Genomic DNA, 72,089 nt, shown 5'->3' with positions numbered 1-72,089 from the left:
ATCTTTCTTAGATGACAGTGCTGCTTTGAACGTTTGTATCCAATTTTTTGTGTCAACAAGGTTTTTATTTCTTTTAAAGATATACATTGTGTATACATTATTTGATAATTCTATTTTCTAACAATTTGAGGAACTGCCAAACTGTTTTCCAAAAGCAGCTGCACCATTTTATTATCCCACCAGCAATGTATGAAGAGTTCCAATTTCTCCACATCCTTGACATTACTTGTTAGTGTCTTTTTGATTGTACCACCCTAGTGGCTATAAAGTATAATTTCTTTTTTATCTTTTTTTTAATGTTTATTTATTTATAAAGAGAGAGAGCAGAAGCAGGGGGGGAGCAGAGGGAGCATCGAGCAGAGCCCGATGACACAGGGCTGTTCTCAGGAACAGTGAGATCATGACCTTAGCCGGAATCAAGAGTTAGTCACTCAACTAACTGAGCCACCCAGGAAACCTTGAGGTGGAATATTTTTATTGCTTTGATTTGCATTTTCCTAATAACTACTGACACTGAGCATCTTTTCATGTACTTCTTGTCCATTTACATATCTTCTTTGGAGAAATATCTACTCACATCCTTGGCCCATTTTGTACTGAGTTATTTATTTTTTTATTATTGGGTTGATGGTTATGTTCTAGATACAAGTCCCTTATCAGATATAAACTTTTCAAATATTACTCTCATTCTGTAGGTTGTATCTTCACTTTCTCAAGGGTATGTTATACAGCATAAAAACTTTCAATAAAGTGCAGCTTATCTGTTATTTTCTTCTGTAGCTTGTGTTTGGTATTGTATTAAGAAACTTTTGGCTAATCCAAGTCTACAAAGACTTACTCCTATGTTTTTATTTTAGTTCCCACAGTTACGTCTGTGATCCATTTTTGTGTTAATTTTAGTATATGATATCAGGAAGGGACCCAGTTTCACTTTTTTGTATGTGTGTATCTTGTTGCCCAGTAACATTTGTTGAAAAAGCCGTTCTTGGCATCCTTATAAAAATATCAATTGAATGTAGGTTCCTCAAAAAATTAAAAGTAGAACTACCATATGATCCAGTAACCACACTACCAGGTATTTACCCAAAGAATATGAAAATACTAATTTGAAAGGATATATGCACCTCTGTGTTTATTGCAGCATTATTTACAATAGCCAAATTACAGAAACAGCCCAAGGGCCCATTGGTAGATGAATGGATAAAGAAGATGTGGGAGAATATCTGTATCTATATATCTTTATATCTAGGCATAGAAAAGAATGATATAATTGTCATTTGCAATGACTTGAATGGATCTAGAGAGTATAATGTTAAGCAAATACTCAGAGAAAGACAAATACCATATGATTTCATTCATATGTATAATTTAAGAAACTAAACAAATGAATAAAGGGGGAAAAAAAGACAACCCAAAGAAAGCAGACACATAGCTATGGGGAACAGATGGTTGGTACCAGGGAGGTGGGGGATTAAGAGTCCACTTATCTTGATGAGTACTGAGTAATATTTGGAATTGTCAAATCCCTATATTGTAAATGTGAAGCTAATGTAATACTGGATGTTAACTACACTTGAATTAAAATAAAATAAATCAATTGACCATGAATGGTTTATTGCTAAATTCACAATTTCATTTCACTTATTTCATTTATTCTTACGTAAGTAGAAGTCTTTCTTGATTAGTGTAGCTTTGTAGTAAGTTTTGAAAATGAGATGTGCTAAGTCTTCTAATTCAGTATTTCTATTCCAAGATCATTTTTGTTAAATAGAATCCTTTGTAGTTCTGTATTAATTTAGGGTCAACTTGTAACTTTCTGGAAGTGTCAGTGGATTTTGATAGGGGTTATGTTAAATGTGTATATCAATAGAGAGAATATTGACATTTTAACAAAATTCAATCTTGTGGCCCATTAAGAATGGAATGTTTTTCCATTATTTAGATCTTCATTAATTTCAACAATATTTTATAGTTTTCAGTAGGTGTCTTGCACTTCTTTTGTTCAGGTAGTATGCCTAAGTAGTTTATACTTTTGATGCTTTTACCAACGAATTCTTTTTTCAATCCACTTTTGCAGCATTCATTTTTAATGTATAAAAACATCATCGGTTTTTATATATTAGTATTCCATCCTGCATAATTTATAAATTATTCTAACAGCTTTTTTGTAGATTTCATTACATTTGTATAGATAGAATAAAGTCTGAAAATAGATATCTTAAGAGAAAACTTTTACTCTTTCAGTAACATTAAGCATGATGTTAACTGTGTTTTTTGTTGTTATTTGGTTTGGTTTGGTTGATATCTTTTATCAGGTTAAAGAAGGTCCCCTGATTGTCTGTTTCTAATCAAGTCTGTTTCAATCTTTTGTGTCTTTCCAGGAATTTATCCATTTCATCAAAGTTAACTAATTTATTGGCATATAGTTGCTCATAGTATTCCTTTACAATTTTTTTCTTTAGGATCAGTATTAATGCCCCACTTTAATTTCTGATCTTAGTAAGTCTTTTCCTTTCTTTCTTGTTAACTATAGTGAAAAGTGTGCCAATTTTGTTAATTACTTCAAAGGATTAGGTTTTGATTCATTTATCGTTTTATAGCATTTTTCTAGTTTATTTATTTTTATTTTTGATTATAGTTTATTGTCAAATTGGTTTCCATACAACACCTAGTGCTCATCCCAACAAGTGCCCTTTTCCATGCACTTTACCCCTCTCCCCCTCCCCCACCAACCCTCAGTTTGTTCTCAGTATTTAAGAATCACTTATGCGGCGCCTGGGTGGCTTAGTCGGTTAAGCGTCCGACTTTCGCTTAGGTCATGATCTCGCCGTTCGTGGGTTCGAGCCCCGCGTCGGGCTCTGTGCTGACTGCCAGCTCAGAGCCTGGAGCCTGTTTCAGTCTGTGACTCCCTCTCTCTCTGACCCTCCCCTGCTCACTCTGTCTTTCTATCTCTCTACTAGAAATAAATAAAACATTTAAAAAAAAAAAGAATCACTTATGTTTTGCCTCCCTCCTCTCCTTAACTATTTCTTTCCTCTCCTCCTCCTCTATGGTCCTCTGTTAAGTTTCTCCTGTTCCACATTTGTTTCATTTATTTTCTTAATTGATTTTTTAATCTCCATTTTATTTACTTATAATCTTTGTTATTTTCATTTTTCTGCTTGATTGCTTCTCCCCTCCCCCCCCCCAAACATCTTAAGGTATGAGGCTAGGTTATTGATTGTGCATTGACAGCTATAAATTTCCCTGTAAGCACGGCTTTAGCTGATTCCATAAGTTTGATATGTATCCATAAGCTGTATCTATTAATTTTGAATATGTTTTCATTTTTCTACATCTTAAAGTATTTTATAATTTCTCTTGTATTGCTTAATTTCCATATATTTGTGAGTTTTCTGCATACTTTTCTGCTATTGATTTCTAATTTCATTTCATTATGCTTAGGGAACATACTTTGTGTTCTTTCAATCCTTCTAAATTTATTAAGGTTAATTTATGGTCTAGAATATTGTCTATCTTTGAGAGTGCTCCATGTGCCTTTGAGATGAGTGTGCATTTTGGTGTTTTGGGGTATTGTGTCCAGCTGATGTCTGTTAGGTCTTGTTAGTTTGTATGCTGTTCAAGTCTTCTATTTTCATCTTGATCTTCTGTCTATTTGTTCTGTCCATTATTAAAAGTGAGGCATGGAAGTCTCCAACTACTATAACTGTGTTGTCCATTTTCCTTTTGATTTCTGCCCTTTATTTTTATATATTTTGAAGCACATTATGTTTATGATTATGAGGTATTTATGATTTTTCTGATGGACTGTCATTTTATTATTATGAAATGGTACTCATCATCTGTAGAATCATTTTTATATTTAGAGTTCATTTTATCTAATGTTCGTATAGGTACATCAGCTTTCCTAAGATTGCTGTTTGACAATCTTTTATTTTAAATCCTTTCAACCTGTTTGTATCTTTTCATCTAAAGTGTCTAAAGTGTGCCGCATGTAGACAGCATATAGTTGAGTCTTTTGTTATTTTTAATCTAGTCTGATCATCTGTTTATTGATCACATTGCTTAACTCCTTCACATTTAATTATTGATATATTTGGACTCATGTTTGTCTTTTTACTTAAAAAATTTTTGTCTAATATCTAATTTGTTCCTCTAGTTCTCTTTTAATGCTTTCTTTTGAACTAAGTGAATGTTTTCTAATGTCATATTTAATTCTTTTAATGGTTTTGCATTGTAGTTTTTTCAGTTATGTCTTTAGTGGTTGCTCTAGAGATTACTACATTTGTATCAATTTATCAGAATCTACTTCAAATTTATACTTACTTAATTCTAGGGAGATATAGAAATATTGCTCCTATAGAGCACTATATCCCCACATTTTATGCTATTATTATACATGGTACATTTAATCACCTTACAAACCCATTAAAGCATTGTTTTGTATATTAGCTTTTATAATTTTATGTCTTTTAAAGTAATTAAGAAAGGAGAGAAAGTATGTATTTATAATGTTTGTTGTATATTAAACTTATTTTTCCATTTCTTATCTTTTCATTTCCTCCTGTGGATTTAGTAACCATATGGTATCATTTTCTTACTCCAAAACAGCTTTATTTTCACCCACCTACTTTAAGCTGTTAGTGCTAAATATATTACATTTCTATATGTTATAGGCCCAACAATGTAATCATATGTAAATTACAGTTATATGTGTAATATATAGATCTATCTATCTATGTATATATAGGTATATCTATACATATACACACAATTGCTTTACAATAATTTTTTTTAATGTTTTACTTCTGAGAGAGAGAGAGAGAGAGAGAGAGAAAGCATGAGCAGGGGAGGATCAGAGAGAGAGGGAGATACAGAATCTGACACAGGCTCTAGGCTCTGAGCTGGCTGTTAGCACAGAGCCTGACGCAGGGCTCATACCCAGGAACTGTGAGATCATGACCTGAGCCGAAGTCAGACACTCAACTGACTGAGCCACCCAGGTGCCCCCACAATTGCTTTTTTAATAAGAGAAAAGAGGTGGGGTAATAAGCATTGGTACTGTTTTCTATAATTACACAATTACCTTCACTGGTGGGGTTTCTTTTTTCATGTGGATTTGAATTTCTGCCTGGGTTTACATGCTTTTTGTCTGAAGAATTTCCTTTAGTATTTCTTGGAAGAAGGCTCAGCTAGCAATGAACTATCTCCGTTTTTGCTTTTGGAAATGTCTTCAATTCACCTTCATTTTTGAAACATACTTTTCCTGAACATAGCATTCTTGACAGCTTTTATTTTTTTCCTCCAGGTGTGTGGGGGGCATTGATTATTTTACCCACTGCCATCTGGATTCTATTCCTGATGAGAGATCAGCTGTTGATCCTATTGGACAGGGTCCATTATAAAGATAAGCTGTTTTGTCTTCCTTTTAAGAGGTTTTTTCTGTTTTTCCTTATTGATATATTTATTCTGATATATCTGGGTGTGCATCTCTTTGAATTTATTCTGCTTGGAGTACATTGAGCCTCTGAGATGTGTAATTTAAATGTTTTCATCACATTGGGAATTTAATTATTATTACTTCAAACATATTTTTCTGGGCCCGTCTCTCTTGTACTTCGGGCAATCTTGTTACGGAGATGCTGATGTCATAGTGGTTTTCTATATTTTTCTGAAGCTGTTTTTATTTTCCTTCTTTCCCTTTTTTCTTTATTTTTTTGATGTGTAATCTTTATAAATTTATCATGTTCACAAATTCTTTTTATTTTTGCCATGATTCCTTTGTCTTCAGTGGAGCATATTTAGTAAATTTTTAAGTTTTTGTACTTTCCATCTCCAGAATTTCCATTTTATTCCCTTTTAAAATTTCCATCTCTTTAGTGTTATTTTCTATTTGATGAGACATTGTCATAATGCCTTCTTTTTAGTCTTTAAAAATAATTTTCTCTGTATTTTGAGCATATTTATAAGATCTACTTTGCAATTTTTGTCTGTTAAAACAGTATTTGGATTTTCCTCAAAAGTAAACAATATTACTGCTCTTTTTTTTCCCTATGTATGAGTCACTTTTGCCTGTTTCTTTGCAAGTCATACATTTTTGTTGAAAAACACGTACTTCAATGCATTTTAGCAACTCATGACATTGATACCCTCCCTTAAACTCTTAGGTCTTTTTGTTGCTATTAGCAACATGTTGTAGCAACTCTTTTGCAACATGGAACTGAGTAAAATGAAACATGCTGCTGGTCTACCCCACCTACAGTGAAATGATAGTCCTAGACTGGGAGGTGGGTGGAAAGGGAGCCCCACCTTTGTGATAGAATCTACTTAGAGTGGAGCTTCTGTCATACTGATCTGGGCCTTGGGATGCAAATAGCTCATGACTCAAATGCTGTAAACTCATAGTGTTCTTACTGAGATTTACTGGTATTTAAAAAAATATTTTTAAATGTTTATTTTTGAGGGAGAGAGAGAGATAAAGAGACAGAGCATGAGCAGGGGAGGAGCAGAGAGAGAGGGAGACATAGAATCTAAAGTAGGCTGCAGACCCTGAGCTGTCAGCACAGAGCCTGATATGGGGCTGGAACCCACACACTGTGAGATCATGACCTGGTCTGAATGAAGTTGAACCCTCAGTTGACTGAGCCACCCTGGCACCCCTGTTTTTTTTTTAATAAAATCTTGTTCATTTCTTATATGTTAGTAGGTTCCCTTACAGAGAGTTCAGTGGTTGTTCCCCAGGAAATAGCTGCTTAGGTAAGAACAGTGTTTACCAACCTCCTACCACAACCGTTCTGGAAATCCCACCAGCTTACTTTTCTTATATAAAAGAAAACAACTATAAAATTCATAGGCATCTACCCTTTCTCCCCTTGATATTCTAAAATAAGTTTGCGGACTGCTATTTAAACTATTTCTTGAAGTATTATTAGTTGCTGCACTGAAGCAGCTATTTTAGTTTGCCAGGTAATCTCTAGAAAATTAATATTCCATAGGAAATATTGTTTATTAGTATACTTGATTACTTAGCCCACACAGTATTCATATGAGTTTCATAAATTTTTATTAGAATGAATTCCTTTTGGTCTTTGGCTTGGTTTTCTAAATAAGACTTCTTTATTTTTATGTTTTTGGGGGCTTGCCCTTATTGTACAAAGCAGTAGAAAAAGGACTGTATATATTAAATCTGTTTGTTAAAATGTTTACATTCTCACTTCCAGTATGTGTCCATTTAATAGATAATTCAATAGGTAAAAATAGAATATTTATCACAACAACATATGCTAATCTTTTCTAGATACAAATTGATATGGGAGGGAAGAGTATTTTAAAAGCCTCTTAAAAAGTGTTCATATTTTAATCTATTTGAAATTAAGAAATAAGCCTCTTAAGGTTACCTTCAGGGATTTCCACCCTCTCAGTATGTGAATGCCAATTTTAAGGCAAGAAAAAAAATACACAAATTTCCTAAAGGAAAAAGTAAAGTTGTAATTAATTAAAATGGCTAAATTATTTGACAACTTCTAAAGGAATTTTAATTAAAATAATAAATTAATAAAATTTTTGAGAAATATTAATTTAGAAGTAAGTGTAATTACTGATGTATAGAAGCAGGAAGTTTGCCTTTGGTGCCACTTTAACATAGAATATATATGTATATATATAAACATGTGATTGAACAAATTAGAATATCAGAAACAGAATATTAAGAACCCTCAAATCCTAGACAATATAATGTTCTCAATAGTTACCTCTTTAACAGAAAAAAACTAGAAATCTCAGTGCTCTAACAAAATAGACATTTATTTCTTATTCATGAGAAGGCGGCCAAAACAGGAAGCTGATATTCCTACATATGGTTATCTATCCATGTTGTTGTTTTAGTTACTTTTTTTCTTTTTTGACCTAGAATTTCGTTCTTGAACATGAGGGGAAAATAATAGGTAATCATGTTGGAAGGTTTTATGGTCGGGCATAAAGTGACCCATTTCCTTTATGGTCACATTCTGTTGGAACATAGTCATACCCAAATTCAAAAAAGAGGCTGGGATATAAATTCTATTCATGTACCCTGGAGGAAAAGAAAATAGATTTGGTGAGCAGTTATCCAGTCTGCTACACAATATGCCATCCAGTGGCTTGACTTTTAAAGAGAAAATTTTTTTAAGTCATCCATAATTCAGAATTTGCATTCCACAAGAGACTGAAAAATGGTTGTGATGTTTCATTTCTGGCTTTTATATGCTTCTGCATGCTTTAAGTGAAAACTGTTCCCTAATTTGGGTAGCTAATAATCAAGGTGCCATAAAAACAGAAAATATGACCACTGGAAGTCATGTTCCCTCCCTTTGCAGATATGAACAAGAAGACCTGGAAAGATAAAGTGACTTCACCAAGTTACAAAGCTAACTAATGAAGGATACCAATTTTTAAAATTCCCAACAGACAGTAAGATAGATAGTGAGACAATATAAGATAAAAATAGAAAATTAGATTGGCTCAAGGAAACATGGATTTTGCACTTGGATACACCATAAATTTGGTGCATGAATCTGTATAGATCTTAATTTTGCAACTGAGACCTCATCTAGGGACAAGATATCCGTATTTATGGGGAATTTCCCTTATGAAGTTGAAGAATCTGCAATTGAGGAATACATTTTGGACTGTTAGGAGTATTAGAGCAGAAAGGATTATGACAGATCAAGTTACAGAAATTGGCAGAGGGTTTGCTATGTGCTCTGGGTATGTAGATGCTGTTCATCTTGCCTAGAAACTAAATGATTCTAAGATGTTTGGAGGAAAACTCATGTGTTGTGTTAATAAAGAAAAAATTAAACAAATTGCAAATCCCAGTTTGAAGAATGTCAGTAAACCTAAACAGACTTAATTGTGCCTCAAGAATGTAGAAGGACATTCCAAAAGTTTATTTACTGGAAAAAAAAAAAAAACTGTTCTCATGAAGAAGAAAAATAAGGACAAAGGAAACACAGATAAACTAAGAAACAGAAAAAAATAGAAGTAGCATCTCAAGCTTATTTTTTTTTTCTCACTGAGTACTAGTAATAAAAGTGTGGTGAACCCCCAACCTCCCAAGGAAAAAAGGTTCTTTTTGAAGCTTATCTTCTTCATCAGTAAAATGAAGGATTTGATGAGAATTTCTTTTTTTAAATGTTTTATTTATTTCTGAGAGAGAGATAGAGACAGTGTGAGCAGGGGAGGGTCAGGGAGAGAGGGAGACACAGAATCTGAAACAGGCTCCAGGCTCTGAGCTAGCTGTCAGCACAGAGCCCGACGCGGGGCTATAATCCACGAACTGTGAGATCATGACCTGAGCTGAAATCAGAGGCTTAACTGACTGAGCCACCTAGGCACACCGATTTGATGAGAATTTCTGAATTTCTTTCCAGATCTCTCATTTTATTATCTCTGAACTTAATTGCCCATATCTTAAACCACAAAAATAGGAGCTGGAACCATGAACAATAAGTAAAATGTATTTATATTCTCAAAAGTTCCCTTCTCATTTTACCTAGCTTATCCCTTATCCTTCTTGTGTGCTGGTATCTTTTGAAAATTGAAGGTATGTTTAAAATTTGATTCATTCCAGTTTGTTCATGTTTTCCCATTGTGAATGATCAGGACAACTCCAGTTCATATCTCCTGTGAATAGGGAATATTCAGGTTATTGCTTTATCAAGTTGTCCCAAGAGATGTGCCTAGTATCAAAGAAATACCCATTAAGTTCATTTTTCTGTCCTAAAGTTTGCATTCAAAGATGGGAAACATGGGGCACCTGGGTGGCTCAGTCGGTTAAGCCTCCAACTTCAGCTCAGGTCATGATCTCGCAGTTTGTGGGTTCGAGCTCCAGGTTAGGCTCTGTGCTGACAGCTCAGAGCCTGGAGCCTGTCTTTGGATTCTGTGTCTCCCTCTCTCTCTGGCCTTCCCCTGCTCATGCTGTCTCTCTATCTCTCTCAGAAATAAATAAGACATTTTAAAAATTTTTAAATAAATAAAGATGGGAAACATTTACAATATTACACTCTATAGGATAGTTTAGGTTTATGAATTAATATGGAAAGAAAGCTGACAAATGAGGAATCTTCAGGGACTTTACTATAAAAGCATATTCAATAATGATATTTTCTTATAATCTGTTCAGTTTTATAATTAGATTTTAGTATTGACTAGCTCTTGTAGCTTTCAGAAAATTAGATAAGGGGTTAATACCTTCTCCTTGATCTCAGGCTTGTGTATTAAAGCTTGAAATTTGATTACCCTCATTATTCTTGGTTGGTGTAATTATAGATGTGATAAGTAGAAATAAAATATAATCATACTGTTTATAAAACCAACTAATGATTTATTTTATCCTCAAAAATTCACCAGTTGACTTCTCTGAGCAAGGCACTCTTTATATTTCTTTTAATTCTCTATATATTTTTCCACTTACCCATCCTTTTAAAACCTATTGGTCAACTTATCACCTCCCTATTCCATCTCCTCCTTGAGGCATTTAAATTGTCTCAATATTAAATCAGTACTAAATCAATATTGAAATTGTTGGCTTCATTATTAATTAATTATGGTGAATTATACGTTTTACAAACATTTAGTTCCTACATTTTGTTACATACTTGATGATACCAAAATTAATGAGATACAGTTTCTGATGACTCAAGTGAAGATCAAAATAGACATTTCAACAGATAGCTGCAATAAAATATGAATATTATGAAATAAATATTCACCCTCAACTATGGGAGTATCTGGGCCTGCTACTTGGACAATAGCTTACCAGGTCGATTATTAATATTCCTACTATGAAATACTCAGAGATAAAGAAAAGTTCTGCATACTAGGAAGAGGGAGCAAGTAAAGCACAGATACTAGCAGTAAATAACACCATATGAGCGCAAACAGGTTAGTAGAAGTAGAATCACCCAGGTGCAGTGTTGTGCTGGAGCCGATTTGTAGCTACTGGCTCACAAGAACTAATTATGTTCATCTTTTTCCTGCATCATCTCCAATGATAGCACTTTGTTAACTTGATAAAGGCAATGTTGGGAGTATGAACATGATAGAAATTGGCAGATTTCTCGTGTGGTCCTTTTCCTTCCTCCCACCTTCCCTCCTTCTCTTCTCCTCCTTCCTTTGTCTTTTTTTCTCACTCATTTTTCTTCTCAACTAGAGAGTTGTTAAACATTTACCAAGATACCACTGCTTTGGTAGTAAAATGTTTTTAATGGAATTACTAAGATGTATGCAAAAAACATGTAAACAATGACTGAGCCACTCTGAGTATGGGCCTGAAAATCTGTGCTTCTGTACACTCTAAAGCTTGGGAAACACTGCCAAACATATGATGGGAAGCCATTGAGGATTCTGAAGTGGAAAAATGACTCTGATGATTTGTAGTGAGAATGTAACTGGTTGACTAGGAAATTACTAGGAAATCAGTAATTTTCCATGATTTGAGAAACAATGGAGAAGGTCTTCTTTTTTTTGGCGGGGGGGGGGGGGGGGGGGATCTTAAAAGTGATTGCCAAAGAGGCATTGAAAAGAAAGGGAACACCTCAAGATCAGATGCAGTGCCCTTGTGTTCTGGGGGGATTCAGGGGTTGAAAAGAAGTAAGGTAATCTGGAAAAGAGTCACTTTCATTTTTCCCCAGGTCCAACAAAACACTTCCTATAGCATGAAGGAAGAAGGAAACACTTGTTTGCTTTATTATAATATAATGGTAATGAGGGTCTATTATTGTCAAACTCTGGGATGCTCATAGAAGGAGAATTTCAAGAGGATTTGAGGACCTTCAAATTATGGATATAGACTATACCTGGATGAACTACACAATGTATTGTTTTGGCAATATGACAAGACTGTGCTTAAACCAAGCTGGAAAAGAGCTGTCAACACTTTATAAACTGTTGAAATAACTTCTATCAGTAGAGCATTGCATTGTCTCGCCACTTAACTTTCATAACTTTATCTTCTTTGAACTATTTAATTTCTTATTATGATCTTGAGTGCTTGGCAGATAGATGTGTGTAAAATGACATAATGGACCTTTTATGGGCTATTCAACTGATGATCTTTGAACTCATATTGCTAAGTAGTCTGTGGAAAAATAAGCCATTTTAGCACAATTTTAAAAGCAATCTGCATTTCAAAACCACCCTGATGATGTATTTATTGGTTCTAGTAAGACATTATACAATGTTAAACTTTTAAAAAAATGATATGAGAATCTGTCAAGTTTGGAAAGGAGCAATTATATTCCATTCAGGTCACTGGCCATAAATTTCATGACTGAGTTCTGGTGTATTACCTTTCTACAGTCATTTTGGCTGTACTCTAGGGGTCTAAAAAGATTCAAATTAAGTAAACTAGTAATGTAACTGTACTCCAGATGAGTTGGTTTAAACAGTGAAGCCAGAGATTGAAGAGCTTTTACAGAAGTAAAGATTAAGATGTCAAGTACCAGTTTCCCAGTGTACTTGTCCTTAGAAGTGTTAAGTTTCTGAATGTCTGTGGTAATGGGTATGGAGATACTATGTGGTTATATAAAACTCTTCTTCTCTAGATAATCCTCCACCACTAAGAGAGAGCACAGGTCAGGATAATATTACTCTAAACTCTCAGTGGGCTATGTATATCCAGGAGAAGATTAGAAAAAAAAATCATGTGAAGAACTGTAAAGGAATTTACTGTACGTATAAACTAAAACGTTGTCCTACCACGGGTTCATAGATGCTAGCAGAAGGTAGCTCCTGAGTTAGAGAAAAAGGAATTTATTACTCACAGCCCTGTATATGGCAAAGATGATGACATGTCAACTCTATAACTACATTACCTTAAGTAAGACCCTATCTTGGCAAATTGGAGCTGGAGACTTATCCAGTTTATAGGCTTGGGGAAGCCAATCACCATGTTGGAAAACTCAATTGTCAAGTAACTGCAGATGTTCTTTATGAACTGTGGATAGCCTCCATTCAACAGCATATAAAACCTAAGGTCTTCAGTCACACAACCATTAGTAACTACCAGTGACTTGAAAGAAAGTGGAAACAGATTCTTCTCTAGATGATAAGGTCCCCTGGGAGGCAACTGGATTGTAGCTGTGTAAGACCCCAAGCAAAGGACCAAGTTAAGCTGTGCCTAGATCCTTGAACCATGGAAAGTGTGAAATAATAACTGCATGTTGTTTTGGACCACTATATTTGTGATAATTTGTTATGTCATTATAAAAAACATTGCTAAAGTCCCATGGGGGCCATGTAGAAGCAGACCCTAGGTGTATGGTGCACACCTAGCAGGTTCCTGTCACAGTGGATGAACCCTCATATTAGGAAACCCTCATATCCATGTAAGGGGCTTCTTGTAAACCTACTTAAGCTTTTTCTTTAGAAGGACACATTACCTTTATCATACTGGATGGTAAACAGATCTGCCCTATGGCCACAAGGAAGATTCGATCTTCATTTTCCAAGACTTTGCTTTTTTCTTGAAAAAGTAGTCCAGGACAACTGCTATCACAAGTTTCACCATAAAGAATTATTGCCAATAGCTCAGAGGTTCTTTCAGCATTCTAGGAGAATTTCCATACACTTAGCAGCATACAGGTGTGTGAAAGAGACCACAGTTCTGTCTCATCCATGCCGAAAGGTCCATTTGGGGCAATAAAATGGGAGAGAAATAACCGAGCCCATTTTATAAAATAATATTTAGTTGTCTATAATTTTTCCCTTGATAAATTTAAGTTATAGTCACTGCTGCTAATGTACAGGCAATATTCTATTTTGGTGTAGAGTAGCTATAGGAATGTGCATGAACTTAAACATGTCCATAAAATGATGAAAGGAGAATTTTATGCTCTAACTGCTTCAAACGTAAAGGATATATAGATGTATTATCCCCTTTCCAGTACTCAAAATATTAGTATTTAAGATATATAAACACAAGACTATGCAGTGCTTGGCTGGCTCAGTTGATAGAGTGTGTGATTCTTGATCTCAGAGTTGTGAGTTTAAGCCTTACATCGAGTGAAGAGATTACATAAAACTAAAATCTTTTTTAAGAAGACTCTGAAGATATTACAGATGTTAATAAAATTCAATAGATTCATTCAGTTAAAACCTTTTTAACTTATTTTTTTAAATATTTATTTTTGAGAGAGAGAGTATGCTCATACGAGCAGGAGAGGGGCAGAGGGGGGGAGGACAGAGGATCTGAAGTGGGCTCTGTGCTGACAACAGAGAGCTCCATGTGGGGCTCAAACTCACAAACCATGAGATTATTACCTGAGCCAAATTTGGTTGCTTAACCAACTGAGCCCCCAGGTGCCCCTCAATTAAAACATTGTTAAGCTATAAATATTTTTCAGTTTTCCACAAGTTTCTAATATTTTTAATAGAGAATCAGTAGATCATGTTGTGATAGACGAACTTAAATTCTGGGGTCATGAGTGTTGTAATATTAAACTAAATAAATGAGAGTTTATTAGCTTAGGAGTATTCACTCATGATGCAGAATTTAAGATCCTGTGAGGATTTGGGGAGGTGATTTGAACTCTATAGGAATAAATCTTGAAAGTATGGGAAAAAGTGATGGCCAAAGTAAGTAAATACCCAATATTGGAATTAGTCTACTTAAAGTCTAGAAGAAATTTTTAAAAATGGATGATCTGAAGGCTAAAGGAAGTTGTCCACTAAAATGTTTAAAATTATTTCCTAGTTTCTGGACCTGAGACAATTTTGATTAAGGATCCACTTGTTAAAGAGAATGTTAGGTCCTTTGACAAAAAGATTCTTTAATAACATGGCAATGTGCAAGATAATGATTCAGTCTTTTCCCTGTCATTTACTCAACATAAATTTACAATGGAAAAAGAAGAATTTTCAAACATTTTGAGGAATAATGATCATTGGTATTCAGAGGTTTAAAGTATCACCATGTCTCCTTTTTTTTTTTTTTTTTTTTTTTTTTGAGTGAGGCACATGGGGGCTATTTAATAAGTAGAATACTGGGTAATATGTAGCTCATGTTAAATTCACAGACCCATCCTAACTGCCTAATGTCAAGTTACGATAGACATACTTGATTTTTATTGCAACCTCTACATTGGGTACTTGCCCTATGAGATGAGAACCGTGTAGTGGGGAAGACCAAGTAGAAACTTCTGCAGCTGCAACCCCCATAATAGTTTATCAGCAGAAGTATCACAGCCTTCTAGAGGATGACAAAAATTAGTACCACCTTTAACGATATGAAATCTTAGTCCTCTTCATATCTTCATTTAGTTTACCAATAATCATCATTATTTTGCTAAATCATGTGGATCCTCAAAGATGATAGTATATTATCAGAAAGTCAAATAATAGTAGCCTCCAATGCAATCGCAATTGCCTGACATGGTGTTTGTGCTAGAGCTGAGACACCTGGCATCAGTACATGAAGCAGTTTTAGCTTTAGTAAATGTGGTATTTTTTATCCATAGTAAAAAAAAAAAAGAAAAAGGTTTAGAAACACCTTGCATTCACCTGTCATTGCTCTTGGTATATATTTACAGTTAACCCTTATGTCTGTTAATTGTACAGTCCCAAAATATTTGGACCATCTGGATATCTGGCAAAACTTAATCCACTGAATATATGACAATTTGTTAAAGGTGCTAGATGACCAAAAAGTAGCTAACAAATTGAAAGTGTTGTCAAGAGCCACATATTCTAAGAGTGGGAAATAAACTCTTTGAAGTTTCAAGGACTCGCTATACTAGTAAGCCTTTTAGGGTTCACTGGCCAGAGGTTTTCCAGGATATCCCATTCCAAATAAGAGCATCTTGCATCCCTTTACAATCAGCCCTGCAAGTTGGAACAAACACTCTGACCATTTCTGTGTTATCAGATATATTAGTGAAGTTTATGGTGAGTGCCCATGAGAGAATCACAAAATAATCTCCTGGGGTTCTAAATTAAGGTCATCCTATTTGCCATAGAGAATTTTATATCTATTGAAAACTACTCTTGTGGGCCCAGGAAGAGATGGAGTGTCTGCCCATGGAATAAGTGATATGTGTCTGGATCTGTCTATAATAAGCTGGGTTCTGGAAAATCCACCAGTTCATATAGTTGGTCAGGTTCAGCAATAATCCAGTGTCATTTGGAAGTGAGCAAATGGAATTAAGCATAAGCACGAAAGAGAACATGAGCAAGTTCCAGGAACCAGTAACCCAGAACCCATGCCATTGACAGCTTATGCATCATTGTCCCTCTCTAAACTCGCATGTATGGTATGTAGAATTTTATACATCCAGCTGTTGAAGTAGGAAAAAGCTTGAGCTTGGTTGTTGTATAGGTCACCTTAGAATGTAAGGCAAAAATGGATAGCAGCCTCTCTTCCTGGGTGGCCATGGAAAACTTTATAAAGGAAATTTTCCCAAGGCAATATACCTGGTCATCTACTTTGTTTCAAAGTGGTTAGAGGTTAGAATATATACTGGCCTGTGAATATGGGTAATAGCCTGACACAGGGACCTGGAGGAAGACGGGAAGATTAGGGCCAGAGAAGCTTTAGATAAAATGTATACAGGGGCACCTGGGTGACTCAGTCGGTTAAGTATCTGACTTCAGGTCAGGTCATGATCTCATGATTTATGAGCTCAAGCCCCAGGTAGGGCTATGTGCTGACAGCTTGGAGCCTGGAGCCTGCTTTAGATTTTGTGTTTCCCTCTCCTTCTGCTCTTTCCCCATTCATTCATTCATTCATTCATTCATTCCCTCTCTCTCTCTCTCAAAAATAAAGATTAAAATAGAGCAAGCAGAATGTGTAAACTTCTTTGTATCATAGTAATATCTGCCAAGAGCATCCACTACAGGAGGCTGATTATACAGCCAGTAAGGTTGATTCTGTCACCTGTTGATGCCAGTCAGTTTCTAATAGCAGTCACCTGGTACAGTAGACATAGGAATGAAACTTGGCCATGGTAGCAGAGATGCTGTTTCAGTGGCCAGATATCATGGGTCCCACTTAACAAGGCTGATCTAGCTATTGCTGTTGCTGAGGGCCCAACCTGTCAGTAACAGAGATGTTAAGCCCCCAGTATGGCATAAACACTTTAGAAGATAAATAAGCTCCCACTTTGGCAAATTCATCCCACTCTATTTTTTTTACTTAAAAAAGAGGTGTAGGAATGAACCATAACAGTTGAACCAACTGCTCCTATCTATCATATGATCTAGAAGCTGTTGGATTGATAGAAGACTGGGATGATCTACTGATGGCAAAACTGAACTGGCAACTCAGATATAACACTTTAAGAGGATCAGATATCATGCTCCAGGATGCAGTATACATCTTAGAGCAAAGATATTTATATGGGCTGTGTACTCAATAGGAGGAACTCATGGATCTGATCTTTACATGGAAAAAGGAGTGGCCAACTTTACTATAATTTCCAGTAGTCTCTTAAGGAAGATTTGTTTCCTGTCTCTGCAAATCTGGGTTCTGCAAGATCAGAAACTCTAGGTCCCAATAGGAAGAAAGCTTCAGTCAAGAGAAACAGAAAGAGTTCTATTGAACTCTAAAAGACTGGTGCTGTTTGGCGAGGAGTTTGGCTTCAGGTCAAAATCCTGTAGGACCTCCCAGCCCAAACCATAGGTGAATTATAAAGGCTTTGCTTGACAGTCTTTGCTTGGAGAAAGCCCTACCCACATGAAACTTAGTGGACATCCATGCCTTTATATTTTCTTGAGGGAGTTACTTTCAAGGACTCTGATCCCTCCCCGTGCCAGCCTTATATATCTACATTCCTAGCCTGATCACCTTCATTCAGGGATCTCCTAATCAGGAACCTTAACTGAGACATTTACCTTCACTTCCTTATCAGGAGATCTTGACTAAGACACTTTTCTCCACTCTCACTCAGTACTTTTCTACTCCTATCTCCTCTTCCTCTACTCTTTTAGAACCCCTAGTTACCAAAAATGGCAAGAGTGGTTTGTTCAGGACTCTTTGACAGTGAGACAGTTCCCCCATCCTCGCTAATTTACTTGATTCTCACCTGGTGCCATTGTGTGGGGGAGAAATGGAACACTGGGAAAGCCAGCACCTACTTTTTCTCTTGCTTACACTGACACAGCCAGTGAATAAAAGCTTGATTATTACTTTCATTTGGCTAATTGTCCTATGGCCATGTTGACACCTGATAGCTCAGTACCTAAGTACCTGAGACTTCATGCAAGGGACTCAAAGGCAACAAAAGGAGCCAACAATTTGTCAGGTCTAACTGACCCGGATCATCAGTAGGAGGCAGAACTGCTGTTACACACTGTAGTAATGAAGGAATGTATTTGGTACCTAGATAAACCATTTGAATGCCTGTTGGTACACTCTTGCCCAATGTTTTGATGTAAAGAACAGATAAATACATTAACTGGAGTCCTAGAAGGGTTTGGTGACCTCCCTGGGCGTAAGGGCCTGGCCTGTCAGGAGGGAATAGTATAGGACTAGCACAGCAAAATACAATAAGCTGAGAGGGAAAGGGATTGAAGAAGAATAATGGGAAAAGTATCTGTTGCAACACAAAACCACGGAAGTATAATTTGTCTTACTAATTTACTGCTAACAAAGGCATGTTAGAACCCTGGAAAAACTTCTGCCAACATGTATATGAAGTGGGTCCAGCAGGGCAAGGGGTATACTGTGTTGGAAACTGTGATGTGCCCTAGATTCCTATTAAAAGAAGAGTGCAGCTGAGAGTTTTATCAGAAGGTAGCCTTCAAATCCTTGTTTCTCCTGGGGTTGCCTGGCTCTAAGGATCAGCATCCTCCAAGTCACACTGCTTAGACAGCCCATATCAAATGACTTCTACAGGCACAGTATAAAGGCCTAGCTATTTTGGCCCCCAGTAGGATAACTTTGATGGGTCATACTAGTTCCAGAGATGGCTATGGGGTTGGCTGTTAGGACTGTTCTCTCTGAACAACACTGCTTCTTCAATCATTGATTCCCGGGACACTCCCTAACACACAGTCTGCACAGTCATCTCCAGTCTGCTTGTGGGAGTGCCCAACCTGTGTCATTTTTTAAAATGTTGAATTGCTAAAATTCTAATGAGTATAATATAATGAGAATATAAGCTACCTTAGTCCAGTTACTTCTTTTGAACTCATTTGCAAGCAAAAATGTCACCTTACAAATCAAATATTATACGTTGGATGAGTTAGTTATAAGATTGATAATGGATTTGCATTTTAGACTTAAAATTGTTGAAATACAATGTTTCAGGTATTTGCTTTTGGAAACATTCAGAATTCTTGTGAATAAACCATGAATAGTTGAGGATGTATTTTAACTGATCCGAAAATAGAATTAAATAATGAGGAGCTCCAATTGACTTATATTACATATTTAGATATTTTACTGAACGTTTATAGTTTATATGCTCATAAATGACAGATTCTATAGACTAGATGTGAGTCTCCCCCAAATCCAAATGTTGAAATATTAAGGCCAGTGTGATGGTTTTTGGAGGTTCATCCTTTGCAAGAGGCTTAGGTCATAAGGGTAGAGCCCTCACAGATGATGAGATTAATGCCTTTCTTGAAAGAGACCTCACTCTCATTCCACCATGTGAGATTAAAGCAAGAAACAACCATCTGTGAACCAGAAAGCAGGCTCCTACCAGATACCAAATCTGCCAATACCTTGAGCTTGGGCTTTCCAGACTTCAGAAACTGTGGAAATTAGTTTCTGCTGTTTATAAGCCACATAGTCTATGTTATTCTGTTATAGCAGCCTGAATTGACTAAGACAGAGGGTTATACTTGTTTATTGAGATGATGAGTTCCAGAAATTTCCTGTAGATAAAGTTAATTGTTAGAGGCACATAATTTCTCAGTGTTAAAACTTTATTCCACTGGGGACAAAAAGTTTTGCCTGTGGAAAAGATAAAGTTAACTTTTAAAAACTTTTTGGCAAATCAAACAAATAAAATTTTAGGAAAATGTCAACATGGAAACACTTTTATATGGCAATATACATGTCAAACACACAAACAATAATAAAAATAATGATATTTTTAATTGATTTATTCTTGTAATTTTAAGGGGGAACTTTCTGTAGTCCAGATTTTCACAAAATAACCTTATCAGAAATTGAATCTTGGCTAATATGTGGGTTTCCAGGTCCCAATCCAGACCCACTGGGAATTTGTTTCTTTAATAAGTGCTGGATGTAATTCCTATGAGAATAAAAGGTTGTCTATTTTCCCCATGGCCTCTTGCTGACCATAGTCTGGAATTCTAGTACACCCATCCTCCCATAAGATGATGCTGATCCCACTTCTCTGACCTCAGTAGAAGGGTTACTTAAGACAATGCTAAGCTTTCCTTTTCTGTTCTCAAACGGAATCATCTACCATAGCTCACCAGTGTAAGAGTGTTATATGTGCAATAATAGCCTTTTCTGAAATTTGGGAATTATCTTAAGAGAATTATTATTTAAGGGAAAATATCTTTAAAAATATTCCAAACTGTAAAAATTAGTTCCTAAAATCATAGCCTACAAGTAGATATGATGTGGAGGAATATGTAAATAAAATCTGTAAAATAAATTTTGGTCTCCTAATGGGGATACTTTGTTCAAAAACTTATTTTTCCACATTGAGATCTGCCTTCTCTCTCTATAGACAGACTTCCTTCTTTAATCCCCATATTTTTATTATTTCCACTCTACACTGAGATGATGTTAGAGTTTGGGTATCTGCTCCATTCACTTTTACCTACCAGGATTATCCGTAAACACCGTAATCTATAACAGTATGTGACCTTTCTCCTTTGCCATTCACAGTGTGTAATGGGCAGAATAGGAATGTACTTCTATATACATAGATAGAAAATATGTTTATCATATTTCTGATATAACTTGATAAACAGGTTAACTAATCACTGTCTCACACTGTCTGTGTTTCTAACATTCTTCAGCAGAGTTGTATTGTGAATATAGCTATCGTTCCTTTGTTTTGACTATACGATTAAAAAAAAACAATAGATGGCTATTGAGTATCATATGAAGAAATAGCATCATTAAAGTCAGGAAAAAACAAGGATGCTTATGGTCTTGAATGTTATTTAACATTGTTTTGGAAGTACTGACAAATGCAATTAGAGATAAAGGAAAAGAAATATACTTTAAGGGAGGAAGGAAAAATTTCATTACCTAAAGATGTTATTATAACCTGAAAGCCAAATGGACTCAACTGAAAAATTACTTAAAGCAAACCAAAAAAATCAGATATTTCATCGATTTTAACATGAATATACAAAAGTTAACACCAGTTAAAACCAGGTAAAGTATAACAGAAGAAAACATCACTTATACAATAACAAAAATTAAAATATAAGAGATAAAAGATAAAAAGAAATGTAGAAATATCTAAATGGAAAAAGAAATTCAACTGAACTGTGAGAATGGCTTTAATAAATAAAGCTATATCTTATCCTAAATAGCAAATAACTAAAATTTTAAAAATTACAATGGTTAATAATATAAAATTTCTAATTCTTCCTGAGTTCACAAATAAATCAAGAAGTGAACATATTTTAAAATTATTTTTATCAGGCACAAAGATTCTAGTTAATTTAGGAGAATGTGATATTTGCCAATAAAAATGTAATGCTAATATATTAGTTTCCTATTGCTGTCATAACAAATGACCAGAAGCTTAGTGGCTTAAGCAACATACAGTCATTAACTTACTATTCTATTGGTTAGACGTTTGACACAGGTCTTACTAGGCTAAATGCAAGAACTGAGTAGGGTTATGCTCCTTTCCAGAGGTTTTGGGTGGGAATCTGTTTTCTTGTCTCTTCCACTTCCAGAAGCAGCTATGTCCTTGGTTTGTGGCCCTTTTCCTCTGTTCTGAAAGCCAGCAATGGCTGTTTAGATGCTCCTAATATCATATCATTCTGACCTTTACTTTTGCCTCCTTCAACACTCAAAACATTTTTGGGTTCAATTGATAATCCTAGAAAATCTCTTGATCTTAAATTCAGCTGATTAGCAACCTTAATTCCAGATTTAGTCTTAATGGTGCTCTGCTATGTAACTGAACATATCCACTGTGTCCACAGCTGAGGACATGGATACCCTTGCAGGAGATGTTATTCTACAGACCATGGCTGGCTAATTCTATTCACTATACTTGTTAACTCACATTTTCCCTCATTCATTTTTTTTCTTCCAGTCTTAGTTAGGAGGTCAAAAAGATTGTGTGTGAGTGTACTTTATAATAAACTATGAAGCACTCTACTAAGGTAAAATATAATATGTGTTCTGCTTGTATTATTTGTATATTAACTTATTCTTTTTTTTAAATGTTTTTTATTTATTTCTGAGAGAGAGAAAGAAACAACGTGAGCTGGCAAGTGTCAGAGAGAGAGGGAGATACAGAATCTGAAACAGGATCCAGGCTCTGAGACAGCTGTCAGCACAGAGCCCGATGCGGGGCTCGAACGTACAAACCATGTGGTCATGACCTGAGCTGAAGTCAGACACTTAACCGACTGAGCCACCCAGGTGCCCCTATATTAACTTATTCTATATCAGTTATAATGTCTTCCATTCATATTGCTCAGCTGAACTCTAGCATATGCCATTAAATGTAACAGTCAGCAAATGAAAGATTAAATATTTTAGTTTTCTTTGGTGTTCAAAATAAGCAAACAGGGGCATTTTTCTTGCCTTGAGTGTCTCATTAAGCTGTACTGAACTTGGGGCACCTGTTTGGCTCAGTTGGTTAAGAACCTGATTCTTGATTTCAGCTGAGGTCTTTATCTCTTGGTTTGTGAGACTGAGCCCCAAGTCAGGCTCTGTGCTGAGCATGGAGCCTGCTTATGATTCTCTTTCACTGCCCCTCCCCAGCTCTCATGTGTGCTCCCTCTCCTTCAAAATAAAGAAATAAACATTAAAAGAAGAAACTATATTGTCCCTCTTTTCAATCAAATATTTTAAGTTACAGAAAATAAATTCAAATTTCACTCTAACCCATTAAATAAGTACATTGATCTTTAGTATTATAAATGAGCAATATTGAATAAAATGTATTTCTTAATATATTATACATACTTTCATGTAAATTAACACAGTTCAAAAAATGTGAAATAGTAACTAAACTTGGATGACTCTGTAACAATTGACAAAAAAATTAAAATCAAACGTATGTTAAAGCTTAAGTGAAGAAGTTTTGCATTTATATACATTTTTTCAATAAAGTACAAGATAGGGAATCTTCCCTAACTATATTTCCAAATAAAGTTATTGGTTTAACTTTTTTGAAGTATAAATAAAATAAGATTTTGATGGTTTAATTCAACTGAGTTGTGTGAAATATATCATCTGTATAACTAGAAAATGGTTATTCTTCTATAAATTTAGAATACCAGAAATATGCAGACTGGCTAAAGTCCATCCTTTGATTCAAAAAATATGTTAAAAATGTAATTGCCATTGTTCATTCATCTAGGCTACTATCTTTTTTAACCTTCTCTAAGGATGTTCAGTAATATTCATTGATTGACATAAAGTAAGGATTTTGAAAAATAGCATGTCACATTCTTGAATGAATTCATAAGATAACTTTACATTTATCAATTTTTCTTCCTAGAATAGTGTTATTTTGACTAAGGAAAACAGTGAAGAAATGTTGATAACAAAATGGAAAAACTGCTTGTAGAGCAACTCAATATTTTAATGATTGACCGTCAACATTCTCTTTATAATCATAATTAGTTTTGAAGACTCCCTCGTTACACATGTCATCAGTGAAGTGAAATATTGAAAAACGTTAGAATCCTAAGAAAGAAAGATATAAAGAGGAAATATAAGGAAGTGAAGGAAGAAAGGAAGGAGGGAGAGAAGGAGATGGGAAAATGAGGGAAGGAGGAAGGAAAGAAGGAAAACTTTAAGCTTGGCATTGTTTTAATGTCTAGTAGTGAGAATACAAGTCTCTGCTTTTAACGCAGGAGTGATCTCTCAAGTCCCCCAAATCATATTTAGAAATTGTTCCTTTCAGCGTGTTAAATGCTATGTAAATGGCCTCCAAGGGATCAAGCGGTGGAGCATGTACTTGTATATCTCTATTTCTGGTTGATTCAAAAGTAATAAAATATATGATCCTTGTCTAAAAACCTACTTTCTCTATGGGAAGACAAGATTAGCTTGCCTGAAACCACTGAAGAACAATGAAATTTTAAAAAGTAAAAGCATTCCAAAAGATAAATTGAGTGTTTTAGCCTTTAAATGCTCTCCTGTTCAGAACAAAAGAGAAATCCCTCTAGACTGAATTATTCAAATATACTTTCATAAAAACAAAAACAAAAGTGAGGGGTTTTTTTGGCATCCTAAAAATCTGGTAGCAATTGAGTTGGCAGAGAGATGGAGTTAATTTCTAGGCATATGAAGAGAGGCCATGCCCTTCTGGCAAACTGGGAAGACAGAGTATTTATTAGTAGCTCTGAACTAATTTGCTGTCATCAACTATATTATAATGAAAGAATTGACTTAAACTTGCTTGTAGGGGGTCGGAAGTCATTTTTGTGTCTGTGTGTGTGTGTGTGATAGAAATCCACAATCATCTTCACCTTTGGCCTTGTTATACCTTCCATTTATATTCAGGTAAAAGTTCATTATAGTAAATTTCCCTTAAATAGTCTGAAGACCCAGCATCCTGATTCTATATGAAATTATTTCCAGGGCTTGTAGTGTTGCTTTTCTTATTTTCTACAATGAATAATTCTATGTAACAAATAGTCTCAGTCTTTCTTCATGCCACAATCTTCGTGAAGAAAAAGTGATCAGACTTAGGCTGTTTCAGGTATAATTTTCACAAGATGTGTCAGTAACTGCAGAGTGTATTAAATTAGCAATAATAAGATTGACATTGATCATTTGAATATGACTCAGGTTTGTGTTCCTTTTGCTCACCTCAAAGGCAAAGCATTAGAGAAAAACAAAATTAATTTATTATAATAATTATCTGGGAAAGGATGGTGCCCTCTTCCTGTCTCTTAGTGATGAAAAGTTATCGAAAGTTAAATGGAGGGGGGTGCCTGGATGGCTCAGTAGATTAATGGGCTCAGGTCATGATCTCACAATTCATGGGCTTGAGCCCTGCGTCGAACTCTGTGCTGGCAGTTCAGAGCCTGGAGCCTGCTTTGGATTCTGTGTCTCTTCTCTCTCTCTCTCTGTTCCTCCCCTGTTCATGGTTTGTCTCTATCTCTCTCAAAACAAATAAATGTTAATGTTTTTAAAGACCTAGTAAGTGGTAAAACTTTGTTTTAAAATATGTGCTAATTTAACTCTAGTGATATTTGTTAACCCCTATGCTGTCCAAAAAGAGTCATTCTAAAAACTAATAACATATGTTTAATAGTGTTTTAGCACTTATATATATAAAGAGTTATTTTAAATAGTATCTCATTTGATTATCATGTGTATCCTGTGGGTAGCTTGAACTTTTACCCCATTATTCACAAGAGCCAACTAAACTAAAATACTAAGAAAAGTAATGTTTTTTTGTGGTGTGCTATTTGTCTCTGAGGGAACTGCATAGAATGTATCTTCATTATTACGATTTTAATCTCCAGATTGGTTGAATTTAAAATAATTTTAAACTAATTTCATATATACTGCTGTATAGAAGAAAATAAGTTAAACCTAACAATAATTAGTGATATTCAAATATTCAATTAATTAGAACTGATAACATTCTCTTCTGTATCTATTATCCTGAACATAATTTTTAAAAAAATTTTTAATGTTTTATTTATTTCTGAGAGAGAGAGAGACCAGCATGATCAGGGGAGGTTCAGAGAGAGAGGGAGATACAGAATCCGAAGCAGGCTCCAGGCTCAGAGCTAGGTGTCAGCACAGAGCCCAACACGGGGCTTGAACCCACGAACCGTGAGATCATGACCTGAGCCGAAAGCTGCTGCTTAACCAACTGAGCCACCCAGGTGCCCCCTGAACATACTTTTCTGATACGGTGTTTGAAAGGAAACATACTTTCTTGTCTTTTTTGTAATAGGAATAAAAAATTCAAGACTATGAACTAACTGAAACGTTTCCTTATCAATATTCTGCTTTCAGTATCAGGCTTTGTTGAGTCTGCCAGTCCAAAGCTATAAACTCTGTAATAATCTGTTCAATCATAATCAATTCTCCACTTTATAAGAACCACAAAAAGATGTTCAGTCTCATTAGCCATTAGATACATGCAAATTAAGCCTTGATGAGATGCTACCATACATTTGTTAGAAATGCTAAAATAGGGGGGCCTCGGTGGCTCAGTCAGTTAAGCTTCTGACTCTTGATTTCAGTTCAGGTCAGGATCCCACAGTTCAGGAGTGTGAGCCTCACATTGGGCTCTGCACTGACAGCACGTAGACTGCTTGGGATTCTCTCTCTGCCTCTCCCCAGCTTTCCCTGTTTCTCTCAAAATAAATAATTAAACTTAAAAAAAATGTAAATGTTAAAATAGGGGTGCCTGGGTGGTTCTGTTGGTTAAGTGTCCAACTCTTGATCTCAGCTCAGGGCATGATCTCAGTTCAGGTCATCAACTCAGAGTTATGATCTCAAGTCCAGTACTGGGCTCTGCACTGGGCATGAAGACTACTTTTTAAAAAAGGAAGGAGAGGAGAGGAAAGGAGAGGAGAGGAGAGAGGAAGAAAGGCAAGGCAAAGCAGGCTAAAATATAATGACAAAACCAACTACTGGAGTGGTTGTGAAAAGACCAGCCCTCTTTTAAACCACTGATGGAGTTACAGAATGATATAGCCGTGAAAATACTTTGGAAGTTCTTTATAAAATTAACCATATAACACAGCAATGGCACTCTTAGACATTTGTCTGAGAGAAATGAAAACTTTTGTTCATACAAAAATCTGTACATTTATATTCATAGGAGCTTTTTTTTTATTTTTTTAAATTTTTTTTAAATGTTTTATTTATTTCTAGGAGAGAGACAGTGTGAGCAGGGGAGGGTCAGAGAGAGAGGGAGTGACAGACTCTGAAACAGGCTTCAGGCTCTGAGCTGGCAGTCGGGCCCGAACCCGAACCGCGAGATCATGACCTAAGCGAAAGTCAGACGCTTAACCGACTAAGTAACCCAGGCGCCCCCATAGCAGCTTTATTTTTGATATGAAAACCTGTAAATAAATATCCTCTCCATATATCCATGAGAAGGACTGCTAAGACTGTATGTGGTGGTGTCCTTTATTATATAAATTAAATAAGCCTAGTTCTGTTTAATCAGCAGATTATTCTACTATCCTTTTGGGGAGTTCACAACAGACATAAGTAAAATTTGAGTCTTCTCTGTCTGCTCAGCACAGAGGGTACAAAGATAAAAGGCAAAAGAGGCCTGTACTTTCCTGGAGCCTGGATTTAAATGGGGAGAGTATGTGAAAAACAGCTAAATCCACAAGTAAATACATAATTCCAAAGTATATTGTTATGAAGGAAACAAATATACTTTTATTTAGAATAAGGATTGGTAAACTACCTCCCATTGGGTTAAATAAAGTTTGGTTAGAATACAGCCACAATAATTTATTTGCATAACCCATGGCTACATTTAGGCGATGAAGGTGGAGCTGGGTAGCTGAAACCAAGAATGGTCTACAGAGTCTAATATATTTACTAGCTGGACCTTAAGAAAAAGTTTGTAGGAGCTCCTGGGTGGCTTAGTTGGTTAAGTGTCTGACTTGACTGTGGCTCAGGTCATAACCTCACGGGTTCCTGAATTTGAGACCTATATTGGGCTCTGTGCTGACAGTGCAGAGCCTGCTTGGGATTCTCTCTGTCCCCTTCTCTCCTTGCCCCTCCCTGCTTGCTTTCTCTTTCAAAAATAAATAAATAACCTTAAAAAAAAAAAACACTTATAGACCTCTGACTTGAGATAAAGACATTTGGAATGTCAATACTTTTGGTTTCCCTTTTTTAGCAAGATCAGACCTGTTAAAACTAGGTGTTAAGAATTTTTTTAAGATGATTTTTTAAAGACTTAATCCTCACATAGCATATAAAGGCCTAACTCTGGTGGTCTATTATATAATAGTATATTCTAATTATAGGTAAATTTTGCACCTCTCTGCTTTATGGTAGTAGGATGATGTGATTTTCAAACCATAGGAGATAGACAACAGTAAATCTTAAAGGCAATTTTTTGGTCATAACCAGAATGTTCAAAAAATAAGGAGACTAGGGAAGAAAAATAGTGTTAGGTACATAGTAAATGAAAGATTGGCAAGGCTACTTACTTATAAACCCTTTGTTTAACTTTGGTACACACACACACACACACACATACACATTTATTCTAGTTTATCATTTATGAGAAAGTTTGAAAGTCATTGTTTAATAAACTATGAAGCCTGTGGCCTAGGCATTGCGGAGCATTAAGGTGGATGGAGTTACATGTTATTATCAGTGTTCCCGTGTCATCTTCCTGGGTCACAGACTAGGAGAGGAGACAAGAGTATAGGATATTTAACGCAGAAAGTCTTTTGCATCCCTTCTGATTTAGGATTCTGGAAGGAGATCCCTTTGAAGCCTTCCTCATGCAAACAGCTGAGGGCATGGCGGGGAATCAGAAAGCCTACAAGTGTATTCTGCATGTATTCACTTCTAAAATGTCATGCATTTTTGTACTAGAGTGTGGATACAGTGGGAGCTGAGTCTGAAGCAATATTCTTGTTTTCCCAAGGCCTGCTTGTGGCATACAATTTCATCCTCATGATGCAGGAAGGGTGGTGGGATTTTTAAAAGGCCAGTAGACTGTTAAGAGGACTCAATTCAAAGCAAATAGCCCTCCATGTACAGCTTTTGAGATTGAAAGTAAATGGCTAAGATGTAGTTCTGTCACATCCTTTCCCTTCTCTAAAGCCGGATGACAACTGTGACCTGGAAATTGATCAGAAGTTTTTAGGACAGACCAGCCATGCCTCAGGAGACAAGTGCATTTCTAAAGGCTACGACATGAGTCTAAGAATCCTATCTAATTTTCTGTTACAATAAGATCAATAAGATCATATAATGCATGCCTTCAGTGGCGTAACCAGGTGTTGTGAGTCTTAATGCTTATAATTTTGGAGGTACTCTTTCAGAAACAGAATCCCAAACTGTAAATCCTTGCCAGGGGCCCACGCAGATGAGAGTCCCAGAACCGTAGGATTCATTTCCTTCTCACTAAAGCCTCTTTGTAATTATTTCTACGATGTGTACTAAGGAATGCTTAGAAATGATGAAGCATGGGTGGAAAATCGAAATACTGAGAAAGCGCTTGAGGTTAGCAAACAGAAATCACCTAAAAAGAAACTTTATTTCTTTCGGCTAAATTTAACAGGGTTGCCAGAATCTTAAGTTTTGTTTTATTTCCCTTGCTACTTTTGCAGCAGCAGCTTTAAACGGCAGATATTTTATTTTTTTAATTTTTATTTATTAAAAAATGGTTTTTTTAATGTTTATTTATTTTCGAGAGAGAGAAAGGCAGACTGCAAGCAGGGGGAAGGGGAAAGAGAGAGGAAGACACAGAATCAGAAGCAGGCTCCAGGCTCTGAGCTGTCAGCACAGAGCCCGACGCCAGGGCTTGAACCCACAAACTGTGAGATCATGACCTGAGCCAAAGTCGGTTGCTTAATTGACTGAGCCATCCAGGTGTCCCTAAATATCAGATGTTTTAATAAGAAATAACCAAATGACATTTTACTTTTACATTTTTAGTCTGTGTAAATTTTAAGACCTAACCCATAGAATAATAGGTAGATCATAAATATTTAATCTTGCTTTGTGGAAGATGGCACAAGGTAAGAAGTATATAGTGGAATTGGTTGCCAATTCTACCCAATCATTAGTACCAATGTCCTTTTCTTTTTTCTTTTCTTTTTGAAATTATTTCATTTTAATTGTTTTATTTTATTTTATTGACTTGAACATGGTATCTACCATGTTCTGAAATTGCCAGATACTTCCTAAGCCACCTTGAGGCGAGGGCAAAGGCATATGTCCATATATGCCTCTACTGGCAAATAAGACTTTGGAAATCTGCTGCATGCATTCTGGAAAATGATTTCTTTTCAGTTAAAAAAGACCTATGAGAGCCATTCCCAAGCCGGATGCCACAACTGGGTTTAATACTTAAAAATGGCATACTATCCCAAATCTTAAAGAAACAAGCTAGATTCCAAACCAATACGTTCAGGATTACAGAAACAACAAAACAAAACAAAACAAAACAAAACAAGAACCTGGATAACTGATGTTATCTGTAAGTTGCTGAATTAACTATCCTACCTTTGAGATGTGGAAATTTGCAATTATAAATTTCCTCAAGGTTTTAGTTTTCACTTAAGTATTCTCTCTTTTTTTCTTGTGATAGAAAATACATAATACGAGATCTACCCTAACAAACTTTTAAGTATATAGTAAAGTATTGTTAATTATAATTACAGTATTATACAGAAGGTGTCTAGAATTTTTTTTTTTTTTGGTTGTATATGATTGAAAATGTGTACCTAGTGAATGGCAACTACCATTCTACTTTCTGCTTTAATGAGTTTGACTAGTTTAGATATCTCATGTAAATGCAATCATGTAGTATTTGTCATTCAGTGACTAACTTAGTTTCTTAGCATAGTGCCCTCTGGGTTCATCTTTTTGTAGTATGTGACAGGATTTTCTTTCTTTCTTTCTTTCTTTCTTTCTTTCTTTCTTTCTTTCTTTCTTTCTTTCTTTCTTTCTTTCCTTCCTTCCTTCCTTCCTTCCTTCCTTCCTTCCTTCCTTCCTTCCTTCCTTCCTTCTTGTGGCTGAATAATATTCAATGCATATAACACATTTTTTTAAAATCCATTGCTCTATTGATGGACATTTAAGATTGTTTCCACCTCTTGGCTGTTGTGAATAATTCAGTTGACGGGAATGCAAATATCTCCTTGAGATTCTGAATTCAGTTCTTTGGATATATACCTAGAAATGAGGTTAGTGAATCATATAGTACTTTAGTTTTAATTTTTTTGAGGAATTTCCGTAATGTTTTCCATACTGGCTAGACCATTTTGTACCCCCAACAATGTGCAGGGTTTCCGATTTCTCCATATCCTTGCCAACAGTTGTTACCTCTGTTTATTTTGGTAAGGTTGTGTTTTCATTGTGTCAGTTGTTTCCTTTGCTGTGCAGAAGTATGTAGTTTGATGTAGTTCCACTTGTCTATTTCCTTTTTATTGTCTGTGTGTTTGATGTCACACCTAAGAAACCATTGCCAAGACCAATGTCAGAAAGCTTTTTTCCTATGTTTTCTATCCTAAGCTTCAGTTTCAGGGCTTACATTGACGTCTTTAAGCCATTTTTGTACAGTGTAGGATATGAATCTAGTTTCATTCTTTTGTATATGGATGTCCAGTTTTTCCAGCACCATTTGTTACAGTGATATCCTTTTCATGTTGTGTATTCCTGTCGCCCCTGTTGAAGATCAGTTGACGTTGTATATGTGGGCTCATTTCAGGCTCTCTATTCTATTCCATTAACATATATGTTTTTGTGCCATTACTATAAAGTTTTAATCATGGAAGCTTTGATATATATTTCATTTCTTTATTTTAGTTTTTTGATATATATTTTAAAATCAGGAAGTAAAATTTCTCCAGCTTTGTTCTTTTACAATATTATTTTGGCGATTAGGGATACTTTCTGATTCCATATAAATTTTAGGATTATTTCTTCTATTACTATAAATATGCCACTGGGATTTTAATAGGAAGCATTGATTCTGTAGATTTCTTTGGGTAGTATGGACATTTTAACAATATTGACTCTTCAAATTCATGAGCGTGGGATATATTTTATTTATTTGTGTCCTCTTTAATTTCTTTCATCAATATTTTGTAGCTTTCAGTGGACAAGTCTTTCCCTCATTCATTAGGTTTATTCTGAAGTTATTTTTTATACTATTTTTATACTATTGTAAATGGAATCAGTTTTTAAATGATTTTTTGGTATGCCAGTTTTGTATCCTGCAATTTTGTGTGTGTGTGTGTGTGTGTGTGTGTGTAGTCTTTAGTATTTTCTCAATGTAAGATCATGTCATCTACAAATAGAGACAGTTTTACTTCTTTCTTTCTCATTTGAATACCTTTTATTTCTTTTTCTTCCCTAATTAGTCTGATTAATACTTCCAGTACTATATATTGAACAGAAGTGGTGAGAGTGAGCAACGATGCCTTGTTCCTGACCTTAGTGTAAGAGCTTTCTTGCACCGTTGAGTATGATGTTAACTGTAGGCTTGTCATGAATGGCCTTTATTTTGTTGAGGTACATTCCTCCTATACTTAATTAGTTGAGAGATTACTTTTCGTGAAAGAATGTTTTATTTTTTCAAATGCTTTTTCTGCATCTATATTTAGTTGATCATGTTATTTTTTTTATCTTTCTTAATGTGGCATATCACATTTACTGATTTGGGTATTTTGAACCATCCTTGCATCCCAGGGATAAATCTAAGTCAGTTATCATGTATAATCCTTTTAATGCTCTGTACATTTGGTTTCCTAGTACTTTGTTTAGGTCTTTGTGTCTATGTTCATTAGGGTTATGGACCTGTAATTTGATTTTCTTGTAGTGGCCTTATCTGGCTCTTGTATCAGCATAGTGCTGGCCTCATAAAATGAGTTTGGAAATGTTCCATCTACTTTAATATTTTTGAGGAGTTTGAAGAGGATTACATTAATTCTTCTTTAAATATTTCGTAGTATTCACCTGTGCAGCCATCTGCTCCTGGACTTTCTTTTGCTGGGAAGTTTTTTTTATTACTTATTTAATCTTATCCTTCATTTTTGATCTGTTTATATTTTATATATCTTCATGATTCAATCTTAGTAGTTTGCTTCTAGGACTTTTCCCCTACATTGTAGATAACCATTAACAAATCAATTTGTTGATGTGTAATTGTTCATTCTAGTCTCTTTTGATCCTTTTTATTTCTGTGGCATCAGATTTAAAGCCTTCTTTTTCATTTCTAATTTATTTATTTGAGTTTTTCTTACATAGTTTTGTCAATTTTGTCAGTCTTTCCAAACACCTACTCTTATTTTCATTGATCTTTTCTACTGATTTTGTAGTCTCTATTTCATTTATTTTTTTAATTTTGTTTATTCATTTTGAGAGAGAGAGAGAAAGAGTGTGTGTGTGTGAGCACAAGTGGAGGAAAGACACAGAGAGATTGAGAGAGAGAATCCCAAGAAGGCTCTGTGATGTCAGTGCAGAGCCTGTCATGGAGCTCAATCTCAGGAACCATGAGATCATGACCTGAGGTTAAATCAAGAATTGGATACTTCACAGACTGAACTACCCAAGCACCCCTATTTCATTCATTGCTGCTCTAATCTTTTTTTATTTCCTTCCTTCTGGTAACTTGGGCTTACTTTGTTCTTTCTTTAGTTTATTTGAGGTGTAGAGTTAGTTTATTTGAGATCTTTCTTTTTTAATATAGGCATTTATCACTGTAAACTTCTTTCTTAGTACTTCTTTTGATGCATCCTGTAATCTTAATATTTTTTTCATTTTCACTTGTCTAAAGATATTTTCTAATTTCCCATATGATTTCTTCTTTGATCCATTGGTTATTCAAGAGTGTGTTAATTTTTACATACTTGTGAATTTTCTGGTTTTCCTTCTGTTGATTTCTGGTTTCATTCTCTGTGGTTGGAAATGATACTTCTATGATTTCAATCTTAGTGCAGTTGTACATTATTTTTTGACCATGTAAATTTATCCTGTATAATTTTTCATGTACTCTTGATAGAAATATATATTATGTTTTTAGGTGGAATTCTGTGTGTGTCTGTCAGGTTTATGGTATTGTTGAAGTCTACTCTTTCCTTATTGATATTTTACCTAAATGTTTTATCTATGATTGAAAATAGGATATTGAAGTCTCCTTCTGTTGTTGTTTTGCTATTTCTCCCTTCAGATCTGTCAGCATTTACTTTATATATTTATGTGGTCTGATGTTACATGCATATGTATTTAAATTTTTTACATCATCCTATGAATTGACCCTTTTATCTTTATGTACTATCTTTTTTCTCTTTGGATACTTTTTGACAAAAAGTTTATTTTATGTAATACAAATATACTTCTACTATCTTTTGCTTACCATTTACATGGAATATCTTTTTCGTTAATGGCAGCCTAGCTTTCAATTTAAATTGAAAGTGAATCTGGGGTGACTGAGTGGCTCAGCCAGTTAGGCATTTGACTCTTGATTTTGGCTTAGGTTATGATCTCACAGTCATGAGATTGAGCCCTGCATCTGGCTCTGTGCCCAGCATGGAGCCTGCTTGGGATTCTCTCTCTCCTTCTCTCTCTGCCCCTCTCTTGTGCACATGCTCTCTCTCTCTCTCAATAAATAAATAAATACAAATTAAAAGAAATAAAGTCTGTTGTAAACAGTACATAGTTGTATTTTCTGGTTTGTAAAATTTATTCAATTATACTCTTTTGGGGAATTTAAATCATTTATATTTAAGATAATTAGTGGTAGGGAAAGGCTTACTATTGCCATTTTGTTAATTGTTTTCTGTCTTGTAGTTCTTTAGTGTTTCTTTTCCTCTCTTAGAGTCTTTCTTTGTAGTTTATTTTTTTGTGTTGACATGCTTTGTTTCCTTTCTCTTTCTTATTTGTATCTCTAATATATGTTTTCTTTGTAATTACCATTGGTCTTACATAGCATGTCTCTTAGTCATAACAATTTATTTTAAGCTAATAACAACTTAAGTTTAATCACATACAAAAACTATACTTTTTTCCTCCCTTCCACCATACTTTATGTTATTGTTTTCATAGTTTACATCATTTTATATTATGAGTCCATTAACAAATTTTTGTCATTTTAATTATTAACATTTTTATTTTTTAATTTTTGTACAAAATTAAAAGTGACTTACAGAGTATAAATCTTTCGATTCAACAGTTTGGATCACTGAGGTTTTTGAATCTGGATGTCCATTTCCTCCCCAGACTTGTGACATTTTCAGCCACTTTTTTTTTCAAATAAACTTTGTGCCCCTTTCTCTCCGTCTTCTCCTTTGGTAACTTCCGTAAATTGTATATTGGTCTCTTTGGCAGTATTCTACAAAGTCCTTTAGCTTTTCTTTAGTTTCTTTTTCTCCTTTCTTTTGTCTTTCTGCTTTTCTGACTGGGAAATTTCAAATGATCTTTTATTCTTCTGTTTGCTCAAGTCTGTTGTTGAACCCTTCCGGTGAATTTTTTTAAGTTCATTTATTTTTCAGCTCCAAATTTGCTTCTTTTTTTACATTTTCCATCTCTTTATCTTTTTATTGAAATTCTCATTTTCTTCATGCATCACTTCCTTTTACTCATTGAGCATCTTTTGACTATTATTTTGAAAAATTTTCCAATAATTCATATCATCCTTTTGTCCAGTGATTCATATATCTTTTCTTTAGGGTCTGTTTCTGGAGTATTATAGTCCTTTGATTGAGACATTTCTTCTTTTCCTTTGTATTCCCTGTAGTTTTGTATTGGTATCTACATACTTGGAGAAAAACAAAACAAACAACCAAACAAAAAACAGCCACCTGTCCTAGTCGTTAAGGACTTTTTAAAAGGAAAGACCTTCACCTGTCAGCCTGCCTGGAGATACTGGGGGCCTTTCAAACCTTTTCTATTGAATTGTAGATTCCTTAGAGGGATTTGCCAGTTTCTTTTCTTTTCTTTTTTTTTTTTTTTTTAACAGATCATAATATCTTGTTCCCTCTGGTGTCTACCTGCTGTACCATGGGTCTTCTGAAGCAAAAACATGCTGCCCTACTTTTTTTGTTCTCAAAGGTTCCTGGAAATCTAGAGTATATGGGTTCCTTTAGTGACCAAAATTGGGTTAGATACTAATTCCTGAAAGAGCCCCCCTAAAAGCCAGAATATTGGATGTGAACTCCATCCAATATTGGATGAAGAACTCCACTCTTCAGTATCTCTCCTGAGGGGAGGCCAGTGGGCTGTATTGGCCTCTGTCTTTTATGCCATTGGACCCTCTGGACCAGCAGCATGCTCCCCTGGTTATTTTTGTTAGGGGTCTTCAGGCAATTAGGGTATGTTAGGTCCTGTCTATATTTTAGAGACAGGCAAGACAGAAGCCAATCTTTAAGGAACTCCTCTAAAAAGTCAGTACTTTGGCCATATGGTCTAGTCTTCTTTTTCTTTCCCCAGGGAGAAGGAAGGTACTAAAATTTTTCCTAGCAGCTTTGATTTGGCTGTTTTTTCACTTGCGTGAGGTGTAAAAGGTTCTTAACTGGCTCTTGGATTTCATACAAAGAAAATTAGTACATGTATTGTTAAATCAGTGTCTTCCTGGGTAGAAGGAGGGTCTGGGGCTTCCTATTCTACCGTCTTACTGGTATCACTGTATCTAATCTCTTGTTGCTGGAATATTTTTAATTGCTACAGAGAATTTGGGGAAATTGCAAAAAAAAAAAAAAAATGCCTCCAGAAAGGATGTGTTCCATATAAAGACTGTTATTAAAATAAAGTATTAAAACATGAGTTTAAACAAAAATATTTGAGGAAGCTCAAATTGGACCCCTTCCCACACTTTTATTCAATTCAAACAAGGTGATCAAAGTAAATAAGTCTTCAGGGACTCAACAACATGGGGGAAAGAGAGGCTTGTCTGCCTCATGATCTCCCCTCATAATCTTAAAGTAAATAATATCACATTATATCAATAAAAGTACTGTTAAAGTAGATATCTTCCCCCTCCCCACCCTCCTGCCCAAGATATTCCACAATGTAGAAAAGACATTTTATGGGGGCATCTGGCATCAGTTTTATGGGGGCATCAGTGAGTTAAGCATGAGACTTTGGCTCATGATCTCTCAGTTCATGAGTTCAAGTCCCACCTTGGGCTCTCTGCTGTCAGTATGGAGCCTGCTTCAGATTCTCCATCCTCATCTCTCTCTCTCTCTCTCTCTGCTCCCCCTTCAGTAAAAAAATACACATTTAAAAAACAAAACAAAGAAAAGAGGTTTTAGCACAGCTGTATTACAGAAACTTGTTTACATAAGGAATCTAACGCTCTGGGACAAATGCACCTGATGTGCTATGTGATATAGTGTGTTTTACTAGAGATATTTATTACATCTTAGCTATCCTCTTGATTCTAGACTATTCTTTCATCAAATGCTCCTGAACACCACCACATCTTAATCTTTGCATACACTTTTCATATACTTTTCATACACATGAAATTCCTTACCAACATTAAATTTGTATTCTTGTAGTTTTCTTAGGACTCCTTATTTCTATAGTCTTGCTCTGTCTATCCAGACTTTTCCCTGAACACTTGCGGGAAAACACCTAGTGCGGTGACTGGAACATTGCTCAGCTCTAGCAAATGCTCATTAAATCTATTTTTGTTAAATCTACATCACAGACTGAAAGCTCTGTTCCAGTCAAGCTACTCACACTGTCTCAGAAACAGACCACACTGGCATTTCTAGATTACGTCGAATGCTTTTCCTCTGGCATCTTCTTTGTGCATCCTTTAATATCCAGCTTGAACTATACCTCCTTCATGAAGCTTCCCCATATTACTCTCAATTACTGTCAATAAACTATACTTCCTCTGAATGGTTTCATTTATTACATGTTCCATGGATTTGAGACCTCTCTCATATAAAGTAGCACATTAGATGCTAGCATTTTCATTTTAACAATCATCTCAGTTTTGTATTGTAAAGATAGTGTCTTATGCTTCTGTATCCCTCTCATATAAATCTCTTCATAATTTAAAACTTGTAAGTCAATACACATGGATGATTCATTCAATAAATGTAGCATTATTTTGGGCTAGGCAATAGATTCACAATTGTAACTGCTTCTACTAGGCATTCACCATGTGACAGAAACTATTTGAAGTTTATTAATAGATTTCACTCTCACAATAACTTATTATATGAGTTCTATTTATTTAACCCAAATGTAAAGTTATAGACAGGGAAACTGAGGTACTGTTATTATATGACTCCTCTAATTTCCACATATAGAAAATATGTTGTAGAACCTGGATTTGAGCCCAAGTAGTAGTTATGGGGTCTGTGCTCTTTTTTTTTTTTTTTTTTTTTAAAGAGTATTTATTTTTGAGAGAGAGAGAGAGACAGAGCATGAGTGGGGGCTGAGCAGAGAAAGAGAGACACAGAATCCAAAGCAGGCTCCAGGCTCTGAGCTGTCAGCACAGAGCCCGACGCAAGGCTCAAACTCACAAACTGTGAGATCATGACCTAAAACGAAGTCAGTGCTCAACTGACTGAGCCATCCAGGCACCCCATGGTATATACAGTATCTTTAGATGCCAGAAATACTCATATTTTAAAACTTTCTTTACCCTCAAGGAGCTAATAGGTCTGAAAAGAGAGGGAATGTTGTAAATATGTAAGTGCAATACAATATTTTAGGTTGTAGGATATCAATTTGTACAGGCATACCTTGGAGATATTGCAGGTTTGGTTCTAATCTACCACAATAAAGTGAATGTCGCAGTAAAGTGAATGAAATGAGTTTTTTGGTTTCCCAGTGCACATAAAAGCTATGTTTACACTATTCTGTAGTCTGTTAAGTATACAATAGCATTATGCTTGAAAAAACAATACAAATACCTTAATTAGAAATACTTTACTGCTAAGAAATGCTAACCACCATCTGAGCTTTCAGTGAATTGTAATCACTGAACACAAATCACCATAACAGATGTAATAATAATGAAAAAAGTTTGAATATTGTGAAAATTAACACAATGTGACATGAAGGAAGAGACATGAAGGAAGCAAATGCTGTTAGAAAAATGATGCTGTATACTTGCTTGACACAGGGTTGCCCCACACCTTCAATTTGTAAAAGTGCAAATACTTGCTAACTACAATAAAGCAAACTGCCATAAAATGAGATCTGCCAATATAAAGAAGTGGGTGGAGTAATCAGTTTTACATGAACTAAGGGGACAGTGAGTTTTGTGGCTAATCTGATAGTGGAGCTGGGACTTGAAGGGCAAGTAATCCTTGAGAGTTGAATAAAGTCACATAGGGACCAAAAAAAGCATGATGTTTGGGACAGTTTAATGTCATTTGGCAAGTAAGGCTAATTACCAACCAATATCTCTCTATTCTTCACTTCCTATTTATTTTAGAACACTGACTTTGTTTATAAGGGCAATGTAGTCAGTTTGCCTTATAGCTGGATTTATCCATACGATTATGTTTTGGCCAATGATAATTAAAAAAAAGAAAACAGTTGTGTGGTATGCTGATAAGAATCATCAATGTGTACCTTAAAACTCTTTTTTTAATAGAAGAAAAATATACCTTTTTATTATATTTCAGCCACTGGTTTTGAGTTCTGTTATAAGAAGTGAAGTGAAATTCCAATTGATGTAGAGAAACTGGAACACAGAGCGAGAGAGGACTCCTTGCTTAGGATGGCAATTTGAAAATATCTGGAGGGAAATAATAAAATGTATTATATCCCATGCAAGGAATTTGTAATTTGTCTCATAAGCTAGTGTTTCTCAATCCTCGCTAATTTGTAATCACCTGGAGACTTAAAAATTATGTATATATCTGTCTGTGTATATATACATGTGTATATAAATTTATATATAAATATAAACTTTCAGGTCTCACCCAAAACCAGCTGAATTAAACTCTAGGGCAAGGGTTGTTAACCATGGCTTCACAGTTAAATCGTGATGCCCAGGTCATGCGCAGACCTAGTATGTCACAATATGTGGAGGCAGGGAACTCAAGTATTGTTATTTCTAATGATCTCCCCAAGTTACTAAAATGTTCTGCCATGGGCAAGAAACACGGCTGTAAGCAACGGGTATGGAGTGTCTCAAGAGAATTTTAAGGAAGCTTAAGAAATTTAGTTTATATATTTTTGTTCTGGCTGCAATGAGGATGGTTGATTAAGAAAAATTTACATTGTAGAATGAAATGTACTACTTTCCCTAAATCATTTCAAAGTGTTTTCCTTACAGTAACAAAACATTAGTTTTCTAGCCAACTATGAGTAGGTGTATCTCCCCAGGCATAGTATGCTGTAATTTTTATTTTTATTAATTTTATTTTTTTTCACATTGCAGTTTTAATCTTAATTTTAATATTTTAATTTTATTTTTTTTAAATTGTGAAGGTATCTTCAGCTTTATTTTTTTTTATTTTATAGTTTTTTTGTCAAGTTGGTTTCCATATAACACCCGGTACTCATCCCCACAAGTGCCTCCTCCATGCCCATCACCCCCCTTACCCTTTTCCCCACCCCCATTAACCCTCAATTTGTCCTCAGTATTTAGGAGTCTCTTATGGTTTGCCTCCCTCCCTCTCCTTAACTATTTTTCCCCTTCCCCTCCCCCATGGTCCTCTGTTAAGTTTCTCCTGTTCCACATATGAGTGAAAACATATGGTATCTGTCCTTCTCTGCCTGACTTATTTCACTTAGCCTAACACCCTCTAGTTCCATCCATGTTGCTACACATGGCCAGATTCCATTCTTTCTCATTGCGATGTAGTATTCCATTGTATAGATAAACCACATCTTCTTGATCCATTTGTCAGTTGATGGATATTTAGGCTCTTTCCATGATTGGCTATTTTGAAAGTGCCACTGTGAATATTGGGGTACATGTGCCCCTATGCATCAGCACTCCTGTATCCCTTGGGTAAATTCCTAGCAGTGCTATTGCTGGGTCATAGGGGAGTTCTACTGTTAATTTTTTGAGAAACCTCCACACTGTTTTCCAGAGTGGCTACACCAGTTTACATTCCCACCAACAGTGTGGGAGGGTGCCCGTTTCTCCACATTCTTGCCAGCATCTACAGTCTCCTGATTTGTTCATTTTAGCCACTCTGACCAGCATGAGGTGATATCTCAGTGTGGTTTTGATTTGTATCCCCCTGATAATGAGTGACGTTGAGCATCATTTCATGTGTCTGTTGGCCATCTGGATGATCTGGATGTCCTTTTTAGAGAGTGTCTGCTCATGTCTTATGCCCATTCCTTCACTGGATTATTTGTTTCTCAGGTGTGGAGTTTGGTGAATTCCTTGTAGATTTTGGATACTAGGTATGCTGTAATTTTGAAAAAGCACTAACAAGAAATCAGCTATCCTAGTAAAGGCTCATCTTCACTATGTCACTTTGAGGTGTATGCTCTGCTGTAGCTATTGGAAACCCCATTAAAACTGATTTGATCAATAATAGTATTTGTTATTTTACTAACAAAGTCCGGAGGTAGAGTGCTTCAAGATTTAGTTCATTTATCCGATTAGCGGTGGCATTAAGTACTTCCACCTTGCTCCTCTGCTAATCTAGGTGGATGATTTATGGGTTGTTGTAAATCCAGGTGTTACATCTAGATAGTAATATACATACAGAAAAAGACAATAGCAGGAAATTTTCTGAGAAGCCCATAAAGCCCTTTTCCTCTAATGTCTCATTGGTCAGAATTACACCACGTGACCATTCTTAAACCCAATCATTGTCTTAAGGCTGGATTGTTGTGACTGCCTGTTATCAATTCTACCTGCTATCTGGATGATCCTGAAATTTGGCTTAAAGTATGGCCAAATTTTAGGAAGCTCTTTAAGAAACAATATCGATGGTAAAATATTTGGCCAGAGAAAATTTCCACTATAGGAGATTAAAAATAAAAAGGCAGGGCATCTGGGTGGCTCAGTCAAGTAAGCTTCTGACTTCAGCTCAGCTCATGATCTCACAGTTCATGGGTTAGAGCCCTGAGTCAAGCTCTGTGCTGACAGCTCAGAGCCTGCTTGGAATTCTGTGTCTCTTTCTCTGTCTACCTCTCCCTCGCTTGTTCTCTTTCTCTTTCTCTTAAAAATAAATAATATTTTTTTAAAATAAAAAGACAACCAGTACAGGAACTGTGAATACCTCAAGAGCAAAGGGGAAATGGAGTTTCTCTTTCTAGAATGAGTCAGATGGAAAGCTTGCGGAGACACAGAGCTGAAGTGGCAGTCATCGCTTCCCTGTGCTGTCAGTACAAGGTGACAAAAGAACACATAAATAAGTAAAAAAAAGACACACTTTGACTTTGTTATTAATTATATTATGCTAAGCAAGTTACTTTCCCTTTCTTGGTTTCAGTTTCCTCAATATAATGATTATAATACTTTCCAGACTTGCTTATGTGATTTTTTTTTAAAATGAGGAAATTAAATACATAGTTTATCATTTATAATTGCAATTATTAAATACATTTTAAACATGTTTTATAGATACTGTCATAGTAAACACACTTTTCTGGTTTTCGCAGATTAGTTTGCCACTATTACCTGAATAACCTGGAAATGACATTTTTTGAGAGTCTGCAGTGCTCCGGGTATTCTGCTTAAATTTATTATCTCACTGCTATGAAATATGTCTTTATTTTATTATCCATCTTCATTTTAGAGATTAGAAGACCGAAGTTCATGAAATTTAATTAGTTTGCCTACTATCACACAGATAATAAATGCCAAAGTTTAGATTCCTGTACGCTACTGACAGATTACATCATATTGTTTTCACATTTCTGAGTATATATGTGCATGAAGGGAATAGCCTTTTATTTTAAATTACTTTCCTAGTAATATTACACGTATAAAAAAACAAGAAACATTTTTTTGAGTGTTAAGCGTGTTGTTTAATACAGTTACCATTTTCTTATACGCTTGCTCTACTAAGTTCAGGCAAACATACTATCTCTAACACTCAGGCAATTAGACAGGGAGACTGATGGTTGTAGGGATGAATTGAAAGGTAATTTTGGAACCTTACTGCATTTTGAGAAAGAAGAGGAGATGTTGAATTAATGCATTATAAAATATTGGAGAAGAATACAAGGAGACAGACTGATGTCAAGCAAACATAGGTAACAATGGAGGAAGAGAGCTAGGTAGGTTATAAAACAAAACTTACCTTACTTTCTTTTGGACCAGTCCTGGTTCTACCCTCATGAAGTTCTTGGCCCTTGCTCTGGTCAGGATGGTTGGCTATGGGGAGGGGAGTATAACCATCAGAGTAGGTGTGCACCATGTAGTCTCCAGAGACCATAAGAGCCTCAATGCACAGTACCGTTGGCTATTTATTACATGATTCTTCATCCCCCACCAGACTGCCTTCCTCCTATTAAACTGCCTTCCTCCTATTAGATGGACAAGAGATATTTGTTGAAATAAAATTTTTCTTAAAACTAGTGGCTCACATATACATAATCTGACTATGTATTAGAAATTGTACAAGGAGTATGTTATGGGTATGGTGATTTAACAGAAACTTCTTAGCTGCCTCATGCTGAGTTGGCACTTATTATGTGCATAGTAAGTGTGCAAGACTTCCATTTCTCAGCTCTGGACTTGGGCTGTTGCAAGATTACGATGATGGATCAGAAAACACAGTGCTGAACAGCATCACTAGAAGGAGGGGGGAGTCAGAAATCTTAGCCAAAGTAGACTAATAAATTCCATACGTGAGGCAGTGAGGTTTTGTAAAGGAGCATTAAGATTATGAGATATAAGTGAGAAATTCCAAAATTTAAATTGAGAAATGTGGAAGCTAAATTTTTCTCAAGGTCTTGAATTCAGATGCATTGAGAAAAAACAAAGTGTAGCCAGAGTTATAATATTTTAATTGTGTAATGCTTTTTGTGTGATAGCTTCTTTGGAACATATCTTAGAGCCAGTCTCTTGTGGACACACTTTTATCAACATTAAAACAGAGCTCTCTTATTCTGGCTTTTATGAACATAAGTTGATGGTTAGGAAATATCTTGTTTATCTAAACATTGATTAAGTTCTCACTTGTTATTTTTATAGGACATTAGATTTTAACATTTAATATTATCATTTTATTAATCGGTTTATCATATGTAAAGACAATTGCTAGCACTTGTCAGACCCTAAGTAAATGTTTGCTTTAACCTTTTGGGCTCTAGTATTCTCACCTTAAAACTAATGTGACTCCTACTGGTCTTTTTTGATTTGCAGAAGGAAAACCTTTCTACTTTTGATAACAGCAAAGCACAATTGGGTCACGATACCATAAGGTGTTGTGTTGAATAATTCTTGGTTAAACTAGGTTGTATTTTAACCCTAAATTATACTTACACTAGAAATCAGTTGGGTGTTAGCATGGAAGTTATAGGGGAATCACTAACCTAGATTTATGTTTACCTAAAAAGCAACCTTCTGGGAAACACTCATTTTGACAGAGAAGAGAATCCAGACACCAATATTGTATTAACAGTCAATGAAAGAGGCAGTGAAAATGTTCATAAAACAGACATGGTCTCTCAGATTGAGCTTTGGTTCTGTCTTCATAGGGCCATCCCTGAGTTTTAGCCTAAGGAGTAACAACAAACTACCAAGTTAAGAATTAAACTAAATGAATCGCCATCTTCTTAAAGACAGTGCAGCAGCTCTGTTTTAGTGGAGAAGGTTTGCCTATGTTATGAGATAGCCTTTTTAGATCTTCACAAAGATCCTTATTGTTTGGGGGTCAGCAAACTCTTAGTGGGACCCAGAGCAGCAGAATATTTATGGACATCAACAAGACAGCCCCCACATCCAGGTTTCCACTGCAATAGTTGAGCCCTACAACTCCATCCTCACTACCCATACCACCCTGGAGTCCTCCAATTATGCCTTCATGTTAGACAATGAGGCATCTGTCATAGAAACCTCAATATTGAATGTGCAACATACATTAACCTTAACCACCTTTATTAGCCAGATCGTGTCTTCTATCACTGCTTCCTTCAGATTTGAGTGAACCCTGAATGTTGATTTGACAGAATTCCAGACCAACTTGGTGCCCTAACCCCACATCCACTTCCCTCTGGCCAAATATGCACCTGTCTTCTCTGCTGAGAAAACCTACCATAAACAGCTTACTGTAGCAGAGATCATCAACCAGATGGTGAAATATGACCCTAGTCACGGTAAATACATGGCTTGCTACCTGTTGTACCATGGTGAAGTGGTTCCCAAAGATGTCAATGCTGCCATTGCCACTATCAAAACCAAGCATACCATCCATTTTGTGGACTGCTGCCCTACTGGCTTCAGAGTTGGCATTAATTACCTGCATCCCACTGTGGTACCTGGTGGAGATCTGGCCAAAGTACAGTGAAGTGTGTGCATGCTGAGCAACACCACAGCTATTGCTGAGGTCTGGGCTCACCTGGACTACAAGTGTGACCTGATGTCTGCCAAGCATGCCTTTGTTCACTGGTATGTGGGTGAGGGAATGGAGGAAGGAGACTTTTCTGAGGCTCATGAGGACATGGCTGCCCTTGGAAGGATTATGAAGAGTTTGGAGTGGATAGCTGAGGGGGAGAGGTTGAGAGTGAAGGGTGTTAACTTGGCTGCTACAATTTTACACTCCTTTGTCTTTGGACTGTCTTATTTCTGTTCTGGAAGCTGTCCACTGTGGCCCTAACTTGTTAATAAAAGTGGTGTTTTTATTTAAAAAAAAAAAAAAAAGCAAAACGCAAGGGGTCATAAGAAAATTTTGGGAGGGAGATGTTGGCTATGTCTCTTCTATGGATTGCAGTGATATAATTATGGAAGTCTGTATATGTCTATACCCTTTGGATTGTACACATTAATATATGCAGTTCTTTGTATATAAAGTATACCTATGGTAACCTTATATAATAAGACTAAAGAAGAAAAGAAAGGTGAAGGCTTTATGTTGGGCTCTGTAGCAAATTACTACAAACCAAGTGGTCTCAGGCACTATTTCTTATCTCACAGTTTTGTGGGTCAGACGTTCAGGCATAGCATGATTGACATTTCTTCTTAGGTCTTACAAGGTTGAAATTATGGTGTCACCAGATATATTTTCATCTGGAGACTGGAGTTTTCTAAGCTCATATAGAGAAATGGCAGATTTCATTTTTTTCTTACACTCTGGTACTGAGATGCCCTTTCCTTTCTGGATATTAGTTGTGGGCATTATCAAGTCCCTGAGGCTACCCACATTCCTTGTCATATAGTCCCCTCAGGCTTCAAAGCCAGCAACAAAGAATCTCCCTTGACTCAAATATCTCGTATGCTCAAATCTGTGATTTCTAGATCTTACTCACTTTTAAGAGCTCACCTGATTAAGTAAAGCTCATTCAGGATAATTGCCTGTCTTAAGGTCAACTGTTTTGAGACCTTAACTGAATCTGTCAAAATCCCTTTACAGCAGCATCTAGATTAGTGTTGGTTTCAATAGCTGGTAGAAAGTATGTTCTACCACAGACAGAGCATCTTTAAGTCATTTTACAAGAATCTGGAGAATACTGTGCATAGGATTTACATATTTTATGGTCTTTTTTGTTCTGGTCCCAGCCTTTGTTCTTCTTCTTGCCTACCATTAGGCTACTATGCAAAATAGTTCCATCCAAACTTGTTTATTAATTGTCAATTTAAGAACACTTATGTTCTTGAGGTGCCTGGGTGGCTCAGTTGGTTAAGTGTCTGACTTCAGCTCAGATCCTGGTCTCACAGTTTGTGGGTTAAGGTCCTACATCAGGCTCTTCACTGACAATGCGGACCCTGCTTGGGATTCTATCTCTGCCTGCTCTCTCTGCCCTCCCTGACTTGTGCTTTCTCTCAAGTAAGTCAGTCAGTAAGTGAGTGAGTAAATAACTAAATAAACTTAAAAAAAAAAGAAAATGGGGGCTCCTGGGTGGCTCAGTTGGTTAAGTGTCCGACTTCAGCTCAGGTCATGATCTCACGGTTCGTGGGTTCGAGCCCTGCATCGGGTTCTGTGCTGACAGCTAGCTCAGAGCCTGGGGCCTGCTTACAATTCTGTATCTCCCTCTCTCTTTGACCCTCCCCTGCTCACACTGTGTCTCTCTCTCAGAAATAAATAAAACATTAAAAATTTAAAAAAAAGAAAATGAAAATATGTCGATATAATACTGTATATATAGACTATACAGAGAGACTGTATACATTAATGAATTCAGATTTTTTATAGAACTGAATTCTGAATTATAGAAAGGTATTTTGGTCTTCTGGAAAAAGCTTAATTTGTTTTCTTTTTCTTCGACTTTTTTTATTTTCTGTTTTTCATAAATTCCAACTCTAACCTTATAATTTTTTCTTTGTCATGTCCACCAAAAGTGATCATTTATCTGTTTTGTTGATCTATATGTGCTGTTCATTTTAAAATTTTTGGCAATATAGGGGAGATATTTTCTGTAACAGGAGACTTTTTTTCTGAAACAAAGGATTCTGAGATCACTCACATGCTACCTATTAAGCTCTCCAGTTTACATAAGTACCACTTAATTAGAAGATCATTTTGAATAGAAGATTAAGGAGGCTCAGATTTGTTAAGTAAGATACGAGAGCATCTTCCTATTTGGGCCACCCGGGTGCTTCAGTTGGTTAAGTGTCAGTCAGACTTTGGCTCAGATCATGATCTTAAGGTCTATGAGTTTGAGACCCTTGTCAGGCTACATGCAGACAGTGCAGAGCCTGAAGCCTGCTTAGGATTTTGTGTCTCCCTCTCTCTTTTCCCCTCCCCAACTTGTGCTCGGTCTCTCTCAAAAATAAAATAAAAACATAAAAATATTTAGAACTTCTTCCCGTTCTAAGATTTTTCTTTGTTCTGATTTTAAAACACTTTGACTTTTTAATGTTAACTATAGCCATATACTGAAATGTTTAGCTGTTTACATCTTAATTACTGAGCAAAACAGCAACAATTATGCATACTATTATAAGCTTATAAGATTAATTTTTGTTGATTTAGTAAGCTTGTTTATTTGCTGTTGTTGTTATCTTTGTCCTTTAGTCTCTGAAATGGATTGCTGTTAGAGCAGGCATATGGCTTGCGATTCATAACGGAAAGTACACCATGGAGTTAGATCTAGTTTTGCATCCTGGCCCTATATGCAGTCTGGATGGGTGATATGTTTTTGAACCCCACTTCATTTGAAAAAAAGAGAGCTAATAAATATGTGTCACGTGGTTACTGTTAAGATTTATGAGATATTTTCAAAGCATATGGAAGAAGTAAGTAATAATTTGTGTTCTTTTCTACCACAATTTTGTGAAGAAATACACATTTTATATTGAATATTTATTACATGTGGTAATAAGGAAAAACTTATGTGTTATCCTCCTTAATATTGAAGTAGAACATAATAAAAACCTTCTCTGTAAGCTTCATTGTAAGCTTATACATTTTAAATATGGTGCAAACAATCAGACTTTGCATACTTCATCAATGTGAGTCTCCTCCCTAAAATACAAAAGTGTCTATATAATAGTGTATATATAGACTACGTATAGAGACTATATACATTAATGAATTCAGGTTTTTTATAGATATAAATTCTGGAATTATAGAAATGTATAATGATGGAAGGGATGAGTTGAGAACGTGAGACGAAGGGGAAAACCAATTTGTTTTCCTATGCTAACGTGTGGTCACTATGTTGGAAAAATGACAACATAAATTTGATGCTTTTTATAGAGGAGAAAGAAGGTTACATGTTTAAAGCATTTTTTAAAAAAAAAAATCAAAATCAGCTATGTGTTTTAAACTTAAGTATTTAAAAAGTTTTCTAACAGGTATTTTAAAGTATGATTAATCATTAACATGCTAGCAAATAGCTAGAATTATATACTCATTTACTTGAGTAAATGAGAGAGGCAGCCATCTTTGATTAGTTAGCTCAATGAGAGCCACTTTGGACAAAGATACAGGAAAGAGAGATATTTGAGAAATCAGAAATACTGTTAGAAAGGAATAATAAGTATTATCATGCTCGTACTCTAAAGGAGTAGTGGTGCCCTGAGGACAAGATGGCAAACAAGAAGAATCGGACCAGGTTGAGTCAGAAACTGCCTTCAGAGATGTGAAGAAGCTACAATGACTGTTTCTTTCACAAATATATTTCTATAGACAAACCATGAACTATGTATTTAAAACAATTGAAACAAACGTTTCATTTAAGTCAACAAACATATGCATTGAATGGATACCATGTATTTTAAACTATGCTACTTTATGTTGATATATAGTGAACAAAACATGATCTCAGTATTCTAGTCACTCACAAGGGTGATAAGACTTATCTGGTTTTAAAAACTGCAAAATGTAATTATAAGATATAATGAAACATGATGATAGTGGCAAGGTCAGAGTCCTAGAAGATCATGAAGAAATACTGGAGTACCTAAATTCTGGGACAGTCAAAGCAAAGATTCACAAAAACATTGTAACCATAGCTGAAAATTGGAAATAATTTGGAGTTCACAAAAGAGGAACACAAAGGAGAGATTATTTGGAAGGTAATCTACCTGCAACATCTGTTATGCCCTCAGGAGTTGATCCTAGTCCAAATGACCTGGCTATCATTACTACCAGGTACTATCTTCCTGTTTCATCTGACCACTCCATATGAATCCATCTTGAACTTGACATCCCAGTAAGATAGTGCGACCTTCCTCAATTAAGGCCTATCATTCTCTATATTTTGTTAACTTTTTAAAATATATTATCCTAAGTGTTAGTTTGATGCCTTGGCAAAAAAAAATTCTTTCACAGTAGATAGATTAGTTTTAGTAGACATTCTTCATTAAATCACAGAAAAAAACAAAAATGAGGAAATATATTTAAAAATAAAGCTTACTACATGGATTCAAAACTTATATTAGATAATTATATATGAGAAGTGAAGTATTCTCTATCTGTTCCCATTATTCTTATTTTGAAGAACTTACATTGATTTACATCTTCCCCGGTTTTCATTTATTCCTAAATGACTTTGTAACCACTAAAAATGTTTAAAGAAATGGCAAGTATATTTCTACATGTATGCATTTAAGTAATGTGATGCCATCTATCAGCTCAAGGGAAACAATGGGCACAATGAGTTTGAGTTATTTAACAATATACATTAATTCCAATTTGCCAGGAAAAGACAACACCATATACATTTGGTGTATCATCTACTACAATTCTTATGTTGTCATTTTCATTTTGTTTGTAAAATTGAGATAATATATTTAATAATTAAATTCCCGCCTTTTCCCCTCTGGCCTTTCCTTATATAAGCTTGTAGTTTTTCTGTGTATCCCTGTGAGTCTATAGTAATTACAGACTTGATACGTGTTTAATTTACACATGTCCATCTTCCATAGATTTTAGGATGTGTAGATTCTTTCTACAACCATGTTGGTGTCTTCTGGGACAACTAGTACTTCACCATGCTTTTAAGGGTTGGGAAGCGGATAACAAACAGATGGTATTTGAAATGTCATTACTGTACTTGAATAAACCTATGAAACCGTGTCCTGAACCAAGAAAAACAGTGATTATCAAGAATTTTACTTCTTTGGAAAGATGATAAGATTTTAAAAATAAAAGTCTGATGTATAGGATATATTTTTAGTAGTTTTCTGCCCTGTGAAACCAAAATAACAAATAGAAGAGACAGAGAAACTAATGATAATTATTTGGGGAAAAAAAAGAGGCTGTTATAATCAAGGTTAATATTTATCTAGGGCTCGTTTCATACCAGACAATTTTCTAAGGACTTTATATTAACACACATTTGTGCAAGTAAGTAGTATTAGGTCTCCAATGCACTGAAAAGACAACAGGGGCATAGATGGTTTGTTGGTGTTGCACAGCTAGTAAGGAGCAGAAGTCATGTGAAATCTGGCAGTCCAGCTCTAGACCCCAAGTTTTGTTTTGTTTTTTAATTTTTTTTCTGATCCCAAGTTCTTAATCATTATCTTTTCTTATCTGTTAGGTGCAATCCAATCTAATTTTATAAAGGCACTTAAATAGCATGTGCTATCTTATTTATAGTTTCCAACCTTGAAGTATGAAATGTCTATATTTACAACATAAAATCTACATTACTCAGCAATTGCCCTTGGCAGAAATGTTGTCTTTCATCCTAGAAATGGTGGAAAGAATTATTTTATTCACCAAAGAGATCTTAAAAATCTTTCAGTATAACTCTTAACCTAAACTTTTTGATATGGAGGAGGACCTCACTATTTACATTGAGAAAACTAAAAATAATGAAACTGTTACAGGTTGGCATAGATGTCAAACATGATTCTGAGTTGTGGCAATTTATTAGTTCTCTGATGTACTTTTTAAGTTCCTGTTCTCTGCGACCTGGGCTCTATGAAGCCAAATGTGGCTATTTTCACAGAATGTGCCTCTTGCCCTAGTTGAGAGTGCTACTGGCTAGGGGGAGAAAGTGTTGTGATCAGTTTTTTGGGGTTAGGTATCCACTCTACAGAAAGCCAGGGGTGTGGTCAAGTGTATACAGACTGGATTGAGAATGAGTTAGAATGGTTGTTTCCAAAGAAAGGGCCCTTTTCTGAAACTTTAATCAGGACATGATACTTGGAAGACTTATAAAACTTAACATCACACCACTAGCAATTGCTAAAATCCTCTCTTCCCATCCAGATCTCCTTGCTAATTTGTAAAACACTATGCTATGTATTATTGGACTATATAGATACTGCCCCACCACTTATGCCGAAGTTCATGTCACTCATTAGTCTTTTCCAAATGCTCACATACAGGTTTCTCCAGCTATCTGAAAGTTTGCTTTATGCTTTATATCCCTTTGCTTTTATCACAGACTTATGTGTTTTCATTAAATGAAAGCAATCAAAGGGGATTTTTGATTTTTTGAAATGGTTCATTGCTTCTTTGCTTAATGCCATTTTGGCTTTAGAAAGTTTTCACAGGAGTGCTGTACTTTTGGATAGTGGGGAAACTGTACTATCAAAGGGTGTAGAAAGATCATAACTAATTAGTCTTCTACTTAAAAGTAGGGTTTAGTAGCTGGCAAGAGCAAATCGCTCTCATAGCAACAACTAGGAAAAACAAAAGATGAATTAACATTTAAAACATTGGAGGTGAAGAAGATAAGATGAACTAAAATGACAGAGGAAAGAACCCTTTTTAGGTAAGTTTAAGACTGTCAGACCTTTTCTATTTACAGGGTGAGAGTTAAAACCCACCTAGGGATATTAAGGTAGATTAACATGGGCATATTAATCAGGTGGGGGAAGAGAAAATATAAAAAACTATGATAATTATATAGGCTGATATGCCGGATTGGCATCTAGACAGACTCATCTAAGCTCATGACTGTTTTTCCCTATGGGACATTGCTAAGTGCTGAGATGATGGTGTGGAAACCTGGAGGTCGGGATGGACAGCCAAGCTGCATTCTTTTAGCCTGATGGCACTGAGGAGAGAAAGGCCCACTAGGGGATAACCTGAAGCAAACACACAATACATCTTGTCATGGAGACATTGCAAAAGAGAGGTGGTGGGGCACCTGGGTGGCTCAGTCGGTTAAGTGTCCGACTTCAGCTCAGGTCATGATCTCATGGTTGGTGGGTTTGAGCCCCGCATTGGGCTCTGTGCTGACAGCTCAGAGCCTGGAGCCTGTTTCAGATTCTGTGTCTCCCTCTCTCTCTGACCCTCCCCTGCTCACACACACTCTCTCTCTCTCATAAATAAATAAAAAACATAGAAAATTAAAAAAAAAAAAAAAGGAAAAAAACAGGTGGCTAAATCTAACTAAAACTGCAATCCAGTGCTGATCCAGATTGATGACTGATTGAATTGAGGTGACAGCCCTTCGTTATCTGCCTTCTCAAGGGGAGGAAATAACAACCAGTTCAGGATTAGTTTTTATGTTTCTTTTATATACAATGTCCAGTATAAAATATTTTATTTTAATATGTATTATAATATTATATAATCTTATTATATTGCATAATACATGGCATATGTAATATGAATATTATATTTGATATAAAATAATTAAATAACTATAGTAATTAAGTTATTAAATATTACATATTAATGACATACATAATGTACAGTGTAGATTTTTATATATGTGTGTATATATATATGAACAATTGTAACAATGTGATTTTCTTCCTTTTTCATAGACGAACTCTTTTAATTTTTTCACTAAGATTTCTCATCTTCTCAACCACTAAATATTGTAATGCCCCAATTCTAAGTTCTCTAAACCATCCACTTTTTCCTCTACACTCACTCTTTTTGTGATTGCATCTATTCTCATGGCATTAAATGCACCTGTCAACTGATAATTGATACACTTAGGACCTCTCTGTGATCTTCAGTCTTGCATATGCAGCTGAATATTCAGTTTTACCATATGAACGTCTACAGGCCAACCAACTTAAAGCATTCCTAACCAGACTCCTGATTTCCACTCAACTCATTTTTCAGTCTTCTTTTCAGAAGTGGCAATCCTCACTTGCCAGGTTCTAAAACCAAAAAGCCTTGGAGTCAGTCGCCCTTTACACATTTCTTTTTCTCCTACCAAACCTCCAATCCAACAGCAAATCCTTGTTGGATTTGTCTTCCATATATGTTAAAAATATGGCCACTTCTCAAATTCGACTTAACCTGTTCAAGTCGTAATCATCTCTCAACTGGAAGCCTACTGTAGCCGGGATGGGTCTAACTCGTTCACAAGCAACCCAGACTCACCGCACCAGAAATTGTCCACAATACTGCCTTAAACCCTGCAAAAACTTCCCTTCTCAAAATTTTCCATCTCATTAAAATACAATGATCTACCAGATGCTACTTTGTTACCTCTCTGAACTCATTCTCTCACCTCACCCATTTGCTGCAGTTTTATCTTCTGTTGTTTCCGAAATGTAGTCATGGCTGTGTGCTTTTTGCCCTTGCTGCCTCCTATGCCTGGAATACTCTTCCCACAGAAGTCAGCATGCATCTCTCTCATTTCTTTCAGGTCTTTAATCAAATACCACTTAGAGGCAGGCTTTTCTTATAATTATATTTTAAAATGACACTCTTTCACCCTATACCCTTGACTGTTTTGTGTTCTGTTGTTTTCTTCACAAAACAAATTACCACCCCTGAAACTTATATTTCACTTATGTATTTGGTTATTGCTTTTCTGCCTCTACTAGGATGTGACTACAATGAAGGTAGGCAATTTTTGGGGGGTCTTCATTTCTTTATTGCTGTATTTCAACCATCCAGGATATGGACTGACCCATAGTAGGTATTCAATAAGTAATAGTTGAATAAATAAATATGATTAACGTTTCTTTGGCAAACTATGCTAATATGATCTGACTTTCTGTTTATTGGAAAGATATCTTTATTCATCGACAACTCAAAGACTATTGGAGTTATTTTACGGTATAATGAAGATATTATTTAAATCATACTTTTAAATCTTCTGTATAATGCACCATTGGGAAGAGAACACTCAGTGTTTTAGTACACATCCATATAATGCGAACAGAATTACCTTAGGTAGGTGGTAGCAGGAATCCAGATATGTTTGTAGTCAAAATTACTGATTCTTTTTATTAAATCTTACAGAGTTAGACTAGGAAGGAAATGGAAAGAACATCTGATACCCATTATTAGATACTCATTTAACAATTCTGGGAAATAGCAATTCTTATTCACATTTTCTGTTTGTATCCTAAAAGTGGTCCTGTCTGACAATGCAGCCATGGGGAGACATGTTTTTGATCAAGTCTGTTGCTTTTCCTTTCAAAGTGAACCACATAATGCACCTGTGTAACTTCACTTCTTAATCGGATCAGCAGGGTTGTATTGAAACTGAGTGTAATGCTGCTACACGTTGAATTTTGCTTGAAAAGGAGTGTCCTAATCCCTTTTCTTCTTTAAAAGAATAAAATAGATAATACTTATGTTTCTGTCCCCTAAATTTAGTAAAACTGGGCAAAACTTTGAACAATATTATTTCTGCCCTTGCATTTGGTTTGGCACACAGAGGGAACCTGAAAATTCATCTAAGTTCACAACAGCTAAAAGAGGATTAAGATTGTTGCTTTATATACAAAGAACGTATCATTCTTTCAGATAGAAGAGATTCTTCTAAAATATTCTGACTTTCTAAGGCTTTAAATTCAAGTGTTCATTACTGTATCATTAGTTTTTCGACCTCGTTTAAGATTAATGCAATTGACTCCATCATTCTGTATGTGACCAGCTTAATTAACAGTCATACGTTAAGTCTTCTATATGTCAGTCTTCAGCACAAAGTAATTGATCTACTTGATCTATTACTAATTTGTGTATCTCAGTTGTTATAGATGCCACACTTCTGTACTTTTGCAGTTATATATTATTAACAATAATAAAGCCATTATAGTGTCTTATTAAGTAAAAATAGCATTCTGCAAATAGATTTAGCTGCAAGTATTTGCTAATACACTTTATTATCAGAATGCACTTAATTATTTTTAATTTGTGTGCATCTTTAGGCTTGCTTATCAGTAAGAATATGTTCATACTACACAAAACTCACATTTCAGCAAAAAAAACAATCAGCGCCTGTCATTATTGATATTAAGAAATTATTAGCAACTGTGTCTGTAAAATATTTGTTTGCAGCACTTGTCATTACTTTGTGATATGTCCCGTGTTCTGTATGGAGGCTAAAAACATTGCTTACAGAAAAATGTGGGCAGTACAGGTCAATGACTGGACTGGTGTGGTAAGTTAGTAAGTGATCAACAATTTTTCTCAAATGTTTTTCATTTTCTTCTTATCTTTTCTTTTTGTTTGTGTCGCTTACCTGAAGTATTATCTTTTATGAGACAATATTTGCTAAACCAAATGCTTCCTGATGATCTGAACAACTCACAGTCATAATTCCTATGCAAATTATTCTGCACAAAAGAATCATTCAGATTTGCGATGCAATGTATTTACTTCCACAAGTGATTGTTTTACCTGAGCCAGTGTGAGAATGAAGAATATGAGGAAGGGGAGATAAAGAGTAAGCAGTAGAGAATATGCAGGTAACTAAGTGATTGTGTATATTATATTAGTGATATGCATATGTATATGTACATATGCATGTATGATATGTATACATTGGAATAACAGATTCCTTCCAGATTATTCTGCAAATCTCTTTGATTCCAAAGATAATTCCATCATTTTTTGAAAACATAAGCCATCAGGACATTGAACCGTTTATAAATACAGATGGACCAGCTTTTGCTTTAAATCACTTATAAAATAACAGGTAAAATATCAAAATTATATAAATATGTATAAATATTGATGTAACAAACATGTTCAAGATATATTAAAGAAGACTCATTGACTGTCAAGGGCCTGTGCATTCAGGAAGTGTTCTTTTAATGGTGTCTCTGGGTCTCTCTTGTTGAGATTGTGGTTATTTTATTTCTTTACTCGTTGTGGTATTTGGGACTCTTCATGTGTACTTCAGCTTGTTTCTTGAGGTAGCCCTATGAGGCTGTCTTCTTAGTGGACTCTGTCTCTTTTCCTCCCAGACTCCTATGGTTCAGTGTCCTATGGCTTCAGGTCTTCTCTGTTTGAGAGATGCGGGTGAGCGAAATGCATGGAGCTCCCTACTTCTCTGCCTTCTTGCCTCCTCGCCCAAACATGTTTAAGATATAAAAATCTAATCTTAAGGTGAAAGTGTTAGTTCTTGTGTTAGATCCTGTGTTTGAATTTGGAGATTGATGTCAAGATGCCAGAAATGTCATTAAATCTACACTTGATCAGAGTATGAGATGAATTTTACCCAAGATTAAAGTTAACATTCACCTTACTTTAACCTCATTTTAATCATGAAACTTAATTAAAGGCACATTATGTCTTTGTAGACACTGGGAAACTTTGTCCCAGTTTTGTACAAAGTATTAACTTTTCTTTGAAATATTCAAGTCCGTTTTTGGTTACCATATTCCATTTATTGGTGTAAAATGTTTTCAAATATCAATAGCTTATATACTAGAGATGAATATCTTCTAAAGAGACTTTTTTTCCCTTTTGGCAGATTAATTACAATTGGTGCAAATGAATACATTTTTTAAAGAAACTATGTTTCCTTTGGACCAACCAGACACATAGTACATGGAGTTAAGAGAAAGATGGGGAGATGTTTAGATAAGGGGGTAGAGGAATAGGGAGATTCCTACCGCCCTGTAAACATCCCATAACTTCTCTTCCTGAAAGGAGGTAAGAAAGGCATTAGAAATACAATTGCATTTCATAGCTTTCTGTGGATAGAGATCGCCAAAGTCGTCTGAATTCAGGAAAACTGTGGGGGACAGTGAATGTCACAGAGAGTGGTAATGTGGTCATTGCAAATGTAAAGATTTAAAAAAAAAAAAGCAGTGTAGTAACTGTCTAAATTTCAACCACATTTTGCATTATTGAAAGCTGCCCAAATTATAAAATAATCAATACAAAGCACTTTTCTTTTGTTGCTCTCTTTACAACTACTTATAATTTTGTCTATTCACAAAAAGAAAGATGTATATCATGGAATTTTTGAAAAGAAAGAAAGATATAATGAGGAAATCAAAGTCACACATATTCTCACTACTCAGCTGTAATCACATATCGGTTAGGACTATTTTGGTTGTAAATGACAGAAATCTGATCTGAATCAGCATAACCACGGGGAAAAAGTGAATTTATTTAAAGAGAGTGTGATGTTTTACAGAAAACAAAATCAGAAACTGGAGGATCTTTGGAGTATATGAAACGAGACACTCAAATACAGTCAGGTCTCTCTGTCTTTCATCTTCATTTCTACACATGGCTTCAGCCTGTATTTCCTCCTATAACTGGATGACCTCTGCTTCTCTGATTCATATGGCTGGAAACAGTTTATATTTTAGTTTCAGCCACAGAGAGAAGAATGAGGTCATCAAATCCAACAATGCCAAGGAATGGGGATAGTCTGAGATTTCAAATGCACACATTTGGAACAAGGTGTCCAAATCAGTGTCCCATTGTGTGAACTTGCCGATGTGGACAGTAACCCTGCAGTTGGAGGAAGAAAACACTATAGGTGTCTACCAGAAACACTCTTACCATCTTGAATCAATGTCCTTTGTGCTATAAGACATTTTTTAAAATGCAAATTAATTCAAAAGTTGATCTATTTAAAGAGGAAGTGATGTGAAGCTCTAATGACTAAGCCCTGTTGGTTTATGCCTCCAAATTGCCCAATACTTTAATGTTTTGAAGAGGTCATGGGTAAACTTTTGCCATCAAAGGTTTAACAATACAGAGAGAACTTCTAAAAAGAGCTGAAAATAAAATGGAACTGCTTCCATTTGTAGAAGGAGTGACTGGTTTAGAGGCTTAAAAAATACTACACTTTCAAGTGTGTTGAGATGTGTTGAGAAGCCAAAAGTGCTAATAAAGAAATTGTAAAGATGTATCCTTGTGTTAAAGAATAAAAAGTAAATATCCTTCAGGGTTTTTATTTCAAAGAAGGAATCAAGACCCCTAGTTTTAAGACTACAAAAGATCTCCTTACTGTGACATCTGAGTAAAATACCTACAGAAATGTAACTGTTAAAGCATTTTTATTAGGGTTATTATTGTTTTTGTAGGTGCTTTGGTTACAAACTTTCATAGGACTTAAGCATACTGCTCCTATCTCTAATTTTGTCATAAATCCCATTATATTTAGTGTGTAGGTTTTAGAATGAAGGCTTTTCTAAGACACATACAGTGTTTCAGCAGAAATGACTATATATGCATTCCTGCTCTTCTCTCTTTTTATATATATATGCACATAGACACATACATATGCACATTCCACGTATACACATTTACACACATATACCATACTGATATCTTTAAAAACATTCAAGTATGGATACTTATATTATTAGCTGAATTGTGTCCGTTCCCTCAATCCATATGTTGAAATCATTCTCCCAAGTACTGCAGAATGTATGTGGAGGTAGCGTTGTTGCAGAGGGAATTATGTTAAAATGAGGTCATTGGGGTGGGTACTCTTCCAACAAGAGTAGTATCTTTATAAGAAGAGGGAGTTTGGACATAGAAATATATAGCATGAAGACACAGGGAGAAGATGACCATCTTAAAAGCCAAGGAGAGAGGCCTGGAATAGATACTTAAAGAGAGTGTGTCCCAGAAGGAGCCAACACAGCCGGCACCTTGATCTTGCACTTCTAACCTCTAGAACTGTGACAAAATAAATTACTGTTGTTTAAGCTATCCATTTTGTGGTACCTTATTCCTGCAGCTGTATAAAAGTAATACGATTCATATAATATGTTTATTTCATAAATTATACTACTTTTATAACCAGCCTTTTTTTTCTTCAATGCATTCTGAGTATTTTCCCTGGACTCTACTATCACTTTTGACAACTACATAGTGTTCCAATCATTGGATACCTAAAGTGTTTTAAATTTTACCTTTTTATACAAGATGCTGCAATGATAAACTTGTGAAGTGAATGATAAACTTCACATCCATGAAAATTTTCTGATAAATACCTACACTTATAAGTTGTTGGGTTCATTAGTTTTACATTTTAAAATGCTCATTAAAGTTGTTTGATAGTCCTCAGCAATCTCGTGCTATTTACACATCTACTTATTCAGCACAGGAGTGCCTAATTCTCCATAGTCTGTTAGCTCTGAGCAATTTTGTTTTTCAAACTTACACAAATTCTATTGTTTAAATGGAAACTCATTGTGCTCTAATTTAAAGTTACATAGTTATTAGGGAAGCTGACCATGTTTTTCTTTTCTTTTTCTTAATAGCTTTTCATTTTCATTCCAGTGAATTAACATACAGTGTTATGTTAGTTCAGGTGTACAATATAGTAATTCAATAGTTCTATGCTTGGTCAGTGCTCATCATGGTAAGTCTACTCTTTAATTCCCATCATCTATTTCATCCATCCCCCCCATCCATGTCCTGTGAAGTAAACATCTGTTCTCTGTAGTTAAGAGTCTCTTTTATGGTTTGACTGTTTTTTCCCCATTTGTTAATTTGTTTTGTTTCTTGAATTCCACATATGAATGAAATCATATAGTATTTGTCTTTCTCTGACTGATTTATTTCACTTAGCGTAATACAGTCTAGTTCCATCCATGTCATTGCAGATGGCAAAATTTCATTCTTTTTGATCACTGAGTAATATTCTGTGTGTGTGTGTGTGTGTGTGTGTGTGTGTGTGTGTGTACCGCCACTTCTTTATCCACTCATCAGTCAATGGTTATTTGGGATCTTTCCATCATTTGGCTATTATTGATAGTGCTACTGTCACTACTAGGGTGCATGTGCCCCTTCGAATCAGTATTTTTGTATTTTGGACGTAAATACCTAGTAGTGCAGTTGCTGGGTTGTAGGGTAGTTCTATTTTTAACTTTCTGAGGAGACTTCATACTGTTTTCCAGAGTAGCTGTACAAGTTTATATTCCCACCTGCCAGAGTCCAGCTCCAGCTAGTCCAGGGGTCCCTAAAGGATGGACGGTGTCAGTGAGAGAGAATGAGAGAGCCCTGAGATTCTTTCTGATCGCCAGGCAGGCATCTCTGTACTGTCGGTCTTTATTTATAGGTCAAGCGATAACATGACATCAGAAAATGGAATTTGTACAATGGATAATTCTCTGTGATAAGATGCTTTGGAAAGTGTACAGAAACAAGTTTTACAGAAGTATTCTTGCAGAACTACCCCAAATAGAGTGAGGTTGAATAACTCAAGAAAATAACATGGTGTTCTTAGTGAAAAACAGGATAACACACATTTTTGTTTAAGTCAATAACACTAAGATTAAGTCATAGGTTAAGATAGGCTAGGAGTCATTCTGTCTGTTTCACAAGAGGAAGAATGTATTTGAGCTGGTTAACAACTCTTTTTATTTGATGCTGAATGCATAAACACCATGGGGGCCCTAAATGCGTTAGCCTTTGTATTTGGGTTTATGTTTTAGCTACTCTTATCTAACCTCATCACAGCTGTCAGTGTAAGGGAAGGTGTGCTTTCCTATGTTGGAGAGCCCACCATAACTTTAAAGAGTTTAGCTCATTTCCAATACATAGAATAGCCTCTTTGAGTGCATTTACCTTTATGTCTATGATTTCTTGAATAGCTAGGGCTTGAGAAACATTTTTGGTTAGTTTATTTACATATTGAGCTGTATGAACCTCTTGGACTATCATAATGGTGGAAACAGAATTGTACACATAAAGGTCAATCTTTTATGAGTAAGGGTCATTAGCCTGTTTATAGCTCAAGGGAAAGTATGGAGGAAAAGAGGACCTGCCTGATACACGATGTCTGTTCCCATAATCACAAAAGAAGAAGTTTCTACAATAAGTTCCTTCACAAGGTGCAATCATCATACCAGGGCCAGAATAAGGGGACAAGTCACTCCTGATACCAATCAACAAGGTGCTTTGGGGTTTGGTTCTCAAGCAGAAATAATTGAGTGGGGTGGATATCAGTCATCATCTGACAGCAGGAGGCCTTGCAAACCTGCCTTAACCTCACAAGGAGTTTTCTGAACTAGTGAGTTCAGAACGGCTCCCAACACCCACCAAAAGTGTAAAAGCGTTCTCCTTTCTCCACATCCTTGCCAATATCTGTTTTCCCCTGAGTTCTTAGTTTTAGCCATTCTGACAGGCGTGAGGTGGTATCTCATTCTGGTTTTGATCTGTATTTCCCTGTTGATGAGTGATGTTGAGTATTTTTTCATGTGTCCATTAGTCATTTGTATGTCTTTGGGAAAATGTCTGTTCATGTCTTCTGTCCATTTCTTAATTGGGTTTTTTCATTTTTTGGGTGTTGAATTCGATAAGTTATTTATAAATTTTGGATACTAGCCCTTTATCCAATATGTCATTTGCAAATATATTTTGCAAATATATTTTGCAAATGACATTCCATTCCACAGGTTGTCATTTAGTGTTGTTGACTGTTTCCTTCATTGTGCAGAAGTTTTGATATTGATGAAGTCCCAATAGTTCATTTTTGGTTTTGTTTCCCTTGCCTCTGCAGGCATGTCTAGTAAGAAGCTGCTGCAGCCAAGGTCAAAAAGGCTGCTCCCTGTGTTTTTCTCTAAGACTTTGATGGTCTCCTGTCTTACATTTAGGTCTCTCATCCATTTTAAATTTATTTTTGTGTATGGTGCAATAAAGTGGTCCAGTATCATTCTTGCACATATTTCTGTCCAGTTTTCCCAACCCTATTTGTGGAAGAGACTGTCTTTTTTCCATTGGATATTTTTTCCTGCTTTGTGAAAGATTAGCTGACCATCTAGTTATGGGTCCATTTCTGAGTTCTCTATTCTGTTCCACTGATCTATGTGTCTATTTTTGTGCCAGTACCATACAGTCTTGATGATTTCATCTTTGTAATACAGCTTGGAGTCCATAATTGTGATGTCTCCCAGTTTGGTTTTCTTTTTCAACATTACTTTGGCTATTTGGGATCTTCTATGATTCCATATAAATTTTATATTGTTTATTCCAGCTCTGTGAAAAATGCTGGTGGCTGGTGTTATTTTGATAGGGATTTCATTGATTGTGTAAATTCTTTTGGGTAGTATTGACATTTTACCAATATTTGTTCTTTTAATCCATGAGTATGGAACTTTTCCATTTCTTTGTGTCTTATTCAGTTTCTTCCATAAGTGTTCTTTGTTTTCAGAGTACAGATCTTTTACCTCTTTGGTTAAGTTTATCCTATAGTATCTTATGGTTTTTGGTGCAATTGTAAATGGGGTTGATTTTTTTATTTCTCTTTCTGATGCTTCATTACTGGTGTATAGAAATACAATAGACTTCTATACACTGGTTTTATAGTGCTGAATTCACATATCAGTTTTAGCAATTTTTGGGTGGAGACTTTTCGGTTTTCCATGTAGAGTTTTATGTCATTTGCAAAGAGTGAAAGTTTGACTTCTTTCTGGTCAATTTGGATTCCCTTTATTTCTTTTGGTGGTCTGATAGCTGAAGCTAGGACTTCCAGTACTAAGTTGAACAACAGTGGTGAGAGTGGACATCCCTGTCATGCTGCTGACCTTAGGAGGAAAAATCTCTCAGTTTTCCCCCATTGAGGATGATATAAGCTGTGGGTCTTTTGTATATAGCCTTTATGGTGTTGAGGTATGTTCCTTCTATCCCTACTTTCTTGAAGGTTTTTATCAAAAAAAAGATGTTGTTTTTGTCAAATGCTTTTTCTGCATATGAGAGGATCATGTGATGCTTTTCCTTTCTTTTATTAATGTGGTGTATCATATTGATTGATTCCTGGATTGATTCCTGAACCCCAGTGATAAATTCTACTTGATCGTGGTGAATAATTCTTTTAATGTACTGTTGGATTCAATTTGCTAGTATCTTGTTGAGAATTTTTGCATATATGTTCATCAGGAATATCAGTTTGTAATTCTCCTTTTTAGTGGGGTCTTTGGTTTTCAATTGAGGTAATGCTGATCTCATACAGTGAGTTTGGAAGTTTTCCTTCAATTTCTTTTTTTGGGGGAACAGTTTCATAAGAATAGGTATTAAGTCTTTAAATGTTTGCTAGAATTCCCCTGGGATGCCATCCAGCCATGTACTCTTCTTTGTTGAAAGTGTTTTGATTACTGATTCCATTTCTTTACTGGTTATGGGTCTGTTCAAATTTTCTATTTCTTCCTGCTTCCATTTTGGTAGTTTATATGTTTCTAGGAATTTATCCATTTCTTTCAGCTTGCCCAATTTGTTGGCATATAATTGTTCATAATATTCTCTTGTTATTGTTTGTATTTCTGAGGTGTTGTGATCTCTCCTCTTTCATTCATGATTTTATTCATTTAGGTCCATTCCTTTTTCTTTTTGAGAAGTCTGGCTAGGGGGTTATTAATTTTGTTAATTCTTTCTGTGAACCAGAGCCTAGTTTTGTTGATCTATTCTATAGAGGGTTTTGTTTTGTTTTGTTTCTATATCATTGATTTCTGCTCTAATCTTTATTACTTCCCTTCTTCTGCTAGTTTTGGGCTTTATTTCCTGGTCTTTGTTCAGATCCATTAGATGTAAGGTTAGGTTGTATATTTGAGATTTTTCTTGCTTCTTGAGGAAGATTTGTATTGCAATATACTTCCCAGTTAGGACCACCTTTACTGCATCCCGAAGGTTTTGGTTAGTTACATTTTCATTTTCATTTGCTTCTTTGTATTTTTTAAATTTCTTCTTTAATTTCCTGGTTAACCCTATCATTCTTTAGTAGAATGTACTTTAATTTCCAAGTATTTGTGGTCTTGTCAATTTTTTTCTTTTGTGGTTGACTTCCAGTTTTATAGTGTTGTGGTCTGAAAATATGCACAGTATTATCTCAATTGTTTTTCTACTGACTGAGGCCTGAGTTGTCACCCAGTACGTGATCTATTCTGAAGAATGTTCCATGTGCACTTGAAAAGAATGTATATTCTATTGCTTTAGAATGAAATATTCTGACTATATCTTTTAAGTTCATTAAGTCCATTGTGTCATTCAAAGTCACCATTTCCTTGTTGAACTTCCACTTAGATTATCTGTCCATTGCTGTAAGTGGGGTGTTAAAGTCCCCTGCTATTATTGTATTACCATCAATGAGTTTCCTTAAATTTGTTATTTTTAAAAAATCTTTTGAAAGTGAGACACAGAGCAGGAGCTGAGGGAAAGGGCAGGAGAAGAGAGAGAAAGAATCTCAATCAGGTTCCACATTGAGCACAGAGCCCAACATGGGGCTTGATCCAATGACCTTAGGATCATGATCTGAGGGAACTCAAGAGTCAGACACCCAACCAACTAAGCCACCCAGGCATCCCTAAACTTATTATCAATTTATTCATATACTTGGATGCTTCCAAATTAAGGACATAAATATTTACTGTCTTTACTGTTATTACTCTTCTTGTTGAGTAGATCCCTTTAATATGATATAGTGCCCTTTTTCATCTCTTATTACATGTTTGGTTAAAATCTAGTTTATCTGTTCTAAGTATGGCTACTCCAGCTTTTTTTTTTTTTTTGGTGTTCATTAGCATGATAAAAGATTTTCTACCTCTTCAATTTCAATCTGGAGATATCTTTAGGTCTAAAATGACTCTCTTCACTGGATGTTCTATGGAAACCAACTTGACAATAAACTATTTGTAAAAAAGAAAAAAAAAGAATTAAAATAAATAAATAAATAAAATGACTCTCTTGTAAGCAGCATAATGATGGGTCTTGTTTTCTGTTCATGAACTCCTTTAGTTTTTGCTTGTTTTAGAAATTATTTATCTATTCTTTAATGCTGAATGACAGCCTTGCTAGATAAAGTATTCTTAGCTGCATAGTTTTCTCATTTTGTGTTTTCATTACATTATGCCACTCCCTTCTATCCTGCCAAATTTCTGTGGATGGGTCTGCTGCTATGTGTCTACACTTGTAGGTTAGGATCTTTCATCTCTAGCTGTTTTCCGAATTCTCTCTTTATCTTTGCATTTTGTAAATTTCACTCTGATATGTCTTGGTGTTGACTGGCTTTTGTTGGTTTCGAGGGGAGTTCTCTGTGACTCTTAGACTTGAATACCTGTTTCCTTTCCCAAATTGGGAAAGTCCTCATCTATAACTTGTTTAAGTAAAACTCCTGCCCCATATTTCTCACACTTCTTCTGCAAATCCTGTGATATGGGTATTATTGTGCTTTGCGGAATATAGTAGAGCAGTTGCTACATCGTAGGTTAGTTCTGTTGTTAGTTTTGTGAGAAACTCCATACTGTTTTCTGCAGCTGCTATGCCAGTTTGCATTCTCACCAATAGTTATGATGGTTCCTGCCAAAGAGGGTTCCACTTTTTTTTTCTTGATTTTTTTTGTCATATATTCTGGTACTATAAATTCTCTATTGCTTTCACTTTTTATTACTCTTGTCCTAAAAACAAAACAAAACAAAACAAAATAAATCATTCACAATTGATACTTGAAATCTTTCTCTCCTGTCAGTTATTGGCCATGAAAACTTGAATCATGTGGATTATGTGGTCAAGAATGACTTAAAATCTCTTTGGAAATTATATTGGCTACATGATACCTATATTTACCATGGACTCAGGCTTGATCTTATCTCAAATCAGACTCAGAGAAACACTTTCAGAGAGGTTTTTATAGATAATTCTCTTATTATAAAATTTCCAATTTCTGTTACTGTGTAACAGCTATCATTACCTGTATCTTAAAACAGACAAGTAGATTTGTCAACAAAAGTAGCTGGAAGGAAAGATGTTGGTAATTTTCCAGGCCTTTTTGTTAAGACTTCTTGATATTCATATTTTAGATAAAATGTCTAAAGTGTTTATTGTGAAATGAACTTTGACCTGTTTACAACAATCTCTGAGCTTGCTGCCTAGACCCTTTGGCTACCCTCTTGCCTTTTTATTCAATCCAGAACTCATCTCCTCCTTCCAATCCCTCCTGATTTTTTTTTAAACTTTGAGAATCCTTCCTTTCAGTATTTTTTTTCCTTAGAATAATCATGTTTGGTGTCAATTGCTAACAACTGAAAATGCTAACTGAGATAGCCCTGAAACAATAATTTTGAGTTTGAGGAGGTGAGACCAGTGGCAAGCTTTGGATGGTTTGCTGTGGCGTAAGACTTTGGACAGCATATGAGTACCTAAGGAACAGGTCACAGGGCTTCTAGGAAGTTGCAGGAGGTTAAAGGGTAAATGTGAGACTGCCAAGGAGAGACATCATCCACATCACAGTTTTGTCTAAGATGACCCTAAATCCATAAACCAAGCAGAAATATTTGAGCAAGTTGAGCACAAAGGGGCAGAAAAATCTGGGCAGAATCAGAAACAGATGGTGCCATGACATGATCCCTCAACTGGGGTTATGCACCTGAGTTCAACAGACCACTGGGCGAATGTCCAAATGCCGGGCAGATCTGGCTGTCCTTGATAATTACGGCTAATTAAGTTGTCCTTTCATGTAGGTCCAATACTGGAATATTCAGCATATACTGTAGATAAATCTTACTTAATCTGGGAACATTTATGTGACAAATGTTTATTGATCACATAGTAGGTGAAAGCTATAATATTTATTCCCAATTATTGATTTATCTATACCTTGGGTTACATTTGAATTAACAGAATTTCTTGACCTCTAAATATTATTAGAGATTTTGAATTCCAGCATATACACGTACATAGATAATGACCATACTAAAATATTTTATTGTAATGTTCACTATACAAGAGTACTTTTAAGGATTTCCACAAATGTAGAACTTAGAATGTATACAATGGAGAATTGCAAATTTTTAAATTATATGTAGTATCATTTGCGCATGAAGAATAAATCCCATTTTTCTAAAAGATTTCTATTTTCTTATTCATTTCTGTGTCTTATCCATTATGTAGTTCGAAGTCACTTTCATAAGTCTACCTTTAGAATATTGGGATATTAATAAAGAATTTTGAACTTTCTGTGTTTTTCCACTCATAGATATTTATGTTTCCTATCTTTAATTTATAGAATAAATTTCTTGAAATTACTGTTTTTGCATGTGAATTAAGTGAAATTACTATTGTCAACAGTGGAGACTGATTCTTACACACTGTTTTTATTCTTTGTGGGAAATGAAAAAAAAACTTCATTAAAATGCCTTTATGATTGGATATGTTGGATATAAATTCCTCATTTTAGGAGGCACATGCATTTCTAGTTTATATATTTAGGAGATATAAAAAGTTCATTAGAACAGATTCTGGATGTGCAGGATTCTTACCGTAGGAAAGGAAAGCTATTTATTTCAAATATTTGCTTATTTTTTTTTTGTCTTAGAAAATAAAAATTGCTTGCTTACCTTATTTAAATTATTTAGATCAATTATATTATCCATTAAATATGGATTAATGCTTGCTGGCACATTCAGTGGTTGTGCAAAAAATGTTTATCTGTTTACTTTTTAAATAACTGCTTAGCTACCTTCTCTTTTTTTGCCCTTCATCCTTTCCTTCTTCTGAAGAAATGTTTCACAAAAGGAATCTATTCTAGTAACTCAAATGGAAAACCTCATGAAGACTCGGAAATACAGAGAATGTTTGGGCATGTGCAAGCTGTAGTTTACCTCACATGCACACAAATATGCTTTACTATAGAAAGCATGTACTTATGGATTTTTTTTTTTTTTTTGGTAAAGTTTAATTTTGAGAGAGAGAGAAAAAGCATGCACGTGCACAGGATCACAAGTGGAAGAGGGGCAGAGAATCCCAAGCGCTCTGTCAGCACAGAGCTCGATATGGGGCTTGAATTCTTGAACTGCAAGATCATGACCCTAGCTAAAATCAAGAGTGAGACGCCTAGCTGACTGAGCTACCCAGGTGCCCTTATGGATATTTGATAAATTTGTTTGCTTTAGGAAATATTAAATTTCATCAATCTTTTGATGTGTTTGCTCCATTGTTGTGGTAAAAGGCTACAGATAAATTTGAGCTTTCTTATGGGTCTCTGCTCATCAGATGTCACTCAACTGCTACTGTTGGTAGCCAAGCGACTAGGCCAAATATTAGCCTGCTGTTTAGCATCCCTGTGCAAACCCCAGGTTATCATCAGTAAAGGCTTCCGAATCTATGCTATTACCAGAAATTTGTAGTCCAGTGATGTGGACAAATGGGCTAAATTGAAGCCATTAAATTCATTCAGTTTGAGGTCAAAGCCAGATTAAACCCAAACCTCTAAAGGTGAAAGTCAAATATATTAAATCAATATATCATGAAGCCTCATGCAAGATGGTTCCAAGCCATTAAAATTTAGTTAAAAATTGAAATATAAATTATTCACCAAACAAGAAAGTCCATAACATGTTCAATTTCAATATATCTATCATCTGCACCCTGCAGTAGATTCTGTTGCATTTCATTCATAAGGACATTAGCTAAAATTTGTAGATTGTGAGTGTCTTAGAATATAACATTATGCTAAAGTTTTTCCCAGACTAATGCATTTTGAAAATTTGAATAATTACTGAAAATGAGTAAATCCTCTACTTGAGAGACCAATACTATGAGAGCAAATTTTCCAGTTACTAAGAACTTCTTTCTTGCCAAAGGCTCTAAAAATGACTTTTGCACCATTGGTCTACTTTCTTTCCACATACACATTTTGGTGTCTCTGTTAGGGTTGAGAAGAATAAAATAAAAGCCTAAATTAATATTTTTCATAACATTAGAAATAGAGTCATAGCCATGAATGAAGAGAATTTAGAAGAACCTGCTTATTGAATTTAAGGATATATATATATATATATATATATTATATATATATATATATATATATATATATACAGAGCATATATATATATACAAAGCATATATATATGTAAAGCATATATATATAAAGCATATATATATATATAAAGCATATATATATATAGTCTCGCTTAATGAGGTTAGGAGTTTTTATCATTCTGTTCATTGGTATATCCTATACCTCAGAACTGTCTCTGGAACATTGTAGAAATTTAACTAATACTTGTCAACTGAAAGGGAATACTCCAATAACATAGCAAATACATAAATAAACATGCTGGGATTCTAAATATTTTAATCAAATACCACTTGTGGTCTATTCCCATATATCTTTTCCTTCTCTGACTTCTATTTACCAGTAACTACCACCCAGCCTACTATCAAAAACTACAGCATGGGGCGGCTGGGTGGCTCAGCTGGTTAAATGTCTAACTCTTGATTATTATTCAGTCATGATCTCACAGTTCGTGGGATGGAGCCCCCGCATTGGGCTCTGTGCTATCAACGTGGGATTCTCTCTTTCGCCCCCGCATTGGGCTCTGTGCTATCAACGTGGGATTCTCTCTTTCCTTCTCTATCTACCTCCTCTGGCCCTGCTCATGCTCTCTCTCTCTCAAAATAAATAAATAAAACTTAAAAAAAAAAAAAACTACACCCTATATCATATCACAATAACTTGGCTTAAAGTAATTAAGGCCTTTCATATCTTATAAAGGTAAATGTATACAGCTATTCTTAGGATTCTCTGTGGCAGATATTTTAACAAGTAGATAAAAATAGTATTTAAAGTGTCTCTATTTTTATTGGTAAAAGGATATTCCAGTATGGCTGGGATATTAACTCCTTTTGGCTCCCTGAGTTAGTTATTTAAACATGTTACAGGAAGTAAAGTTTAAGATAAACTTTTCTGACAAAAACATGTATATTCTTGTCCCAAATCTCAAACCTGAATCTGACCAAATATCTAGATGTAAGTAGCATTTGTGAGGAAATATAAAACAAAATAATAAGAATACCATGAGGATATTTTGAACAAAAGTCTGACTTTAGAATATTGTGTGAGAAAGTGACCCAAGTTTATCAAAAAATCAACTGTAATGAAGAGAAAATAAAGAGATGGAGGGAGAGCCTATACATTAAAGGATTAACAAATGCCATTGGTGTTTAAGGTAATTTTTAATATGTTAAAATTGTCCATATATGTTTCTTGTTGTTTAAAACTTTTTACAGACTGAACACTAGTCCAGAACTTCCAAAGTAGTTGGAAGTTATCATCTTAGAAAATTATTACTGATTTTAAATATTTATGTTTTTACTCTATGGAAGTCCTCAAACATACCAGCATCCAGATGCCGATATATCCAGATACCGATATCCAGATATCCTAGGGTATATGGCAATTTGCATCCCTTGGGTATTTAGAGGACATTTTCCTGAGTATAGTTGACATACAATGATACATTAGTTTCAGGTATGCATCACAGTGATTCAACATCTCTGTATGTTATGCTTAGGTTCACTGCAAGTGTACCTCCCACCTGTCACCATGCAATGCTATTACAATATCATTGACTATAATCTCTATGCTGTACCTTTTAGTCCCCTGATTCATTCATTCCATAACTGGAAGGCTGTACCTCCCACACCTCTTCACCAATTTTGCCCACCTCACCTTCCCTTCAGCAACCACCAAGGTATTTCTAGTTTTTAATTAAGGTTTTAAAAAGATAAAAGTAATATTATATCTGAGAATAAATGCAAAATTCCGTTATACTTAACTTTATATTTCTAGGCAAACTAATAAAGTACATATTTCCAGTATTGGCTGAATCTAGCTGACATTCAGTACAACTTTAACATAATTTTGCTCACAAATAAATATTCCCTTTTCTTTTTTTTCACATTGCAACCATGGAAAATTATGATATCTCATGAATGAAAGATAACTGACAGGTAGGGTGCCCTTGTTATATATAAACCACAATGAATCAGATGTCATCTGTCATATTCATCAAAACATTATGTCACTTTGATGATGTTTGATTTATTTTCTTTTGTAAGGTGAATAGCTAGATGTGAATAAATTTTGATTTAATGTGTGAAATGAATAAAAAGAGAACACACTACATAATTTATTGATAGTATTCATTTTCATTATGCTTGGGTTTAAGATTGGGTTTTTATTTTCCTTTAGCATTGTAATAAAAAATAATTGTTTTAGTTTTCGTGATTAAAATATCCCTGTATGCGAAAATATTTAATAGAAAATCAGGACTTTAAAAATCAAACAGAACTCAATTACTATATTGTTCAAGGCTCATAAATACCAATTTAAGTTGGGATTTACTTATAAACATGAACAACATATTTAATATGCATTCTAGGGTGTTTTGAAGTTACATTAGGATACATTTTAGAGTTAAGGGTAACTAAAATAGTGTGTTTATTAGCAACAAAAACAACACATTTGAAATTCAGCACCTTAAGTCTTTCAAATTCACTGACAATTACAAACATATTCAAAGTGATCCTCAATTTTCTAGAATTAATGAAGTTTAGATATGGTTTTTAAGATGACAGATTTAATTCCTATTATCCTTTGGCATTTCCCAAACTGGAGATTGCAAAGTAAAATTATGATATTAAAATATTGCACATTTAAAGTTTGAGGCATTTTCCAATTGTAAATATTAATAGGTGGAAGAAATTCAAGGCTACATGAAGACCCTAACCAGGCTTTCAATGAGCTGTTTAACATCATTTCTAAACTGCTGTCTTGGATTACACTCATTTTACAGGTTTTAATTGCTAGGTCGAAAATTAGCATAACAAATAAAAACCCTTTT

General features: G+C 35.2%; 1 pseudogene; it reads left to right on the top strand.

Moving 5' to 3' along the window:
- The first annotated feature begins 39,784 nt into the window (after nt 1-39,784).
- On the top strand, nt 39,785-45,446 carry LOC120245882 (annotated as a pseudogene).
- The last annotated feature ends 26,643 nt before the right edge of the window (nt 45,447-72,089 follow it).

This window comes from Hyaena hyaena, unplaced genomic scaffold (genome assembly GCF_003009895.1).
Source record: "Hyaena hyaena isolate Hyena2069 unplaced genomic scaffold, ASM300989v1 scaffold_437, whole genome shotgun sequence".
Classification (NCBI taxonomy): Eukaryota; Metazoa; Chordata; class Mammalia; order Carnivora; family Hyaenidae; genus Hyaena; species Hyaena hyaena.
The sequence above is the reverse complement of the archived record's forward strand: the minus strand, read 5'-3'. Positions and strand labels throughout refer to the sequence as shown.